We start from the raw sequence: 72,089 nt of genomic DNA on the forward strand, positions 1-72,089 counted from the left end.
ACACAGATGTGTTCAAGATGTTTTTTGCTAAGGACATATTGGATGGGGACAATTACCCTATGTGGTCTTACATGATGCAACATGTTCTTGTGTCAAAGGGTGTTTGGACTATTGTGTAGGGCATTGATGTACGTTGGTTTTGAGGATGTAGGCAATGTTGAGGATGTTGCAGTTCTTGCTGCAAGGATTGCTGTTGTTAGAGTTGTTTGCCTACAACAGAACAATCTCATTGGGATGTAAAGAATGCGCAAGCTCATGCTTTGATTGAGTTGTGTGTGAAGCGCACAATTACTCCTCACATTCGTTCAACAAAACAAGCTTGGGATATTCTGGCTAGTCTTTATGCAAGCCGCAATGAGGCTAAAATTGCATTGTTGTGTAAAGAGATGGAAACAAAGATTTTGCATGAGGAAGATCATATGGACACTTTCCTTGCTGGTGTCAAGGATATCAATGAGCAACTTATTTTTGCAGGTGAAGTCATTTTAAACAGTTTCCTTGTGTAGATTGTTCTTGATACCTTGCCAGATTCTTACCAGACATTTACTAGTACTTGGAGACTTATGACCCAAGGAAATCTTGAAGTTGTCAAGCTTGATGCATTATGCACATCCTGTTGCAAGAGTCGCTTTCCACCAAAAAAAAAATAGGACTAGACTATGTGCAGTTGACCAAGCTTTTATTGCTTCTCAAAGAAAAGGTGGTAACAGCAATGCACCCACTTCTTATGGTTCTTCTGCAAGTGGAAAATCACATGTTCCCAATGTGTCTGCTTGCAGCAATTCATCTGGAAATTTTGGATAAGGGAAAAAATAAGATACTTTGCCATTATTGTAAAGCTAATGATCACTTGATCAAGCAATGTTCTAAGTTGAAGGCCAAAGAGGCAAAGAAGAAAGAGGGTGGTTCCACTGCAAATGCTGGTTCCACTACAAATGCAACCATTGTTGAGTCTTCTGTGAAAGAAGACTATGATGTTGATGTTGATGCAGAATGGGCTTTTAGTGAAGAGTGCACTTACAATCCTGTTGTCCATGATGCATGCATGTTAGTTGCTGTAGATTTACATGTGTGGTATTTTGACAGTGGTGCTAGAAAGCACATTACCTCACTTCGTGAGTTCACCTCTCTCGAGTTTGTACCTCATGGGAATCAGTCACTTGTGCCAACAATGCCTCTTATTCTATTCAAGGAATTGGAAAGATTGTCACTACAAGAGGTTATGTGCACTTGTGACACTGTTAGCGATGAAAATACATTGGGTTTTTATACTCCCCGGTGTCGCTAAGACCGTCGCTAAAAGCATGGATACGGGAACGTCGCTATGAGTGTCGATACTTGAACGTCGCTATGAGCCTCACTATGAACGTCGCTATACGCGTCACTACAGACGTCGCTATGAGCCTCACTATGAACGTCGCTATACGCGTCACTACAGACGTCGCTATGAGCCTCACTATGAACGTTGCTATACGCGTCACTACAGACGTCGCTATACGCATTGTTACAGACGTCGCTATATAGCGACGCCTATAGCGATGATCATAGCGACGTTTATAGGCCACTTATAGCGACGTTCATAGTGACGCTCAAGAGAAAAAAAAATGGTGACGGGGCATTGAATGCCCTGCCACCCATCAACCATATTGAATGTTTCAATAATAGAGTAAACCTAAATGAATCCAAGATAAGACTAGATTCACCTTTGAAAGAAAGTGAAAGCTTAGATATAGACCCAAAGTAGTCACCCACAAGACAATATAACCATTAACTCCATCATCCATAGTATTGTTTGTAGAATAAAGATACACAACTGACAAAAGTAAATTGATGAAAGTAAATCAATGACAATTGTACACATCATAGGCAAAATCACTTGATTGTTAAACTTTGCAAATGTGATAGTTATAACACCATTGTCATTATTGAAAAAATATACATGGTTTTCCAATATTTACAAAAAGACATATAAACGTCATCTCATGCTACATATGCTATGAGAAAAGGAAACTAATGATATCTAGCTACGGCTAGACTGATGTCGTTTAATCAGACGCCTCATCGCATCCAAGCGGCGTATCTGTCGAATTCTACAAAAAACAACAATAAGATAGCTTTTTGTAAGTATAAACATATAATTTATAAAACAATACAACAAATAGAAAAGAGTAAACCCTAGTACTAACCATGTCACCCGCGAGAACTTAGAATGTCCATCAGGGTGTTTAAGCCCTTCTTGCCTGCGTATTCGTGCTTGTACGGTGTGGGATCACGTCCTGTCATCGACCACTGTCAAAACATACAAAGAATCCATTATGTTAGAATTTAAAAACGCCTAAACCCTAAACTATCAAACCTAAAGAGCAATGCAAAAACACTTACAAAATTGGCCTCAAATGATTCCCACCCGCCGCTCCCCAAGTGGTGCGAGCTCCCTCCCTCTACTCGCGCTTTGGCTGCCTCCTTTTATTGCTTCCACTTGTCGGGATTCTCGCGCGCTACTTTCTTCACATTCTTCCAGTCTTCTTTGTCCAGGTAATCTGGTCTGTTCCACCCATGCTTAATTGCTTTTTTCACTTTGGAACACTTGCACTTGCAGTATTCGCACATTCGAACCTTTATCGGGTCTTCATTGAGGTGGTCATCATGTGCTCAAACGGGAAACTCGTCATGCAGCATGCTGATGACTCTGTCTTTTAAATCACTTGGTACTTCACTCCAGGTGTTTAGTATGTAGTGTCTAAACACCTGAGAGGAAAGACCGCGCATGTGCGAGATCACCTTCTTGCCTTCATCATCCAAGATGATGCCTCCGCTGAAGTCGATGGAGTAAGGCAAGCCGTCTCGCCGATGACGCGTGAACCTAAGTGTCCCGACAGTGGTCTCTAGCGGCATGTCAATGGGGATACGGACGTAGGTGTCTCCACTCAAGTATGGGCCCCGAAGCAAGGACTGTCGGCTGGAGTGACTCCTGGAGGAGTAGGTAGTGGTGTGTAGCTGCTAGGAACGATCGTCAGCCACGCAAAACCTGGTGTAGATGGTGATGTCGTGGCTGGTGTGGGGGTGGGCAAAGAAGGGGAGGGTAAAGAGCCTCGTCAAACATGAGGCGGTGTCGAGGCATTGGTGGAGGCATCCCCACAATAACCGCCGCTCCCCACTAATAGAGCGTCGATGCCTAGACGAGTGTGAAGATCGTCTCTCTAGACATCGAAGCTTCGGAGCGTGCTTAATGCTCCGAAACAGAGGGAGACGTTAAAGGAGTAGGAATGCGTGATGGTGCTTCAGAGCGATGACGCTCCACGTACCACTACCTCTGCTGGTGTGACAAGGAAGAAAGAAACTCATCATCATCCATACCTACATTAAACACACAAACATTTAATCTTAATATTGAATGAATGGAGAAGAAAACATGGACAAGTATAGAGAGAGAGAGAGAGAGAGAGAGAGAGAGAGAGAGAGAGAGAGAGAGAGAGAGAGAGAGAGAGAGAGAGAGAGGACTCATAAAGGGGGAGGGATTCCTGTGTAGAGAGATTTCGTTGAAGTTCTGTGAATTTGTAAAAGCATTGTGCTCCGGATGCGATGGAGATTGAAACTGCAATCACGAAGGCGATCCATCTCTGCTCATAGATGTTGCTTGCCCCACCACTAAATCTAGTTGATCGAGTGAAAGAGACGCTAAGAAGCAGTAGTAGTGCTTCTTAGTGTCTCTTTCACCCGATCAACTAGATCTAGCGGCGGTGGGATGAGCAGCATCTATGAGCAGAGACAGATCACTTCCTTCGCGAGGATTGCAGCTTCAATCTCCATCACAGCCGGATTGCAGTGCTCGTTGTCCCTGCTTGTGGGAACATACCTAGAGCATACGTACCTAGAGTGGACACAAAGAGCATTAAATACAATGACGCATATAGACAGGAATGAAAAAAACCACATGAATACAATATATATTATAAAACGGAGAAAAATTATTCAAATACAATATTTATGGATTTAAGAGGTCTCTCTCTCATCCTCGCAAAGCTCAGCATAACTTCCTATATCTATATAGAGCTCTCCGTTTAAACAGATGTCCTCCGTTTCATTTTGTAGATCCTCTACATGCACCCCATAGAGAGTAGTAGCTTGATGCTCGTCTGGCACCACCTCAGCGGCTTCTAGCTGAGCATCTTCTTTGATCTCCTCCATTGATGCCGCTGTGATTGGCACATGGTAGCCTTCATATGTCCATGCACTACGAGGGGCTACCTCTATGACATACCACTAGTTTGATGCAGACTTTGTAGGATGAAATATCACCTGCCAAAGCCACATAACTTACATGAGAGCTTCCAAGCGCATAACTTCTAAAATTGGATGTTAACTATTTACATACTTACTTGTTCACAATGCTCGGGTAGTACGAAAGTGTCTCTTAGGTCAGTCCATTTCTTAGTTGAATCCACCTCAAGAAAACCAGACTCTCCTCTACGCAGAGTAGTGTTGCGACCCTCCATGATTATCTTGAACCATTGCACGTCAAACAAGTCGACAAAAAATCCTCTATAATGGATCCTCAAAATCTCTTGTAGCGTGCCAAAGTAAGTGAGTTCCGCCACCACAGGATCTGCATCAGAGGACCCTCGTTGACTAGACTATTCAAATTTTGCCATGATTCCACAATCTTGAGTAAAACGCTTTTTGTCGATCCGTTCCACCCTAAAATGTTGACCTTTACACCATGCTGCTATGTATGACTTATACTACAACCAACAAAGATTATGACTGGCCGTTCAAACATCTAGAAAGTCACTAGTCGTACATTGCAAACTTACCTTGGTTGCGTAACCCCGAGAGTACTCCCACTCCTCCTCAGCCACTTCTTCGCCGCACTGTTGTGCGCTTTTCAATTGGTTGTGAAACCATGAATATTGGTATGCTCTCCAGACCTGCCGGATAGTGCATCGGTGGTCATCTTCCCCGTCTCCACTCGATTCGTACCCTTTGTCGCTCTTGCTTTTCATCCTCATATTGTGAAATCCACTTTTGTATCAGTGGATTGTGAAGCATACAAAATCGGTTGATTTTAGCCTCTAGATCTTCCATCATCTTCTTCTCAACACCGAGATTGCACATGACAATCCCAGATATGCGCTTATCATCTATGGTTTTCCATAGCGTGTCCCGACCTTTATCAAATCCGTCTAGCCACTCTCCAATGTACACATGGGACTCTGATACCAACCAACCTTCTGCCATGCTACCCTCCGGACGTGCCTTCTGACGCACATATCCCTTGAACGTTTTCATGAAACGTTCTAAAAAGAACATCCATTTGGAATGTACCGTGCTAGCTATTTCCACCTCATCAACTATGTGAACAAGAAGATGCACCTGAATGGTTAGTATGGTAGTAGTAAAGTGTTTCTCAAACATGCACACAACCTCTATAGCGTTTAGTTTGGCAAATGGTATGGAGTCTACGTTGATCTCCTTTTGTGGGATCCATTGCACCAACTTCGCAAGTTTGTAGATTGTGTTACGGACGTCAAGAGACAAACATGCCTCAATGGCCACCGGTAAAATAAACTGCAAAACACGTGAAGCAATGATATTAAATTCCACACACGAATTTGTTTCACAATTCCCACTATGATATATTCCACTATGAACATACCTGACACATTTTATGCCAGTCGTGTAACTTCAAACCGGTAAGCTTTCCTTCTTTAGTAAAACACGTTCGGAGCAAGTGCATTACGCCAGTGTGGGTCCGCACAGATCGAATGGTCTCTTTTACTTTGCGTTCTTGGGCTCCTGTGAAAATCCATGGCGCTTTAGGGAGTTTTATTGATCCATCAGATGTTGTCTACGGCCAATATTGCTCGAGACGATCCACATTTCTAAGGTCAACCCTGGCTTCCAAAGTATCTTTCTTGCCGGTTAGATGGTCCCATAACAGATTACCCACATTCTTGAATATGTGCATTGGATCAAGCAAGTGATTGATCATGAGTCGGGGCCAATATGGTAACTCATACCCGGTAGAGAGAGTCTCTTCATCCCCGGGGGCAAACCGTCATCACACATCTCCTTCTGCTCTAACCATGCTTGGGCAGACATCCTTAGTGGCTCTCTTCCCAAAAAGCCTGCGTAACACATGATTCTTTGGAAGATACGCTCGATGACCTTCGTAGATTTGCTTCTTCAATGAGGGCGCCCAATGTGCATTTAGTCTAGGTCCACATGGGACACATGCTCTGTATCCACTTGTTTGAAGCCCTGCATGTATACACATGATAATAGATAAGCTTGAGAAAAACCAAGATATACAGTGTTTGAGTTTAAGTGTAAATCACTCGAGCATTCTGTTAGTCCGAGATAGTCATGCATGGTCCACATTAGAATGCCTCTGATCAAAGCATTCCGTCAACCTGTGTGTTGGCTCATATCCACCACTTCTATGCCAATCCACAATTGTTGTAGCTCTTCCAATAGTGGACGAAGATACACATCCATATTCTTCACTTTATACCGCCTCGGCACAATCAAGCTTAGCCATAGGTGCCCCTTCTTCATAGTCAACCACGGGGGAATGTTGTAGTTGTTGACGATGACAACGGGACATACAATGTAAGATGTTGATCTTTGACCAAATGGATTTACGCCATCCATAGCCAGGCCTAGGTGAAAATTTTGAGCTTCCCTAGCAAAATCTGACCATGTTTCATCTATATGTTTCTAGGCTGCTCAATCTGCAGGAATCTGTATCACACCATCTGAAGATTTTATTCTCCTCATACCATGATGCTGGGGTGGCTATGGACTTACATTCAAAGAAATGCTTGATGCGAGGAAGCAGAGGAAAATGTCGCAAAACCTTTTGTGGAATTTTTGTTCCATGGAGATCTACTCAATATCTCTCGAAATCACATTTCGGACACTTCTCCATGTCTATATATTCCCCTCTGAAAAGAATGCAGTCGTTAGGAGAAGCGTGGATCGAATTTTAATCCATCCCCAAGTTTCGCAAGATCTTTCTTGCTTCCTCTCTGGAATCTGGCATCACATTATCAGCTGGCAGTATGTGCTCTTTGAGTAATCTACACAGTGAAAAAAATGCGGTACAATTGTGTAAAAATCTATCAGATCATTATACATCTAGAGTTTTTTATTAAAGTAAACAAATTGTAATAGATCACCTCAAAAGCGTTGTGACGCTAGTGTCACTCCATCCAAACTTTGTCCGCATGTTGAGAAGAACCAGAAGCACCTTCAATCTAAACACACTTGCTCCATCATACAATGGCGTATCTGCTTCACTTTCCATATCATCATAAATAAGCCTTTCTAAATCCATGATCGTCTCGATCATTTCATCGATCTCGGGCTCAACATTGCCTTGTTGGGAATGTGGTCTACATGATTATCCCCCGAGCTGTCAGAGGCTACATCTTGTGGCCTCACATATGCTCCTTGACCAAAGCGCCTGCGAACATGTCTATTGGGTTGCAAGATTGCTGTCTATTGGCCAACGTCAGAGTCCGACGAGTTATAATTGGCAACACCTCGATCTATAATAGATGGATCGAACTCGCCAAATTTGCGAACTACTGCAAAGAAACGCGTCTTGTCCATCGCACAACATGCTTGCATTGATTACAAGGACATAAGATCCTTGTTGAGAGATAGGTGTTTCAGTTGGACGGCCCCACATCCTCGTCACTACTCATAATGAGGGTAAAAGATTTATAACCTTGACATAAATTTAATCTTCTATTGGCATCCTCTCTCTCTCTCTCTCTCTCTCTCTCTCTCTCTCTCTCTCTCTCTCTTTGTTCACACTGTAAACTACCTCACATTCTCTAGTCATGTCCAATCCCTGCACACCTTGGTCTAGAGACTCACGGAGATTAGAACCACCGGGGTATAATCTCATCTTTATTGGTCAATGCCTATATTTGTGGGTACAAGAAATCTACACACCCACGTCTACATGATAGTGCATGTAGTGGACAAAACCCCTTTGCCTCTTCTCTAGATATAGCATTTCACAACATCTTAACATCTTTTCACAGTAGATCTTTGTTCAAGGGATTACTTAGCACATTACATGTTGGCCTCCAATCTGAGTATCATGCCGTTGAAAGCTTTCCAGCTTAAGGTCGCATCCGTAGAGAGGAAGAGAGGGATCACCGTTCGTCTAACTCTAATTTTTTTACCGTAATCTCGAAGGTAGACTCTAATATAAAAACTCAATCAAAAATCTAATCTTAAATCTAACCTAATATTTGAACATGTGGTGATTTGTGACTCATTGAATATGGTTTGTGTAATTTTTTTACCGTAATCTCGAAGGTAGACTCTAATATCGTAATTTTTTTACCGTAATCTCGAAGGTAGACTCTAATATAAAAACTCAATCAAAAATCTAATCTTAAATCTAACCTAATATTTGAACATGTGGTGATTTGTGACTCATTGAATATGGTTTGTGTGTGAGTTAATAAGTGTCAGATTCTTATGGGAATATACTTATTGTTGTGTAACTAGTGTTTGCTCTTTGGGAAAAGCGCACCTTCATTGATATGCACTAAAATCTAACTTAAATCTAAAAAAAGCTAGTCCATTGAACATAAATCTAGATCTAATTTAATCTTAAAGTCAAAATAAACATAAATCTAATCTAATCTAATGTAAATCTAAATCTAACATAAATAAACGTAAATCTAACTCAAAATAAACTTAAATCTAATCTAATCTAACCTAAATAAACCTAAATCTAATCTAACGTAAATCTCAATCTAACCTAATCTTAAACTCAACATAAACATAAACCTAAACGTAATCTAACCTAATCTAATTTAAATTTTAACTTAATCTCTTTCTCTCTTCGTTTTCTCCCCCTTACCTCTCTCTTTCGTCTTCTACCCCTCTCTCTCTCTTTGGTTTTTTATTCTCTCTCTCTTTCTCTTTGTTTTCTCCTCTCTCTCTCTCAATGTGTGTATGCATTCTTTGTTTATGCATGTGTGTGTGTGTGTGTGTGTTTTGTTTATGCATGTGCTCTCTCTCTCTCTCTCTCTCTCTCTCTCTCTCAAAAACACAATGTGTGTGTGTGAGAGAGAGAGAGAGAGGGAGAGAGAGAAAGAGGGGAAGGGAATATGAGAGAGAGGAGAGGGAAGGAGAATAATTGGCTCTCCTTCCTCTCCTCGTGTGTGTATGTGTGTGTGTGTGTGTGGAGAAGAACGAGAGAGAGAGAGGAGAGCGCAGGTTACCTCTTTGCTTGAGCGCCGAAAACTCAGATCTAGGATCTGAGTTTCTGGGCGCTCTCGGTTTATTTTTTACCCCTATTGGCATCACTATGGGTATTGCTATGTTACAAATAAACTAGCGACGTTGATAGAGATGCCGTGAATTTTCACTTTTGAGCGTCGCACTGCGAGCGTCGCTAATGTGAAGTACCTCTTGTAGTGTGTGCTTACTGCTCCAAATGGCATTTCTTTCACACTTGTTGATGCACTTTATGTACCTAGGATCAAGAAGAATCTTTTGTCTATATCTACACTTGCTAGACTTGGACTTGTAGTCAAGTTTGTGGATGACAGATGTAAAGTACATGATCTCAGTTTTGGTGATGAGATTGTTGCAACTGGCATATTGTCGTGGGTTGTATAAGCAACTTATGTACTAAACATGTGTCCTATGAAAGCTTTGCAGTCTATTACTCCATATGAAGCATGGCATGATAGCAAGCCTTCTATTGAGCATATGCATGTTTTTGGTTGTTTGGCATATGCTTTGGTGCCACAAACACAACGCAAAAAATTGGATGATAAGGCTGTCAAATGTATTTTTTTGTTGGTTATAGTGCTGGAAACAAAGGTTACAGGTTGTATCATCCACAAACAAAGCGTATTCTTGTTTCACGAGATGTTGTGTTTGTGGAAGATTCTGTTCAGCCTTTGCTGTTGAGGTGTCCGGGGCGGGCAACAAGAGAGGCGACCTCTAAACACCCCTCAAGGCTCCCGTGCTACTCAATTGGGGCTGGGCAACCACAAGCACAACACAACAACAAACCCACAGCCAAACCCAAACAAGATAGGGGCACCACCTAGTTATGGTATGCGAACTAGGACGCAAGAGAGATTTTGGCACAACCAAGAAGATGCACCACACAACACACACAAGCAACCTCACACCAAGACACACATGCAATGGACCAGAGAGAGCTAGAGCAAAGGGAAGAGAGAGAGGGAAGGATCTTGCGTAATACCTTATTTGTGACTTGCAAATGGAGATGGTTCGTTATGATGCTATCGTAGAACTTGTACAAAACTCACTCAATGCTTAGTGATTGCTAATCATTGCCAAAACACACACACACTGTCTTAGGGTGTGGGAGACCTCTCACCACAATACCCTCTTACAATGGACACAAAACTGGCAATGAAAAACACACTAAAACACTTTCTAAAATCAAGATCAACCGATAAAACTCAAAATACACAAGTCACCTTGAATTCACCAAACCGTATTGCACAAATGGAGGGATGAAGATTTAAACGTCGAATCATGCCTTTGATGCACCAAACCTCAATTTATTGATGATGAAGGAGCATGTATAATAGTGGTTTTGAGATTTGTGAAACTCACGCTCTCTCACTTGCAATGTGTAGCTTGAAAGCTTCTCTCACACCAAGAGTGAAGCTCACAAGTGGTTGCTACACCTAAGTCTCTCCTCATGCATAGAGTGTTGGGGTGCTATGTGAGATGTTGGAGGTTGTTTTACAAGAAGGAGAGGGGCCTATTTATAGGTTGGAGACCCCTCATTAAGATTATTGAAAATCCTAATTTACAAGCTAACAAATCAGGATTATGATTTTTTTGAATATCAAAACATTGCGGGCCTTCTTTGTCTGCTTGAGTCATGGGTGTGGGCTCAAAAGAGAGCATTATTGATGGTAGATAAGGTGAAAGTAAGTTTTAAGGAAGGGAGAGAGAGAGAGAGAGAGAGAGAGAGAGAGAGAGAGTTACTATACATGTCTTGAGGTGAGGTGTCTTTTATGGTTAGGTCAATGCTATTTTGTGTTAGTATGTTAGTCGTTAGTAATCACTAGAAAGTTAATGTTACATTTACAATGGGTAGAGTGAGTTGAGTTGATGAAGGAAGAGGGGTGAATTAAAAGAGAATCATTGAGATGGTGAAGCTTTGAAGAAGCTTGAACTCACCCTTGTGTAGATTGTGGAAAAAATGACCGCTGGTCTTCTTCTTCTTCTTCGCTTCTTTACGCCGCCGCCACGGTTGACCACCACGATGAAAAGAGGATTTGTTGATGAAAAATCCTCAATTTGCAGAAGTTATCATGGTTAAGATGCTGAATTTTAGATATTTTAGGAGAGGTAAATGAAATTGTAACATAGAAGCAATAGAGAGAGACATGGAGAGGGTGTATGTATGTAGAGGTTCATAAAAGAACTATAGGGATGAGAGAGAAGGGTAATGGTGAAGAGGGTGGGAGAAGCCATGGAAATTGCAGGTTTGAGTGAGGGAAGGAGAGGGAGGGATGTGTAAGAGTGAGTAGGTGTGTGGAAGGGTGAGAGAAGACTAAGGGCTACTTGTGGGTCCACTCAAAAAATCATAGCTCACCGCTGGTAGCTCCAAAAATCATGAAAAAATTTGAGGTGATTATTCAGAGCGTGGGCTACATTTTCTCTTTTGACCACCGCTCCAAATTCGGAGTGGAGATAGGTGCCAAAATTCTCACCAAAAAGCCTATTTTTTATGCCTGCAAAAGTCTTTTAGTGGCCCCCTCCTTTGTTGAATTTGTACAATGCATCCAAGAGTGAGCCCCTCCTTTGTCATATTATAATACAAAGCATTCAAGTTGCCCTTGACCCATGCATGGAGGAGGATTATCGGTGAAATAAGAAATATATACATGGTGGGACTTGTGTATGGACTATTCATGGACTTTAGCTCAATGAGCACATGGTGTTAGAATAATGAGTAAAAATAATAATAACAATATGGAGGAGTTATAGATATGGAAAGATATTGGAATCATATGATATGGTCCCTCCTTGAATTATTTTGGGTGAAAGAGGAAAAGGTATGCAAGTAAATAATATAATAAAAGTAACCAATGAGTAGAAATCAATTTTTTGTTTTCACGAGGGTGAGGGTGAAAATGTGGGAGTGATTTGTATAAAGGAAAAATATGAGGTTAGAGTATGTACATATTGGCAAAAAATATAATTATGGTGTAAGAGGATGAAAGAAGGTGTGCATAGGTTTAATAAAACACACACCTAAGTAGAAATATTTAAATAAAATACCAAAATAATTATAAAAAATCCCTATATTTAGGCCATATATACAATGAAATATTTACACACAAAGAGGCCATAATATACTTTTATTTTTTTATTTTTTTAATTTTTTTTTGGCTCACCTAGCCCAATGACTAGCTAGCTGAGGGTTTTTAAGAAGATATGGGAAAAGCCCCCTAACTCACACACGCCTATGTACAGTGAAATGTTAGGGATAGCCATAGCGTTTGGGTGAATTTGGTAGGGTGAGGTAACTCACTGTGGCAATTACAAAGAGCCGAAAAACGGCTATCATTAGCCCTCCCCCTAGATGATGGTATATTCATGTACCATCATAGAGCATCTTTTCCAAAGAGAGTGCTTCAGAGTCCTTGACAAGATCTTCATTGTTTGGCCCCTCAGAATTTTGGCTGGAGTTACACTCATGCTTCATGTAACAATACTTACATGAGACAGCGGCCTTTGGACAGATCTTTGGTAGATCCTTTGGTAGAAGGCGACTCAAATAGGGCTTCAAGCGATACCCGTTTACCTTCTTGGAGTGCTCTTTACTATTCAAGTCCATAAGCTGATAGTAACTAGAATTGAAAGCCTTCTTGACTATGTATGGCCCTTGCCATCTAGTTTCAAACTTGGCATCAAAACGATTGTCAAGTCGATTGTCATACCTTAGCACAAGCTCTCCTTCCTTGATGCCTTTGTCCTTCAGTTTCTTGTCGTGCGTTTCTTTCGCTTGTGTGGCTTTCCTCTTGTAGCACTCATATGCTGCTTCTCTTTTCCACTCAAGCTCAGCTAAGGTTCAGCTAAGGTAAGAAGTCGATCCATCCATGCTTCTTGATCATCTTGTGCTGATTTGCCATGAAGTCGCATTGTTGGAATGTTTAGTTCAATTGGCTGTAAAGCCTCTTGACCATAGACCAAGTGAAATGGTGTGAACTCCGTGGCTTCCCTATATGTGGTTCGATACGCCCACAAGGCACCATCCAAGAAGTCATCCCACAACTTTGTCTTGTTTGTCACCATCTTTCTAATGATGCATGCAATGACACCATTAGCTTTTTCTACCAAACCATTTGATTGGGGATAGTAGGGTGTACTGTGACGATGTAGAATGTGAAGTTCTTCACAGACTTCTGTGAGCAAGCCCTTCCTAAACCCTGGACCATTATCAGAAACAATCTCCAAAGGTGTGCCAAATCTGCAACAAATGTGATTGTACACAAACTTGCTAACTGTCCTCTCATTCACTCTTGCCACACTTTGAGCTTCCACCCACCTAGTCATATAGTCTACAGTCACTAGGATGTAGAGTTTACCATTTTTTGTCCTAGGCAGAGGACCCATGGCATCAATGCCCCACTTTTCAAAGGGTCCATTTGCAATCACTATTTGCCTCGGGCCATGCACCAACCTTCTATTTCCATTTATCTGACAATTGTGACAGCTTTTACACCAATGTTGAACATCCACATGCAAGCTTGGCCAAACATACCCCGCAAGCAAAATCTTCTTCACAGTTAATTCTTGGGCAAAATGACCACCACATGCTTCTTCGTGCAAACCTTTTAGAATGGCTGGAATTTCCTCAATAGTTGGTACTCTTCTGCACACTTGATCCTTCCCTCTTTGATAGAGGGAGCCTTCTAGGAAGAGATACATGCTTGCCTTCTTCATGAGTCTCCTCTTTTGAGCTTTTGTGAAGTCTGGTGGAAACTCACCCTCCAAAATGTAGCCAATGATGGGAGCCAATGACTCCAATCCCTGGTACCTCGGTTGCTTCACAGCAGCCGCCACCATGATGACCTGCACTTCTTTATTTACACATGCAACGGCTTATTGTGCAAGTAAATCAGCATCCTCATTTTGTTTCCTAGGAATATGATATAATTGCACCTCCTCAAATTGATTAAATAGCCTACGAATGGCATGAACTTTTGTCCTTAAGCTTCATTCTTGCATGCCCAAATGCCTAAAATCTGTTTAACAATGAGAAGTGCATCTCCTTTTACCATGAGACGTTGTATCCCTTGGCCAATGCACATCTTCAAACCATGAAGTAGAGTGTCATATTCTGCTTCATTGTTGCTAGCTGAACTTGGTAGATTGAACTTCTCTTTCATGACCACCTCTCCACTTGGGTTGAGCAACACTAGCCCTCCCCCTGCTTTTCCTGTGGCTCGACGAAAAGCTCCATCAAAGAACAAGGTAAAAGCATTAGGAATACTTTTTGGTGGTGGCAATGGTAGGGTCTTTACTTCAGGCACCTTAATCTCCTTTTCGTGCACCCTATAAGTGAGAATCCCTGCCAATTGTGCACGCACACTATCTTCTACCTTGAAAGAGTATTGAAACTCTTGCAACTCCATAATCCACTTTGAGATCCTAGTACTAAGATTCATTTGAGATGACACCCAAGGGAACAAATTTTCTGCAGTGAGAATTACAAAAGGTTTTGGTAGCAGGTAGGATCTAAACTTTCTTACCGCAAACATGAGAGAAAGCATCACGAGTTCTGCTTCTGTGTAGTCTCTCTCCAAAGCATTCATGACCCTACTAGCAAAGTAGATGGGTCGCATCCTTGTACTGTGGGGATCTTGTTGTAGCAACACAGCACCAATTGTTTCTTTCCCAGCACTAGAGCTAACAAAGAATGTGTACTCCCAACAAGGAGGCATGAGTGTTGGTAGCTCTGACAAAATGACTTTAATGTTACAAAAGTACTCTTCAAGCTCATCAGACCATGCAAATTCTACTTGTTGTGTCAACTTTTGCAAAGGATGAAGCAACTCCGAGGCTAAGTGAATGAAGCGTGACATATACTTCACCTTTTGAATGAATGAGATGACCTCCTTAATACTCTTGGGTGATGGTAGCTCAACAAGAGCCTTTGCCTTTGAAGGATCCACTTCAATGCCTTTGTAAGAAACTTTATGACCAAGCAAGATTACTTCATCCTCACCTATATGGCACTTATCGGGGTTGAGTTGACCTCCCATGTCGTAGAGCTTCTTTAAACCTTCTTCTACCCTTTGTAGATGCAATGTTTTTGAGCTATAAATACAGAAATCATCAATGAACACCCTAATTGACTTTCCAAAGAATGCTTGAAACACCATATTCATGAAGCGTTGGAAAGTTGCAGGAGCATTTGTCAGGCCAAATGGCATGACTCTAAAAGCATAACAACCCCAAGGAGTGATAAAGGTTGTTTTCAATTGATCCTCCAATACGATACCTATTTGAAAGTAACCCGAGTAGCCATCACACACAGTGTACTTCTCATGACCAGCTACTTCATTTAGTATCTCATCCTGAAATGGGAGGGGAAAGTGATCTCTTTTTGTTGCCTCATTGAGTGGACGGTAATCCACACACACCCTCCACTTTTCGTTTTTCTTAGGAGTGACAACAACGGGAGAGACCCACTCTGAATTCTCCACTGGATAAATAAAACCTGCTGCTAGAAGCTTTCTTACCTCCTTGAGTAAAGCCTGCTCCTTAATGACTCCTAGTCTTCGTAGCTTTTGAGCCTTAGGTGTGGCCTCTGGCTTCAACTCAATCTTGTGTTGAACAACATCTACTCCACGCACATCGGTGTAGTCTTTAGCAAAAAGCCTCGGAAATTTCCTTAGCACACATTTGAACTCCTCTCTTTCATCCTTTGTAAGTGTTGTAGACAACATACCTTCTAACATTCCTTCATCTTCCACCTTTTGGTTCTCTTGAGGACCTACCTCCTCCAAGCCTTGACAAGAGGTCTCTTGGTTGCTTGGCTTAAACCTTACCCCCATGACTTCGATGGAAGACTCCTCTTCAGTAACGCTGCCGCTACTTTCTTCTTCTGAAGTGCTATCGGTCCAACCTTCTTCCGTCTCACTTTGAGATGATTCTTCATGGAGCTCCTCTTGGCGTTGCTCCTTCATGTCAAATACAACCTTCTTATGATTGTCATTCCTGCAAATTAATTTCCCACTCTCCCAGTCCTGCAAAGCTCGCATTTTCATTAGCCATAGTCTTCCTAGGATAAATGGATAACCACTTCCCTTGGTCGACATAACATAAAAATCCACCGCTTTCTTAATGCCAAAGGCCTCTACAAAGACATTTTTACAAATGCCTACACACCTAGCCTTGCTATTGTTTGCCATCTTGACTTTGATTTCAGGTGTCTCATGGATGTGCATGCCTAGTCTTTGCATGAGTCCCTCTGTCATGATGCAAATTTGTGCACCCCCATCCACTAGACCTTTCCTAACCAATCTTCCTTTTATGTAACAATCTAGCACAGGTGTAATATCCTCGTTCATTTCAGCATGTGCAATTTTTACAACAGGAAAACTCTCTTTTACCTTTCTCCTAGTGCTAACTGCCTTTGTTAAATCCCTCCTAACTTGTGGGCATAATGCAAGAAACTGAGGCCATGAGATATCAGGACCCTTACCTCGCATGTCTTCCAACAGGTTGTATGGAGCCATACCATGTCCAAGAGGGAAGTCTTGGAGATTGATACGACGTCGAGTCCTCTTAGCTTCCTTGGTCTCCTTTGCCTTCTTGCCTTGTCCATGGTCACTTTGTGATGGGACACCCTCTTTCTCTTTACCTTTTCCTCAGCCGCGCTTAATGCCATTTGCTTCCATGTCAACCTCATTTGAGTTTTTCACCTCTACCACATGCACATTTGGATGTGGCAAAGGTGGAACTCCTTCTATCCCTTGTGGAGGTGGTCTTGGTCCATTTGGTCTTTGTAGAAGCCTTTGTTGTTGACCAGTTCCTTCACCTGCATTCATCACTGGGTAATTCAAGTTAGGTCTCCCTGGCTCCCCACGGGGCCAAGGACAATTATACATCCCATGTCGAGACTCTCCACAATTCCAACATTGCAAGACTCTCCTAGGTCGTGGATCTTGCTCTTCAGACTTCTTTGCTTGTCCCTTTGGACCTACAGCTTGTGCAAGGTGAATTGACAGGCTGCTTAAAGATTCATTTAACTTCTCAATCACTTCAGTCGTTACCCCAGGAAGCTCCCTAGATGTTGATGCTTGTGACTTACCTTTGGGTCTAAGACCTTCTATTGGAACCTCTCCCCTTAAGCACTTGAGTTTCCTATACTTCTCAGCAGCCCTAGTTTCAGCTGCATCAAAAGTAGCAGGTGCACCCGCCTCAACTTTTACCTTAAGGTCAGAAAAGAGTCCGGCTATGAACCTCTCCTTCTTTAAAAATTCTGCACCATCACCAGGGTTAGCAACATTTCGTATCCATAGAGCCCAAAGACGTAGAAACTCTTGCTTGTACAAGTAGTAGTCATCTAAGTCTTTTTGCTTATGAGAAACAATGTCTTGCCATAGCTTTTGAGTGTTTTGGGGATCAAAGAAGTATCTCTTGAAATGATTGACAACTTCCATGTAATTTTCTTTAACTTCCTCAGGCAAAGAGTCAAACCAAGTGCTAGCATCTTTCCTAAGGACTACCTCAAACATTTCTACACGTTCTTGATCAGTTATTATCCTCTTGATACGACAAGACATCTTGAAATTTGCCAAAAATAATTCTGCATCCTCTCCAGGCTCTCCAAAGAAAAGAGGATATCCAGACATTTGGCGTTGGTTCTCCATTGAATTGATTTCAAAGTGACGCATTTTGTTTTTTCTTTCTTTAAAAGATCTACACAATAATATTCTCTAAATTGCAATCTATTCTACAACAAAATAAAAATATTCACATCAAATGACCTATGATAATCAATGAGAGGTAGGATGACAGGATTTGGTGACGCGAGAATTTCTCCTACTCTTTGGGCACCAAACATGAACACCATACGTTGTTGAAAATGGATTTTTCTACTAATTGCAATGTTTATTCTAATGTGTGGAGTGAAATGAAAAGGGAAAACCTCTATTCTTGGGCCATTATCCATTGTCTATGCATGACCTTATGCTTAAAACAAAACAAAAATATAGACGTCCAAACTAAGGTCGTACCTAATGAGAGGCAAAATAAAAGGATTTACTGATGCGTTTATCTCTGCCAACCTAAGAGGACCTAAAATTCTACGAATTACACGTTGAAATTGCAAATTAGTACTAACAATTATGTGCACCTTTTGCCTTGCAATGGGAATGAAGGGATCATACAAATTCTCGTGATTCATGCAAGCTACTTGATTATGCTAAAGGTTGAGCCTACACAAAACATACACAAGCCTTTCCTCCGTGGGGGCACCAAAATTGAGGCGGTCCGGGGCGGGCAACAAGAGAGGCGACCTCTAAACACCCCTCAAGGCTCCCGTGCTACTCAATTGGGGCTGGGCAACAATAAGCACAACACAACAACAAACCCACAGCCAACAAACCCAAACAAGATAGGGGCACCACCTAGTTATGGTATGCGAACTAGGACGCAAGAGAGATTTTGGCACAACCAAGAAGATGCACCACACAACACACACAAGCAACCTCACACCAAGACACACATGCAATGGACCAGAGAGAGCTAGAGCAAAGGGAAGAGAGAGAGGGAAGGATCTTGCGTAATACCTTATTTGTGACTTGCAAATGGAGATGGTTCGTTATGATGCTATCGTAGAACTTGTACAAAACTCACTCAATGCTTAGTGATTGCTAATCATTGCCAAAACACACACACACTGTCTTAGGGTGTGGGAGACCTCTCACCACAATACCCTCTTACAATGGACACAAAACTGGCAATGAAAAACACACTAAAACACTTTCTAAAATCAAGATCAACCGATAAAACTCAAAATACACAAGTCACCTTGAATTCACCAAACCGTATTGCACAAATGGAGGGATGAAGATTTAAACGTCGAATCACGCCTTTGATGCACCAAACCTCAATTTATTGATGATGAAGGAGCATGTACAATAGTGGTTTTGAGATTTGTGAAACTCACGCTCTCTCACTTGCAATGTGTAGCTTGAAAGCTTCTCTCACACCAAGAGTGAAGCTCACAAGTGGTTGCTACACCTAAGTCTCTCCTCACGCATAGAGTGTTGGGGTGCTATGTGAGATGTTGGAGGTTGTTTTACAAGAAGGAGAGGAGCCTATTTATAGGTTGGAGACCCCTCATTAAGATTATTGAAAATCCTAATTTACAAGCTAACAAATCAGGATTATGATTTTTTTGAATATCAAAACATTGCGGGCCTTCTTTGTCTGCTTGAGTCATGGGTGTGGGCTCAAAAGAGAGCATTATTGATGGTAGATAAGGTGAAAGTAAGTTTTAAGGAAGGGGAGAGAGAGAGAGAGAGAGAGAGAGAGAGAGAGAGAGAGAGTTACTATACATGTCTTGAGGTGAGGTGTCTTTTATGGTTAGGTCAATGCTATTTTGTGTTAGTATGTTAGTCGTTAGTAATCACTAGAAAGTTAATGTTACATTTACAATGGGTAGAGTGAGTTGATTTGATGAAGGAAGAGGGGTGAATTAAAAGAGAATCATTGAGATGGTGAAGCTTTGAAGAAGCTTGAACTCACCCTTGTGTAGATTGTGGAAAAAATGACCGCTGGTCTTCTTCTTCTTCTTCGCTTCTTTACGCCGCCGCCACGGTTGACCACCACGATGAAAAGAGGATTTGTTGATGAAAAATCCTCAATTTGCAGAAGTTATCATGGTTAAGATGCTGAATTTTAGATATTTTAGGAGAGGTAAATGAAATTGTAACATAGAAGCAATAGAGAGAGACATGGAGAGGGTGTATGTATGTAGAGGTTCATAAAAGAACTATAGGGATGAGAGAGAAGGGTAATGGTGAAAAGGGTGGGAGAAGCCATGGAAATTGCAGGTTTGAGTGAGGGAAGGAGAGGGAGGGATGTGTAAGAGTGAGTAGGTGTGTGGAAGGGTGAGAGAAGACTAAGGGCTACTTGTGAGAAAAGTGGGCAAACTGGGGTCCACTCAAAAAATCATAGCTCACCGCTGGTAGCTCCAAAAATCATGAAAAAATTTGAGGTGATTATTCAGAGTGTGGGCTACATTTTCTCTTTTGACCACCGCTCCAAATTCGGAGTGGAGATAGGTGCCAAAATTCTCACCAAAAAGCCTATTTTTTATGCCTGCAAAAGTCTTTTAGTGGCCCCCTCCTTTGTTGAATTTGTACAATGCATCCAAGAGTGAGCCCCTCCTTTGTCATATTATAATACAAAGCATTCAAGTTGCCCTTGACCCATGCATGGAGGAGGATTATTGGTGAAATAAGAAATATATACATGGTGGGACTAGTGTATGGACTATTCATGGACTTTAGCTCAATGAGCACATGGTGTTAGAATAATGAGTAAAAATAATAATAAAAATATGGAGGAGTTATAGATATGGAAAGATATTGGAATCATATGATATGGTCCCTCCTTGAATTATTTTGGGTGAAAGAGGAAAAGGTATGCAAGTAAATAATATAATAAAAGTAACCAATGAGTAGAAATCAATTTTTTGTTTTCACGAGGGTGAGGGTGAAAATGTGGGAGTGATTTGTATAAAGGAAAAATATGAGGTTAGAGTATGTACATATTGGCAAAAAATATAATTATGGTGTAAGAGGATGAAAGAAGGTGTGCATAGGTTTAATAAAACACACACCTAAGTAGAAATATTTAAATAAAATACCAAAATAATTATAAAAAATCCCTATATTTAGGTCATATATACAATGAAATATTTACACATAAAGAGGCCATAATATACTTTTATTTTTTTATTTTTTTCATTTTTTTTTGGCTCACCTAGCCCAATGACTAGCTAGCTGAGGGTTTTTAAGAAGATATGGGAAAAGCCCCCTAACTCACACACGCCTATGTACAGTGAAATGTTATGGATAGCCATAGCGTTTGGGTGAATTTGGTAGGGTGAGGTAACTCACTGTGGCAATTACAAAGAGCCGAAAAACGGCTATCACTGTCATGTACTAGAGACAGTAATACAAGCTCACAAGACATTTATGACACTTTGTTGCCTCTTTTCATTGGTAGAAGTACGAATGTAAATTCCAATGAGGAAAATTTATAGCCTACACGGGTTTTTGAACATGCTATGGATCAGCCTATTAGTGATGCAGATGTACATGATGTACTTGATGAGGAAAGGGCAAAAAATGAGCAGGCTAGAGGTATGCCAAAATGGCTAGTGCATACTCTGCGTGACAGTAAATTGGATGCACCTTTGTCTAGTCGTACTCATTCAGATTCTTGCCATGCCTTTATTAGATTGTTATGCTTTGGTTGTGTTTCGCTTACATGATGTTGAGGAACCTATGTCTTTTGATGAAGCACAAAATTCAAAACGTTGAATGGCTGCCATGCAATCAGAATATGATGCACTTGTAGAAAATGATACATGGGCTTTATGTGATTTGCCTCCTGGAAAAAGGCCATTGGTACAAAGTACTTAGTGGGGTTACAAGTTGAAATGCAAGCCGGATGGTGAGGTTGATCGCCATAAGGCTCGACTTGTTGCAAAAGGCTATACATAGCAAAAAGCCATAGATTATGAAGAAATTTTTTCTCCCACTTGTCGTATGACTATTGTTCATTTTCTATGTGCATTGGTAGCTCACTTTGGTTGGGATGTACATCAATCATACATTGTTACCGCTTTCTTGAATGGTGACATCTTTGAGGAAGCTTATATAACATAGCCTCGCGGTTTTGTTAAGAAAGGACAAGAGAACAAGGTGTGCAAATGTACCAAATCTTTGTATGGGTTAAGCAATCTCCTCGTGCTAGGTATGAGAAATCTAACACTCATTTGGTCAAATGAGGCTTTAACAGTCCAACAAAAAGCACATTGTATGTCAAACATGAGGGCGGTGTAATTCTCATTTTTGTTCTTTATTTAGATGATTTGCTGATCACACTGGACCAAATGAGAGACATATTGTTGAATTTAAGGCTGATTTGAATGATAATTTCAAGATGACAGATTTGGGGTTGTTGTATCATTACTTGGGAATATAGTTTAAGCAGTGTGATGGTGGTATTGCCTTGTGAAATAAAAGTTAAATAGAAACATGCTATGTAAGTTTGGACTTGAGGATTTCAAACATATTGCCACTCCCATGGAAATAGGTTTGAAATTGAGTCTACATAACGTTGGTGATCTTGCTCATGTCACTCTTTACCAAACTGCTATTGGTTGCCTCATTTATGTATGCAACACAAGGCCGGATATTGTATTTTCAATCTCACATGCTAGCGGATTTATGCATAGCCCAAGGTCTAAACATTGGCAGGCTGTCAAGAGGATTTTTTCCTTCTTGAGTGACACTTTACATATTGGCTTATTTTATCCCAAGGGGGGGATCATTGCCGCGAGACTTGCATGCTTTTTTGGACTCGGATTGGGCTGGTTGTTTTGACACACGAGTGTCCACAAGTGGTTTTTGTTTCATGCTTGGCAGGTCATGTATATCATGGTTTAGCAAGAAGCAACCTACTGTGGCCACTTCGAGTTGTGAGCTAAGTACAGGGCAGCCTTCATAGCAGCTACGGTTGAGTGTGTATGGCTCAGACACCTTATGGATGATTTAGGTGTTGGACCGGACACTGCCAACACTATGTACACTGAAAGTCATAGCACATTGGCAGGTTTGAGGAACCCAATTATTCATGCTTGCACAAAGCACATTGAGTTGAATTACCACTATGTTAGGGAGAGGCTCTCAACAGGAGAGATCAGTTTGGCTTATGTGCCAACACAGGACAACGTTGCAGATCTTTTCACAAAGGCATTGTCTTGTGAGAAGTTCGAAGCTTTCCGCAAAGCTTTGGGCTTACTCCCCTTTGTGAACTAATCATGTCCTCAGGCCATGGCACTTCCCTTTACTCATGCACCAACTCTCGTTCACTGCATCACTCCAGGGGGGATTTGTTACCATATGCATGTGCTAGTGATGTGTGTGAACACACTTAGGACAGTCGGGGCATTTTTTCCCTCTTTAGGAGGTTTTTTCCCCCGTGCATTGTATATACACCAATTCATTCTAGGGCTACTATCTTTCCATTGGACACTAAGTAATATACTCTCTGTTGTGTGCCTTGAGCTTCCTTCATCTTCTCCAAGTTGTGTGTGTTTTCCTGCGACCCTAATGCAAAAATTACCTTTCTAATATGAGCGGAAAGAAGGATGATGCAGACTTCTATATACAAGCATTTAAGAAGTATGCAAAATTGGAGGGACTGATTAGGACAAATGGGTAGAACACTTTCCACAAACATTGAAAGATGCATCAAGAAAGTGATACTACCACTATGCATTGTGCAAACTAAGGAAATACAACATATTGATAAAGTCATCATGTCCAAAATACACTAATAACAAGGGAGACAAAGATATACTCTAAGAATTGAAGAAGACCAAACAACATATTGATAAAGTCATCATGTCCAAAATACACTAATAACTAAGGAAATACAACATATTGATAAAGTCATCATGTCCAAAATACACTAATAACAAGGGAGACAAAGATATACTCTAAGAATTGAAGAAGACCAAACAAGGTAAGTTGTTAGTCAAGAGTTATGTGAAAAAGAATAGTAAATTTAGCTTATATTTATAGAGGATTTCAAACTTACTTATCTAGACTCTATGTCAAGGTGAGGACACCTCAAATTTTAAAAGTGTGGGAGGATGTAAAAGCCCCAATTTTTGGGTCTCTTCAAAAAATAAGAAAAGTTGGCTCCAATATCCGCTTTGCAAAATCTTAGTTCAAAATGCTTGTTTGGTAGTGTTGTAAGGTTTCAAAATGATATTTATAAAACCCCCTATTCTACATTTTTGGAGGTATATAGAAACCCCTTATGTACCCACGATAGTCATTCAGATGGGAGATCCTCTAGCTCAGAAAGAAACTCTCAAATGAGAAAAATAAAATCTTTGTTGAGGTTTCAGACCAGCTTTCTAGTAGTAGGGATGTTCATGGAGCTTATAGTATGTTATTGTGTTGTCCTTCGTGTTGGATTGCAAGAGCCATCCATGGAGCTTATAGTATGTTATTGTGTTGTCCTTCGTGTTGGATTGCAAGAGCCATCCATGGAGCTTATAGTATGTTTTTTGGTCACCTCTGGCTTAGGATTGTAGGAGGCATCTATGATTATGTAGGCCATACATTAACAATTTAGAAATCCAATAGGAAAATTTAGGTAAAAACAAACAACACCAGAAGTTGGAAGAAGGCTATGCAACCAAAGGATTTTTGTAGGAAGTATAATACAAAAAAGATCGAGCAAATGCTAACATCGATGAATATATTTTTTGTTGCAAAAGTCAATATAAATACGATGTTGCTAGATTAAGAGAGAGCACAATGACTATAGATTTAGCCAACAGTGAATACAAAGGACTCATGGGTGAGGAAATGAAAGAAAAATGGAAACTAGGACATCCCATTTACCACCCAACCTTGCCCCTTTTATAAATCCTATCCTATCTTTAGGAGTCCCTTGAACTTTGCATGTCTAGCCTAGAATTGTGCCCCCATGGTGCTATCGTTGCACCTTCAGTATAAAAGCCACCACCACTGAACTTTTTTTTTTTTGGGGGGGGGGGGGGGGGGGGGGGGGGAGAGAGAGAGAGAGAGAGAGAGAGAGAGAGAGAGAGAGAGAGAGATTAAGGGATTATCATTCCATAGACTATTAGTGAATCTTTGTAATCATTGTGCTATAGCTCCTATTTTCATTTAGCTTTGTTGCATCAAGACCTGATGCCAATTGTACTTTTCTTTAGTATCTTAGTGTACCAACTCCAGTTCTTGTGTCCATTTTAAGACTTGTACTTTCATTTCAGTCTATTTGTGGTTCCCATTTTTGTTTGAAGAGACAGGAATAGCTGTCAACATTGATGAACTCATTCCATTTTGGCAATCATGATGATGAGCTCAAGCACTTGACAATAAACTATCTTCTAGTTGGAATTTAAAGTTATCTAAACATTGGCAATGCCACCTAGATGATCAAGATGAGGGAGAATACCTACCACAATATCCAGGGAGGAACATGACCACATCTGCATGGTGGTTGAAGAATCACATCAATGCTCTTATGGTGGACCTAATTTTGAGAAGAAGGAGACTGATGCCAACCTTGACGGGAGGGATATTGATGGGCTTGGGGGATCTGAGCACTCTAAGAAATGAAGGAGAAGGCATTCAAAAAGAGATAAAAGATTCTATTGTTCATACTAGTCTCATAAGGTAGCTAGGAAGGGCAAAGAGAAGGTTTAGACTGATGGTAGAAAACATATGATCAATACAAGATAGATGGGATGCTGACACAGTTCACTACCACATGCATAGATAGAAAAAGTTTGACCATAAAGAAAAATCCACACATATAGAGCGGGAATCGAATCAATACATGTTAAGACTTGGGGAGCACTCTAATAATTAAAAAAGTTCCTTTTCAATATGTCAAAGTAGAAAGAAGAATGAACCAGATGTCCATACACAAGAATTTTAAAAGTATGCAGAATTGAAGGAAATTGAACGGGATGAATGGGTAGAATACTTTCCATAAACATTAAAGGATACAGCAAGGAAGTGGTATTATCACTATGTACCGTGCAAACTGAGGACATACAACATATAAATAAAGATATTTTGTCTGGAATACACTGATAACGGGGGAGACAAAGATAAACTATAAGAATTGAAGAAGATCAAACAAGGTAAGTTGTCAGTCAAGAGTTATGTTGTAAAAAAGATTAAAGAACTTATCAGAAAACCGAATGAACTGCCATCAGAAAAGAAAATGAGGGCTTGATGTTTAAGGATTTTAGAATTAAGAAGGCTCAAGAAACACGAGGTAGCAACACCAACAAAGAAATTAAATGGCCACCTTTGAAGTTGGAGAAACATGACAAGAAGGAGAAAACCATTTAGGAAGAAGGGACTCGGCTGACAGTGAGTCATCAACGTAGGAGTCGATTTGCAGCTCTAGTTCATCAGCTCACTTGAGAGTCAATCAGATGATCATGTCAAGAGCAAAATGAAAGGCTCCTAGATAAGGAAAAATCAAAGCATGTCAAAACAGATCTCTAAAATGTCAAAAATCAGACCGGCCATAGGAAAAGTAGAGACTAGGTGCATAAAATGCAAGTGGAAGGAACACACGTCCGACAAGTCGTGCGAGTGCACATATTGGAAATCATTCAACCATTTATGGAACAATTGCAAGATTCAAATGCATCATTTTAAGAAAGGAAAGGATGTCTTGATGCTAGCAATAACAAACCCGGAAGTACCAAATCGGAATGGAATGTAAGCTGCTAGAGACAATGATGCCAGTACTATCAATGAATCGAGGAGAGGCAGGCATCACAGTACTGCCGGTAGTGGGGAAGGTAAGAGCTAATTTTGAAAGGAAAAATCCTAGATACTACACTTGCAAAAAATATGGACACTCTATAGCCCAATGTTCTAAAAATTTGAAGGTTGAAGCATCTGAAGGAAGAGCAATCGATCTTGTTCTGGTGCATGTGATCATCAAGAGAGCTAAAGTTGTGATTGAATATTTACTAGATGAGCTAGTTAAGGGAACAAAAAAATGGAAGACGTTCAGAGATGGGAGAAGCAGAGGGACACTTGGAAGATGTTCAGAGATGGGAGAAGCAGAGGGCCACTTGGAAGGCCAAGGGAAAGGCGAACGAGGTGAACATGTGGAAGGAGATAAGAAAATGGATCCATAGGCTACCTAGAAGAGGTACAATAAGCTCTACTTTTGAGAGTGAATCAAATGATCATGTGAATAAAAAAATGAAAGGTTCCTAGTTAAATAAAGATCAAAACAAGGTGTAGAGACTTGGTGCACAAAATGCAAGCTGAAGGAACACATGTCTGACGAGTGTTGCTAGTGCACATACTGCAAATCATTCAGCCATTTCTGGAAAAATTGCAAGATTCAAATGCATCATTTTAAGAAAGGAAAGGATATCTTGGTGATAGCAATCAAAAACCCCAAAGTACCAAATTGAAATAGAATGTAAGCTACTAGAGACAATGATGTTAGTACTAGCAATGGGCCGAGGAGAGTCGAGCATCAAAGTACTGTCGGTAGGGGGCAAGGTAGATCTAATTTTGGAAGGAGAAATCTCAGCTACTACACTTGCAAAAAGAACGAACACTTTGTAGCCCAATGTTCTAAAAATATGAAGGTTGAATCATGTAGAGGAAGAGCGACTGATCCTATTTTTGTGCGTGTGATCATCAAGAGTACTAAAGTCGTGATTGAAGATTTACTAGATGAGCAAGTTAAAGGGGGGGGGGGGGGGGGGGGAAGATATTTAGAGATGGAAAAAGCAGAGGGTGACTTGGAAGGCCAAGGGAAAGGCGAAGGAGGTGAACATGTGGAAGGAGCGGAGGGCTCTGGCAGTGATCATGGAGGAGCTTGCTAAGAAGATTTCAAAGCATCTTGAGTGCTCAAAATCCAAGACCATCCAAATGATTTTGACAAAGCTTTGAAAGGTTCTAGAGAGGAAGAGAAAAGTGAATTTGGTAAGAATGAAGCCAAAAAGAAATCCAAATTAGAATCAGTGAAGGCCTCAAAGGACTACCTAGAAGAAGAGGTACAACAAGTCAGGGTAGACTTGGCTGAGGCTAAGAAAATGGATCTGAAGATGGAAAATATTGAGCAACAGCATTCCAATCCGTAACACCAAGGGATTAATCAGTTAGGAGATGTAAAAGGCCAATAGAGGCATGTCACTATGAAGATAGTCATTCAGACTTGAGAACCTCTAGCTTAGAAAAAAACTCTCAAATGAGAAAAATGAAATCTATGTTGAAGTTTTAGACCAACTTTCTGGTACTAGATGTTCATGAAGGCTATAGTATGTTATTGTGTCACCTTATAAGGAAAAGACCTCTTCTTAAGGAGGACATGGTGAAGAAGAAACACATGGAAGCTCTTTACATAGACAAATTTGTCTAGCTATTGTTTTTTTATGGCTCTTACAGGAAATCGCATGGTGAAGCTTCAGGACGTGTTGTAGTTTATGATTCTCAAGGCTCTTTGGTAACTTAAAGAAGTTTGAAGGCACGGCACAAAGCAACAATGAAGTTGAGTTTGTTATTTTGGAGAAAGGACTCAACCTTTGCCTCGAGCTTGGTATCCATTGTGTGAGGGTAAGAGGTGATGCTCTTTTGGTGGTGAAGCAAGTACTTGAGGTGTGGCAAAGTAACAACCCAAGGCTAAAAAATATGTGTTTTCAAGTAAATAATCTGCTTAATCATTTTGAAGCTTGGAGTTTAAGGCATGTGGACAGGTCTCAAAATGAAGAAGCACATGGTGCAGCACAAGCTTCAATTGGACAATTGTATGTGATAATGAATGATTCTCCTCTTTGTTTGGGAAGGGAAGCTTTGGAGAGGGAAGAAGAGTTTCTACAAGCATGTATGATTCCATAAGAGTTGGAGAAGTCAGAAAAGTATGCCTTTCTATGTCGTTGCAAAAGGTATGTTCTGCTTGATGATACGTTGTATATGAAAGGGGCTAATATTGTAATGAGAAAAGTGCCTTGGAAAGAGTAAATTTAGAATTTTAGAGGAGAATCATGAGTTTTCTTGAGGTGGTCACTTTGCATAAAGGCTTGCAGGAGGGGTATGTGTAGCCAGGCATTCAACGTGATGTTCATCATTGGTGCAATTCTTGTAAAGAGTGCCAAAGCATGGAGAATAGGGTTCTCCAATTAGAAATTAGAGGCACCATTGTGGCTTATGATGTGTTTGAGAAGTGGGGTATTGATGCAATAGGCCCTCTACCTATGACAACTAGAGGCAAATGTTACATACTTACTGTTGTTGACTATCTATCCAGGTGAGCCAAAGCCAAAGTTGTTAAGAAAATCACAAGTAAAGATGTTTCCCAATTTATATATGAAGATATTTGCTGCAAATTTTGCATGCCATTGGAGTTTCTTTCTGACAAGGGTCTAGGTTTCAAGGGAGAGCTAGTGGATTACCCATGTGAGAAGCTTCATGTGCATCGCAAGTTTACTACTCCATATCATCCCCAATGCAATGGAATGAATGAGAGATTTAATGGATAACTCATAAGGATGCTTACAAAAATGTCAATAAATAATGTGAAGACTTGGGATTTAGAGCTACCTTGTGCTCTATGGGGTTACAAGACTGCCATCAAATCAGGTACTAGTTTCTCTCCCTTCCATCAGCAAAGAGGCTTTACTTCATGTTAAGGTGGAGATACCAGCTTTGAAGGTGATGCTAAATCTTGAAGAAGAGACTAATGATGCACTCAAGGAGAGGATTTCACATTTGCAATGTGTACGATTGGATAGATTGCTAACTTTTGAGCATTATCAGCAGGCCTTGAAGAACAATCAAGCAAAGGGAAATGAGAAGGTGAAGGACAAAGACATCAAGAAGGGTGACATGGTGCGTTGTTACAATAGAAAGTTTGATATCACTTTTTAAAATTAGTTTCAAATCAAGTGGCAAGGTCCCTTCTTGGTCTTAAACATGTTTCCAAATGGCACATATCAACTTTTTGACTTGGACGGTATCCCACATAAAGCACGTGTGAATGGCTACAGGTTGAAGAAGTATGTCGCAAGGTTGATGACTGTAATTGAGGATGAGCCTTCTTTTGAAGAATTTTTTGATCATGTGACTAATGATGAAAATGAAATGAAGATTCCCTCATGTGGTTTATAGGATCTCTTTTGTAATGTTGATCATGAGTGATCTAGTAGGCTGGGGTGTGGCAAACTATGTTGGACGCATTTTTGACAACTCATTTTTATAAATTTGTACATGTGGACATGACACACAATTTCAAAAGGGTGTGTGGACTCCTTTTTGTGGGATTTTTATCTTGCTTTAGCAAGCACATGTACATGCAAGGCAAGTAGCTAGTGCAACACTAGTTGTCGGGTTACTGTAAGTGCCCATTAGTGAGTTTTTTAAAGCATGACTTATATATAGCTAAAACTTATGTAGAAACTAAAAACATTTTAGCAAAAATTTAGAAATCTGTAGGTCCTAGCTCGTTATTCCTTCTTGATGATTTTGGATACAGTTTTTTGCACTCGCCTTGCCTTATCTACCAAGAACTTCATTCACGTGATCACAAATACGTGAACAAGTTAAGGTTGAGTGATCCCGTTTCAAAATACATGATCATTTTGTTAAATATTCATGTGACTTCCCCTGAATCTATAAAAATCATCCAATTTGGTAAGCCTGTGGGTATTTTTTTCATTTCTTAATGGACTCGATTTAGGGTTCACATAGTTTCTTAGGAAGCTCATTAGAAAAAAACACATACCTTGGTGGGGTTTTAGTGGGTTTCCACATCACCACTTATCAGCTTTTGTGTGATCACATTAATTGTGATTATGTGAATGTGATTATAAACATTGTGATCACAAGAAATTTCATGTGATCACATGAATTTAAAATCCCTGTTCAGAATCTCTACGTGTAGTCGTACCAGGACAACTCTCTGTTCGCATCAATTTTTCACATAGCAACATGTAAAATAAACTTTTATTATCTTTATCTTTCTTGCCATTCATTTTTCAAAATATCTTCCAAGCTTTAAAGTGCCCTATTGGAGTTGTGCTCTTCAAGTTACGACTAGTATTGTGCAGGGTTATGGCTATGGTAGCCTAATGGCAAATTATGTGTAGGCAGATTGGGAGGGCATGTATCTATGAATTATAGATTAAATATTGAATTTGAGGGTTTGTGATGTTAAATTGTGAAAGGGGAGACCCTTGTCTTCATATGCATTGGTTTGCATGTGCTACAAATCCGTGCTTTGATAGGGTTTTGCTATGGTCCTTTGGGTGGGCGCGTGCTTGTAAATTCCCAAGGGGGCATAGGCCTTTTGATTGGGGTTCATTAACACTAGTATGCTAACCTAACAAGACATAAAACTGTCCTTTCAAGGTTTTGGAAAAAGAAATTCAAAACCACAGATCCACTCATTTTGAAAAATTTCTCATCTTTTGGTCACAACAAGCCTCCAAAGTTGATGGACAAGTGCATTTTTCCCAAGACAACCATTCCTTACAATTGATTGCATATAAATTAAGAGTGGGGATTTTTGTAGCACATGAGATAAAATGCCCCATTAACTTGGTGATCAAAACATATGCTTTCTTTTGCCTCACTATTTTTTTTTGGGGCAAAAAAATGGTACAAAAAAGTTCATTTTTTCCATTGTGTGGACCTATCATCAAAGTTTCTCTAGTCACTCTCAATACAAATACTATATACATGTTTTCTTTGCTGCTTTTGGGCCTTTGGATTCAAAAGGAGCCATGGAGAATGTTAAAAGAATAATGGATCTCTCACTAAGTGGAACCTTGGGGATAATGATGAAGTGCTAAATATAGCAAACATGACAAAACTGGGTTTAGCGTTATGACCTCTAGAATCCCATAGAAATTACTCAATATCTAGCCGAATTTGTAGTTTATGATTAGATATGGTTACTACCTACAAAATACACACAATTGGCCTAAGAAACTAGCAATTTTGAGAAAGCTATACTTGCTACACTAAAATGTCTCGTATTCTTCAGTAATAGAGAAACTCAACCATCATCATATACTATGATATATAGCGTATTAGGTCCCCCAAAACTCAAGGAAGATTAGCTTTATGTTATACAAGCCACTTACATAATCAAAATTGCATTTGGATATCAAGAAAGACACCAAAAAGTTCATAAAAGTGCTAATCTTGGCCAAAAACAGGATTATGCACTTCTTGTAAGTTGGTCATAACTTTCAATTTTAACACTTAGTTCTCCCTAGAAGAATCAAAATATGTTGAGAACTATAAAGGCTTATCCTCTAGCAATCTAAACCTCACAAAAATGAAGTTTAGAGTGGTATAGTTGCAAAACTTTGAAAAAAAAAGGCAAAAACAGGACCCGTTTTTTCACACAGTTTAGGTTCACAAATGTTGTGCTCGAGTAAGGTCAATGTTGAGATCGATATTCCAAAATAATGTCAAGTTTTTTCAGCTCCTAAGGCAACTTTGTGGATATATAGCACCTAGAAATTCATTTTCATTACTCTTCAAATAATTCAAGCAAAATGGTCACTTAACAAAACACAAAAGTGTCCAAGGACATAAAAGTCTCTTGTTATCATTCTAGTGTTAAGAGTGGTTTTGGTATACATTTTGGTGCTTAGGTTGAGGTTTGAACACTCTTGACTTATAAAGTTATAGAGGTGTCCCACTTTTCTTTTGCCCAACAACGTCTTAGAACGAGTGGTGAGAAAGAGCACCTATAACGTTTTGGATGGAAATTTAGGTTATAATCAATTGGCAATTAAACCAGAAGATCGGCACAAAACAACCTTTTTGATTGAATGGAGCATTTTTTCTTATTGGGTTATGCCTTTTGGGTTGACAAATGCACCGACCACCTTCCAAAGACTCATGTCTCATGCTTTCAGAGAGTACCTGTGTATATTTTTAGAGATCTATATGGATGACTTATGTGTACATTCTATGTTACATGAAGACCATATAGAGTATCTAAAAAAAGAGTTTGGAAAATGCCACACCTATCGAACAGGAAAAATGTGTTCTTATGATTAGAAAACAGGACAAGTTGCAGCAAATGCAGACTCATCAATTGAAAGGGCATCTTCTGCTACGCAAAGCTGATTATGCAACTTCACCCTACATGGCTCCAGTGACAATATTATAATAACGCTCACCCTCATAAATGATATCACATAGAAGCACTCCCCCCGAATATTTGTAGTAAATGTATCTCTCAAATAGAAAGGCTTATTATTGATTAAAATGAAAATAAAACAAAAAAAACTTGGTAAATCGACAACCATAGTAGAGGTATGGTGGCATATATCTCCATCATAATTTCAATAAACATATATACACATCCCTTTGACAGTTTGTCAAAACGAGCGAGTTAAACTATAATGGTTACTACATGGTAATTGCATATTGAGAACCACACAGGTTATACCATTATGGGTGGTATTTCATTTGGTTCTTCCATCTCAAGCTCTTACTGAAAAGCTTCTACATCGGTGTTGGATAAGTTGTCAACATATCCTTTTAGAACACTTAGCATTAAGTTGTAGACTGCTTCGTCTTGACCTTTGTATTGTCTTTGACCTGGTTCTCCAATAAGACTAGCTTGGTTGATCTTTTGGATCTTTGAATTGTGGAGCTTGATTGTAGATCCAACCATTATAATCCATGGACAACGATCATGATTGTATATGCACCAAATGGATGGTTAACTGACTTGTGCAGATGTCTGGATAAACACTTGGGTCAATTTTTTGCACTTCATCTTTGAGCTTGCAATACCTGTCTCAACTGACATCTGTAAGCATCTAGGAGTTGTATGGATATGTCTTTACTGTGATCAATAAGATCATGGCTCCTGGGTTTCTTTTATTGCTCATAAGATACCCATGGCCTTCTTGATCTGCATATAAAACTTTATCTCCACTGTAGCCATAGAGCTATAAAATTTTCTCTCTTGCAATTGTGCTTGTGTTGCCTTTGCTATTGGCTAGCTCTGCTGTACTTGAACTCTCGACTTGACTTGTGTCCATGCTGGCTCGGTCTATAAAAACTGTCTCTTAGCAGATTCTGATGTTGCACCGACAAATTTCTCTTGCTCGAGTTTGACAAGACTGCTTTTGTCAAAGTAATCTTGGTCGTTGACTGCTCTTCAATCTCATAAGAGTTAATTAACTCTATTTCAACAATGTCAAAATCGATTACAGTCTTTGAAACAATGAAAGTCTGGGCTCTAAATGCTTTAATCTGCAATCCAATGTGAGTTGTGTCCCTATTCGTCCAATTCTAGATTCAACTTGCAATGCAATTTCTTGCACTTGCCCATTTCTAGTCAGCACAATCACTTCTAGCTCCTTGACTAAATCGCAACAACACTTTCAAAGATTGGCTAGAACAATGATATTCTTGGCCGAAACAATTCAGTCCTAGTTTCCAAGGGTTTTTCTGATTCTAGGAAAAATTCTAGACTTTAGCGAGACTTACAACTCAAATCTCTACCAAATTTTACCAAAGTTTACTAATCTCATTCCCAATTCACAATTTTGGCGTGTGAACAATGTCTTAACAACTGAATTTTACTCAAAGTTCAATTACAAACTGAGCTTCCTATGAACATTTCCTAATCGGCTGACTCTCGACGTAAATCCAATTTCTTGATTTTTTGCGGTTCATTTTTACTTGTTTTAGACAAATTTTGAATTTTTTTGTCTATCTCAGGTCGACTCGACTGTTTTCGCACTTCTCGGCTTTACTTCGTTTCATTTCTATATTTTTGTTAAAAAAATTCAGAACTGTTTGAAGCTCACGGCTCTCTTCGGTCTTTTTTTTATTTTGCAACTTTTTTTGCTCGACACCTCTTTGCTTTTTTGCCATTTTTGACTCCCCTCTTATTTTTATTACTTTTTTGTGAAATTTTTTATTGTTTGAATTTTTTGGTTATTTTGTGATTTTTACTAAATTTTTTTTGGAAAACTTCTTTATTTTTAAGTTTAATGAAGTTTTTGATATATTTTTGAATTTTTAAGTTTAATGACTTTTTTTTATTGTTTTTCCTATTTTTATGATTTGATTTTTTTCCTTTTTTAAAATTTTTCTATGATTTTTTTCTTATTTTTAAGGTTCTTTTTAAATCTTGTTTTTAGTATATTCTTTAATAATTTTATTAGGGTTTTATTTAATGAAAATTTTAAAAAAAATTATCTATACTAACCAAATTAAACTAACTATATAACCTCATTCGAGACTGATGGCGCGCAGTGCAAGCAGTGGTCAGCGTTATTCACGAGCGTGCACGGCTCCTGCACTGTGCAAAGGAGGAGAGAGAAAAAGTAAGAGAGAGTGCTTGCATGGTGGCATGTGGCGCACATGAACTGAGGGGACAGAGATGATTTTGTGGCCTGTCCACGCTTGCGCGCGCGCGCGCACACACACACACACACACACACACACACACACACACACACACACACACACACAGAGCGTGCCCACATGGCGGCGACCTTGGGTCCAACAGGCCGAACAGAGAGAGAGAGAGAGAGAGAGAGAGAGAGAGAGAGAGAGAGAGAGAGAGAGAGAGAGAGAGAGAGAGAGAGAGAGAGAGAGAGAGGTCACATGGCGAGCCATGGGAGGCTGCAGAGCAGCATGCACGGATAGGAAAGAAAGTGTGATCTCAGATGTCGTGTATTCTTTGAATGAGACAGAGAATGTGGGGAGAGAGGGAGAAAATGTGGGTGGTGTGTGTGTATTGGTGGCAGGTGTGGGGTCAACTCCACTAGGAGGGACAGAGAAAGAGAGAGAGATTTGACTCCTTTCAAGCTTATAGCACCAAAAAGGTAGAGTAAAAGAGACAGAGTGAGAGTGAGTGTGTGTGAGTAGGTCTTGTTATTAAACAAGAGAGAGAGTATCTTACGTGTTAGTCAATCTGGACAAGCTGGGGGAAGAGAGAGAATTAGAAGACTATCTTAAGCACTTGCAAACCAAGCGAGGAGAGAGAGAGAGAGTGGGGTGGGATGAGAGAGGGTATCTTGTGCATGTTGAAGATGGAGTGGGAGGGGGATTTTTTTTTTGCATTATTTCAAACCTTAATAGACGAAAGAGTGAGTTCTCATCGAACCAATCCGTCGAAGTCGATTTCCCCTCCGAAGCACAGAATTTGACCATCGAGTCCACATGACCGTCAAAATCTGCCGAAGCATACGCAATCAAACGTCGGTGCTCGTCAAAACCAAATTCTTTTCTAAATTATTTTTTTAAGCTAAAAAATGCCAAAAATTAGTCAAGAACGCTAAAAATCACTCAAAAATCCTCAAAAATCCGTAAACCTCAAAAAACCCCCGGCAATCACAATCAAACACTTTATACATGCATAACCACATCAAAAATAGTGATTTTTGTCAAAAACTCAAATTATGACAAAATCAACAACCCAGCCCTTGAAAATAGAGAAACGCTCAAAACTCAACCATTGAAGGCACAAAATGATGTTGTAAATACGCACACAAAACAACTCATCAAAATTGCAAGATATCAAATCTGTACAAAATCATTTGGGATATCCAAAAAATACTCAAAAATTTTCTAAAAAGCCTCCACACAAAACTCAATATTCACATGAATTCAATTGCCAATTAATTTCACCAATGAAATTCAAAACTAGGCATTTAAATCGAGACCTTTATGTCAAAATTTGACACAAACCGAGTGTGTAAATCCCTATTTTGAGCTAAAAAATGCAGCAATCAACCATTACATACATCAATTTTGCAATCAAACATCAAATAAATCATGCACATTAAGCACTTTTTAGGCGCACAAACACACACACACATAATTGGTAATTTTCACCAATTTTTAGGTGCATACAAACAATGTTTAATCATGTCAAATTTGCAAATTTTGAACACACAAATGTCTAATTGGGCATGATTACAACACAAATCAAACATCAAACTAGTAAACCTTTATGCACACATCGATTTTTTGGTGCACACACAAGGGCAAAATAGTGCACACACACTTAAAATTAGGCATACAGACACTCAATTAGAATGCATACACACTTGGTTTTGATGCACAAACTTGCAATTGACCATCCAAGCATGGAATTAAGCAAATTAACATAATTTTCACATTAGCCATGAGACCATTAATTTTGCACATTCGATTCTAGGAAAAATTGGGCATTACGACGGAATGCAAACCCACAAAATCAAAAGTTTCAAAGCATCAAAATGACAATGGCAAAGCATACCACACAAATTTTGAATCCAATAGCACCATCCAACCCCACCGATTACACAATGTGTTTGTTGCTTCCGTCAATGCTCCAAAGCCCTAATCCTGCATTCCAAAGTCAACAAATCATTAAGCAATTAGTACAAACAAGCATAGTTAGAATGAAATTTAAGCCTCTAATTAGGCAAATCAAATCATAAGCACAAAATGTAGTGCAATAATAGTAGAAAATTAGTGTGTAAGTTAGCAAAAATTAGTGAAATTAGCAAGGAGTTAGTGTGGAATTAGAGTGTGTAGGCACACAATTACCAAGATTTGGTAACAAATTAGGAAAAATTGAACACATTGCGTCATGCATACACATCCAAAATCCACAAAACCATAAACACACATGGAAAATTAGTGAGAAAACCATTCAATTATGCCAAAATAACACTAGCATAGGCCGTCGCTCCCTGACAACGGCACCAAACATTGGGGGTACCATCGTAGCATAGCTTCAATGACCAACAATAATTGTCAATCGAAAGGGATGAGCTACTCGGGTAGGGTATGGAAACACTCATTGATTAGTGAGTGAGCTAATCATGGCAACACAAATGGTAACTCTATGAGGTGGGCTTCTCAGCCTATGGAGGATCTAAGCCACAATTTTTGGCAATCTCCATGTCCACTTTTCTTCACCTCAAATCAACCAAATCACACACAGTAACAATTGCAGCACACAACACTAATCCCATAAAGCAACACGCTAACCACCACAAGCGCACACATAGATCCATTGAGCATACACACTCCAATCAATCCTACATGCACACACAAGGAATAGAGGGAAATCACACAAGATTAGAGTGGGAGCAACCACTAATTAGTTATGATCTAGCTAATCAAAGTATCATTAGCAATCATAAAAAGTATGAGAGAGGCATAGTGAAAGAGAATTAAGCCTTGATTAGTGTTAATCAAGTCACATGAGCAAGGGCAAGCTCAAGGACATAATAGCCACACACCTCTCATGAGCTCTCACCAAAGAGTGGCCTCAACAAATGAGGGTGAGAAACCTGATTTCATTTACACACTACCTTATATACCTAGGGTTAAAATATGCGATGTCCGGATGCCCAAGGCCTTTAGGGCTCCACATCTTCTTGGATCTACAACCTAGGCACACAAACTGGCCTATTCTTTATAGCTTGGAGCTCCCATTGTGCATGTAAAAGGATTAGGACTTTAGTAGCTTCTATTAACTAATGCCGGCTCAGTTAGCATCAAGTAAAATAAATGCAGGATACATAAATATAGCTCTCCACTTGCTCTATTTTAAAGAATCCCTTTCATGTATTGGAAAAAGTTTTGGAAGGATTCAATGTCCCACTCCACACATGACCGCAACATAGACTTATCCACGATAGCCTAGATTCAACTTATGATACTTGGGTGTCGGTCCCATTATGTATAGTAATAATTAGATACCATGAATTTCCCACTAATGTCATCATTTCCTAGTAGAAATAAGGATGATACATGCACCCACACACAATCCATGCACCCACACACAATCCATGCACATGCACTTATATTGAGCATACACTTGCAGAAAGCTCTGCATAATTATTTTTGTGATTTTTTTGGAGATATAGCAGACTTAGACAAAATGAATCCTAGAACAAAATAAATCAATACATTGAGTAGATTAATAGCACTAAATATTTTGAAGGTCATTGGTAGACAAAATTAATATGAACTTAGAGAGACACTTTATGTGAACGAAAATATGAGCACGTAGAGGACCACTCTAGAGACAAGGTGTGTATTTTTTCCATAGCATCACTCAAGAAACTTTTATGCAACACCACATGATTTTTCTTAATAAGGGGTATCACTTCATCAAGCTATTGGGCTTGCCATTCTACATATCCAAGGTCTCAAAGATTTGTGCATAGGTCAGGTATACTTAAGTGGATACAGGTTATGATTACCTTCATATCATGGGAGACCTTCAAGTTATTCATCATAAAGAATATTGATATGCTAGGCAATGGTGGTTTAGCCTACAAACGGTGAAGCTCCACAAACATGGAAAGATTTAAGAGCTTCCATCATGAAGCAGTTTTTGACTACCAATGCCAAAGACAAAGTACTCACCGGATGGCAAAGCTTGAAGCTCTCTTCCCTATGAATCTATTCACAAATATGTAGATTTTTGTGCGGGTTTAATTGAGGATATGGTGGAGTATGTTAACTCCCAAAGGCCACGCACCATATCTGCGGTCATACAGCTTACCATGGTGGCTTCATGAATCAATTTCTAACAAGGGGCTAAGATAAATCTTAAGCCCACGAAAAACAAGGACCATAACAAGCCTAAGGGGAAGGACAATGTCCAAAAGTCTCCCAAAGGGAACACCAACAATAACAAAGCTAAGGAGAAGGGAGTTTCTAAAGGCAAAAATAAACTCTCTCCTGAAGAACTAGAGCGTTATCGAAAAGATAACCATTGTTTCAAGTGCGAGGAGTAAGGGCATGCCTATCGTGCTTGTCCCCACAAGAATACACGTAATGAGCCTCCTAAAGCTACCTTGGTCGAAATTCAAGAAGAGGGTGCTCATCACAAAGGATCTCCTCTATGCCATGCTTGGGGAAAGGTAAGATAACATGATGCTTTTATTCTCTTTGACCCTGGTTCTACTCACAATTGCATATCCACAGAGGTTGGCCACCAAGCTAGGCATCCAAGGCTATGAGATGGGAGATGTCCTACCTGTCGATGGTGCTTTCAAGGGGCAAGAAGCCTCAGCCACTCCCTGGATCAAGAAATTGAGGCTCCATATCCAAAGCTACGTGGACAAGGAGGATTTCTTTATCTCTCCTCTCAATCACGAGGATGTAATCCTAGGGGCACCATTGGTTTGATTGCATGGCTACCAATGTTAAATTCCCTGAAAGGAAAATCTACTTTAGGTTCAGGGAAAAAGATATGTACATAGATGTTAAGGAGTTGGGTAGTACCATACCCCTTGTACATAAGCAAGCTTTCAATAATTCAATAACGAGCTCTATTTCCGTGTGCATGATTTTTGTTAAAGATTCTCAAAATGAACCTAATGCTTTAGCAAAAGAAAATATAAATAATCAAAAGGAATTAGAGGTATCCAATTTCCTCAAGGGGTTCCAAGGTGTTTTTATTGACGATATCCCTTTGGATCTACCTCCCAAACGAGGCAATGACGACCATGCAATTGAACTTCTTCAAAGAAGTTCACCGCCTAATAAACCTCCTTATACAGTTTCCCAAGCTCAACAAAGGAGATTATGCGACGAGTGCATGAGTTAGTTGAGAAAGGCATGGTTAGGCCTAGCTCATCTCCATTTTGTTCACCACCACTGTTACTATTGCAAAAGAAAGATGGCACATATCGTATGTGTGTCGCCTATAGAGCACTAAATAGGATCACTATCAAGAATAGGTTTCTCGTTCCACGGGTAGAAGACCTATTTGATAAGCTACAACTCTTTGCATACTATAGACGCTTCATAGAAAAGTTCTCACAAATTGTGGGATCATTACATGACCTAACAAAGAAAAACGTTAGGTACATATGGTCCACCAAGGAGAACAATGCTTTCGAAAAGCTTAAATAAAATCTTATCTCTCAACCTGTGCCTTGGAGTTGTTTTGCTCCAAGAAGGGCACGCCATAACCTATGAAAGTTGAATGCTCGACCCTATTGAGAAAGCTCTAGGCATATATGAAAAGGATCTCTTAGTAGTACTGCATGTTCTAGACTCGTGGAAGCACTATTTATTGGGGACTCCTTTCATTGTGCGAACGGATCACCAAAGCCTTAAGTAATTCATGACGCAGACCAAGCTCTCCGACAAACAAATGAGGTCGGAAAATTTCCTTTTGCAATTTCATTTTCATATTGCTTACATTGCTGGCAAGCATACTCAAGTAGGCGATGCACTCTCAAGACAACAGAGAGTGAATGCAGTATCCATAGCAACTCACAATGATCTATCTTCTATGATAGATAAGTACGTTATCGATTCCAATTTTAAAGATGTGATTTCATCCCTTGCACTAGGGAAGAAATAAGAACCATTTACCCTACAAGATGGTTATCTTCTCTATGGCAATAGACTATGCGTTACTAACTCACTATGTGAGAAATTAATGTATGAATCTCATGCTCCTCCTTATGTGGGGCATAGAGGGATTCAATCTACCCTAAAAGGGATAGAAACATATTTCTATTGGCCTGCCATGAAAGCAAAATTCAAAATGTGTGGTATGCCAAAAGACAAAGTTTGATAGAGGGAAGCAGCCTGAATTGCTTCAACATTTTCCAATCCCTAATTCACCGTGGGAGAGCATATCCATGGATTTTATCTTTGGATTGCCCAGGTCTATCCATGGGAATATAGGAATATGGACGATAGTAGACAGGTTTAGCAAGCAAGCACATTTCATACCTGTCAAAAAGACTATTAAAGCCCATCAAATGGCAACCCTCTTTATATCACAAATCTTCAAGTATCACGGCTTGCCAATGTCCATAGTGTCGGATAGAGATCCTAGAATGACCACTAATTTCTGGAAGGGTCTCTTTGAGAATTTAGGTACAAGGCTAAACTTCTCTTCGGACTATCATCCCCAAACGGATGGCCAAAGTGAAATAGCTAACCTTACAATTCTTGATCTACTAAAAGCTTATGTCACAGAAGTAGATCAAAAGTCCCAATGGGAGAAGTACTTACCCTTAGTGGAGTATGCTTACAATAACACTGTACATACTTCCATGGAAAAACCACCTTTTGAGGTGATAGAGGGAAGATCAAAAAGTCCCCTGCTACTCAAGTACATAGAAAGATCTTCGTTGCAAATGAATATAGCCAAGATCTGCAAGAATCTTTCCAAAAGATTAAGGATGCTATATCCATCTCTCAGGAAAGGCAAAACGTTGCTGCTAATAATCACAGAAGAGCCCTAGCCTTTAAACAAAATGATTGGGTCTTGCTTAAGTTTCCCAAGGCTCGATTAAGGCACACAACGGGCAAAAATCCTACGGGACACCAAAATTAATATGCTAAGATAGCAAAAAGGTACTATGGTCCCTTCCAAATTCTTAGGCCAATCAATGAGATGGCCTATCAACTCAAGTTACCCAGCCATTGGCTCATATATACACAAATTATGCTTTCCATGTGAGCCTACTAAAGCCTTACAAAGGAGAGCCACCTCAAGAAGCAATTATTGAAGACCCACCAGAGATCGAGGACCAAGAAGAGGTGTTGTAGCCTGAGTCCATTCTCCGACACAAAAACAAGGTATTACGAGGCAGTAAGACTATCCGACGATATCTTATCATGTTTACAAATTATCCTCTTGAAGATGCTAGATGGATGCAAGGCATACAATTAAAGGATAACCTAAACCTTGTCAATGCTTACAATGATTCCCTAGAGTAAGCAAAAGTAAATATGTTTAATTGAACAAATGTAAATATGTTTAATTGAACAAATTGTTTGTCTTATAAGACTCTCTTTTTCTTTATAGTGTGCACATGTTAATAAGTATGCATGCTTAGGATCGTGTTTGTGGGGACGACGTCTCCTGAACAACAAGTAGAGTTTATCACTCTACTATGGAAGATTGAGACGGACTAAAGTGCAGGCATGCTTGCGGCAGCTAAGGCTCTCAAGCAACAATTGGACTACTCATCCATTCTGGAATGATATTGTAGGGTAAAATAGGGATCCTCTACCCGCTAGCAAATGGACTAATGACTAGGCTTTATCTTCTCTACCTCATAGTCGACGACGACTATGATTTCAAGAGAGAGGTAATGTCATAAAAATTAATATCTACTCCCAAATTATTTTCTCGTGTTAAACTAATCATTTAATATGGGAAAGTACCAGGGGAGTAAAAGCTAGAATATTGGTAAGGCTGCCAGACCGGTCTCTGATAGGGATCCAAAGGAGGGAAAATAGGGATCCAAAGGGGGACAGTCTACAAAAGAGCAGTGTGGTTCAATGGAGCTTAAAAGACCTAAGGTTCAACCCCATTAAAACTTCCATAGGCTAAGGTTCCAAATATTGACTCTTTTATCCAATGGCCAAAGCAAGGGAAAATTGGATGGTCATGGAAAGACTAAAAAGTCTTTCCACATCCCTAGGAAGGAGGGGGTGAGCCCTTATTGTAGGGGATGAGAGAGAAACACACACACACACACACTCCAAGGCTTCCCCTTTACACAAAGGTAATACTGGACACATGTCACGCTCCTAGGCGAGTTGCCCCCAACCTCCCCTCAAATCCTATTGGATGGACATAGAGGTGGACCAATGAGAATTAGGCTAGAGTAAAATTAGTCTAATCAATTTAAAAATGCTTGATAAAAGAACCAATAGAAATTAAACTCCCTAGACTGTCTACCAAGGGGTCCAATGAGCATTTAGTAGCCCAATGGCTTGCATTATTCCTATTGGCCAGAAGACTAAGAGGTCCAATGAGAGTTTAATTGAATTGTTTAATTACCTAAAGCTCTCACAAAAGGGGAAAGGGGGATACCTGTCACAAGGCTAGCAATTATGCTTCTAAACTGTCATTGGCTAAGCTTTGCAAGATCCAATAGGATGCCAACATGAGCAAATAGCAAGAGGGCTCGACCAAGATGAGGAAAAAGGCTGCATTTTATTCCAACTCATGGCCACACACACACACACACACACACAACTCATGTGTGCAAGAAGAACTCCATCTCCTTCTCCAAGCATTGAGAAATAGAGGCCTACACCAACAACTCTTGGCTATGGAATGCAAATCCAACCAAGAGCCAAGCTTCAATGACATCCTCATCTCCTCTACCATGCTAATTACTAAGCTAAGCTATGCGATAAGAGTGATTATGTGAGGGGAATACTTCTTACTCGTAAGATACATCTTCTTCCTCTCAGTCTATCCTCATTCCCTTCTAGCTCTCACCATTTTTGACGATGTGTGAGGTCTTGGGACTAAGGCTAGGGACACTAGGTGTGGTTTTCAAGCATAATTTGGTGCATGAAGCTTCCATCTTTATTGCACCAACGAGGTTTATTAAGGAACACAAGAATTGTATTGTAAAAAAGTCTCGTTTGATGGGAGAAGCTGTAATACAAAGCCTTTATGGAGGAGGGACCGGCTCCTTGTAAATCCAGTCCTCAACTGTTGTCAATTGTTCTATTTCTCTCTCCTTTCAAGTATTGTCAATGTCAAATTAGCTATGTGTAAATTGCTATGGTGCTTTATCAAATTAAGTACTCTCTCTATGCTCATTAGAAACTTGTTCTTAATGAAATGCTCACTATATTATCAATTTCCGCTACACACAAGCTACTAGTGCATTAACTGTTACACATAGTACGATAGATCTTGCAATCCAAATAAAGATAATTAAATATCAATCTATTTAGACATGATATTCCTAAATTTTAATTCCAGTAAGAGCATAGTGTGATGGCTCTTCATAGGACAGAAAATTGTCTACCTATGTTCACTTTGAAGTGAGAAAATCTTTGCACATTAAAATCAAACAAGCCTAAATGAAACTAACCTCTAATATGTTAGATTTCTCAAACTGATTACCTCATGTGAGAGTTACACTTTGCACACAACGACAATATCCTAAATTATATCTCTAACTCCTTCCAAGTGTTAATTAACTCAGTACATAGCAAGTTACTTCTATAAAATAGACACCTTGCAACGAGTGAGAGACCGAGATCTACGCAACAGACAAGGATTATACTATTTGACTCTGAAAATGGCATTATCTATCAAATTTTGGTCATCAACAATCTGAATTATCTTTTATCAAATTTATTTTAAATCTATTTTATCAACTTTCAACTATTTATAAAATCAAGGATTGAATTTTTTTGTATAATTTGTTTTGCACACTGATTACCTTTTGAAGTGTCAAATTTGCCTAAGAGGCAGCGCTATCTTCTTATATACAAATTTTTTCGATCAAAAAACTAAGAAGTTATACGGGACCCCATTTTTGCTGATGTGGCATCAAATAAGATGGACGTATAATATGGGTAAACAAATAATACGCCTATTATCTGCGTAATATTTATCTCTCAAATAACGAATAATGCTACTTAAATCTATGGCATCTACTCTCAGTCATTACCTCCACAATTTGCCACCTTGGCTTTTCATTAGGAAGAGAATGGGGTCTAGGAGTACCTCTTTATTTGGCAGTTTAAGGGAGTCAAACCTTTAGTATTAAGAAAGCAATTGAAGGACAACTTTTGAATTCAAACAAGCAAAACGACTAGTTTATTTGAATTCAAATTTTCCCCCCAAAATCAAATTTAAAATCTAGCAGACAAAACCATATCGTGTAACATATATACGGAAAGAGCTTGGCGTGTAGATTTCAAATCTATAATCTCCACTCAAATCAAAGATCATATATAGGAGTTATGGAAGGCCAAAAATCATAAAGTTGACCACCCCCTTTTTTGGGGGAAAAGTACATCCTTTGACCACTCTAGCTTACACCTCTCTTACACACCCATTCTTGCACACATGGCATGCATCTATTTGTCAAAATGTTAATCACCTCTAATCTCATGGCAAATAAAGAGGGCCTCCTAGACCCCATCCTCTTGCTAATGATGCACAAGGCCACCCAAGAGTAGGAACAAGGGGCATAACCCTAGGCTAGACATGGAAGGTTCAGGGGACTCCTAAAGATAGGCAATGTGCATCCTAGTTTCCATTTTTCTTTCATTTTCTCACCCATAAATCCTCTGTCTTAATGTCTTCTTGGCCAAATCTATAGTATAGGTGACCCCTTTTTCCCTTCTCCTCCACTACTACGGTTTTAACACATGCACAAAGTAAAGCATTCCTAGCTCCAGATGCAGTCACCCCTATGCTTGCCTTTTAAACGAATGTGGCCTTGTGCGAGAGGTTGACACGAGAAAAATAATTCCTTACGAGATTGTTCATCAAGCTTCGTGTATACGGGCAACATATATTGCAACTATGGTCTACCCTTGAAAGCACATAACAAATGAGATAACAATTATATGGCGAGTTTTGTCTACTTTGGTGACATGCAAATGTTGCAAGTCTGGTGTACTCTAGTAGCTTCTCAAGATTAAAGGCATCCAGAGTGAGTATGTTGTGCGATGAGGTATGATATGGCTAGTGTCTACCCAAAGCTTCCAGTCATAATGACCAAGAAAAGCCTTCACTTATGACTTAATCTAGGGTAAAGGTACCAGTTTAACAACCTTTATGCAGATCAAGGAGGGCGTTTTTTTTTTGTTTCCACACGAATTTGAAGCCTCTATAACGTAGAAGACATGTTAGGCAAAGGTCATGTTGCAACAAAGCTTAGACTGTGATGGCGCTTTTGGTAGCCTATCCGATAGCATGCAAAAAAGGTGAGGCCGATTCGCAAGCCAAGCATGGGCTAATTCATGGAGGACAGTTCCTCGTTGTGTCGAACCCTCGCTCAGCCAATAGGGCCTCGTGATTTTTCTTGTAAACCATCCCACCAAAGGACACTTCATGTTCCATATCTCGTGCCTTGATGTACTATGATTCAACCCTCATTCGTTTTTCTATAGAGGGTCGTCCCATTATTGGCCCCCATACCCTAGAAGGCTCGCATGTGAAATGGTGGCATGTCCAAACAAATACATGATGAGAATTTTGGTGAGGATTGATGGTAAAAGACTTTGGGATTAGCAATGCATTGGTGGACCTCTATTCCAAGTACTTGCGTACTTGCAAGAGTTGTTAAAGGATGTTGAAATGCTCAATTACATGATAGATGCCATCTAGATATATTTTTTCAATGTAATGCTTGACATTGCTTTTGTCGACATATATGCTAGGAAGCAATCTGTTAATATGCATGATGCATACCATCTAGATTTTTTCAATGGATGCATCTTTTTCCAATGCATCTCAAAGGATTAATGTTCCATTATGTACGACATTTAGATCATGACTGGGAATAGTTTGGTGAACGTGTAGGCCAAATGTGATGAAGCATTATTTTCAAGAGCAATGAAATGCACAATTGCAAGAGGAGGTCATCTTTCCACATGGGATCACTTTTTTCAATGCATCTCAAAGGATTAATGTGCTATTAACTAAGAAATTTACATCTTGATTGGGAATGGGTTGGTGAACATGTAGGCCAAGTGTGATAAAGTATTTCTTTCAAGAGCAATGATAATCTTATGTAATGCCACATGCCTTCAAGGTGCAAGTGTATGCTCCTACCCCCCGCCCCCCCCTCCGCCAAATCCCTACACCCCTTGTGTCCATCGCTCCCAACCCTTCCCTATTGTTATCATTGTGACAAGAAGAGAGAGAGAGAGAGAGAGAGAGAGAGAGAGAGAGAGAGAGAGAGAGAGAGAGAGAGAGAGAGAACAGGGCTCCTTACGTCTTGCACACACGCTCCACCTCCTGCCCTTCTTGTGCAGCCCTCCGTGCTTTTTTCTCCAGCGATGCAAGTCGAGGGACATCGTGATCGTAGTTGGGAATAGAGCAGCGCACAAACGTCAACCACAACATTAAAAAAATTGCTTCTTCTCATGCATTGTTGCACAAAAAATCTATGCCCCACTTTCAACTCCTGCTGACGCCAGTCCACCCTCTCGACACAGAGATGTATCGACACAGAGAGAGAGAGAGAGAGAGAGAGAGAGAGAGAGAGAGAGAGAGAGAGAGAGAGAGAGAGAGAGAGAGAGAGAGAGATCATTGCTTCCTGCAGTAGCCCACATACAACAAAAAAATTCCAATCCTCACATATAATCGCCTGTAGCTATCATGTTCCGTGCACTGGCATGTTTGTCTTGCTCAACATGAATCCCCTCAACTTGGATGCCTCCTCAAGATCCCGCCCAGGCCCCGCCTCTCATTTTCTCCTGCCTAGGGCCAGAAGGCACGCACCCCTTGCCTCCCCATTTCCTTGGATTTTCTCTCACTCCCCTCATGGGATCTCTCATGATTGGCATCCTGTCCCTGTGCGTCGACCCCGTCTAGTTGGCTTTCTCTGTGCTTGTCGCCATCTCTCCACCACACATTTCATAACCCACCCCCCCCACGCCCCGAAAAAAAAAACACAAAAACCTCCAACACGCACCTTTTTCTCTCTCTCATCACACACACATACACACATCAATTCTGCTTGTGCACCTTTGTTGCAAGCCAACCGAGCTCTAAGTGCCGTGTGTGTGTGTGTGTGTGTGTGTGTGTGTGTGTGTGTGTATATATGTCGTTAGAAGAGTGAGAGGAGATGAGTGATAGTTGCGACCACTTGCAGATCTATTTTAGTTCAAAATTCAGACTCTCTCCCTCTATTGACCGTTGGGGATGGCACACCTTCTGCAACTTGGCAATCCGCACAGTTACCGTTGCGTGCAACTCTCTCACCTCTCCCAAGCACATGCAAGGAAACCTACACATGTGGCCATTGAGCATCTCTCTCTCTCTCTCTCTCTCTCTCTCTCTCTCTCTCTCTCTCTCCACAGAGCACTTCCCTGAAGGTACCGGACTCACTGTCTCGTCGTGTTCAATGCACACCCCTAAAGGCGCGAGATGCATCACAGATTGCCAACACTATCTACATAAACCCTCAATTAAAGTTGGATCTTGCTTTTGCACCCCAAAAAAAACAAGGGGATGAGTCTAAGTGTAAATTGATGCCTTAAGAGAAATATTTGTACTTAATGAAATACAAAATGACAATCAAAGATAAACACCCATCAAGTTGAATGAAACAAACTGCTATAATCGACCCAAAAGCTCCTGGAAATTTTGAGAATTTTAAGCATAGAATTGTTTTGGCTACGACCCTCACATAACCTGTTACCTGCTCACTATAGCTGGATAATCTCTCTCTCTCTCTCTCTCTCTCTCTCTCTCTCTCACACACACACACACACACACACACACACACACACACTCTCTCTCTCTCTCTCTCTCTCTCTCTCACACACACACACACACACACACAACCCAAACAAAAACTCCAAAATGTTCAAGCACTTTCTTAATTGCTTGTAGAAGCATCGATGACATTCCAATACAATAATCAAGGCACTCTTTGGGGGGGGGGGGGGGGGGGGGGGGCGGGGCGGCGGCAGCGCGCGCTAAAACATAATGGGGAACATAGAACCCCAACCATGTTTGTAGATCTAGCTATGTCTGTAGCTCTAGTTGTGTTGTATCATATAATACAAAGTATAATAATGGTACTATTTTATGGTGGCTATTTTGGGGAATGACTCCGAGTGGCTACATCGGACTAATACACCATAGCCGCCTTCTCATCGTGCTGTGACTTTGCGACAAAAAACCATCGTCGTTTTTGCTCTAAATGAGAGCTCTGATGGTAAGAACTACAAAAGAATTAATGAACGTCAATTGTGTAACTATCCAACTACTATACCTCACTACCTCGCTTGTTGGGGATGCCAGAAAAGCCAAGTGTTGATAGCCAGCGGCAAGAAACTGGCACCCATGTGGGCTGTGAGAAGGGGATGCGACAGAGCTAGTCGTGTGTGTGGGAGTCGACTGCGAGATTGAACAACTTTCCAGAATTGTTTCCATATAGAGCTGCATCACCTCGGAATGACAGCACTGTTGGCACATCCTTCCTAGTCCGAGTGAAGTCTTTCTCAAACCCAAGCCCTTTGACGCATCCAAAACGGAATCCCAATCCATGTATGGTGGGCTTCGTACTACGTGCCCTCAACAACAATAACATTTGCTGCCTCTCAACCTCCATCAAAGCGGCCGAAACTGCAAATTTTTTGCCTTCTAAGGCAGTCCACCTGCGAGCAAGCAGGGGAAGGTGCTCCATAGGAAGAAGGAGGTGCGGAGGAGCTAGTTGTGTGTGTGTGTGTGTGTGTGTGTGAGAGAGAGAGAGAGAGAGAGAGAGTGAGAGAGAGAGAGAGAGAGCAACCTGCAAATTTGCATCTTCTATGGCAATCCACATGCGAGCAAGCAAGGGAAGGTATGAAGGCTTTCTTTCTACCCTTTCATGGGAGCGCAAGCACGTGCATCTCGAGGAGGCAAGGCTACTTCGCCCGCTGACAAATCTTTAAAGGAAAAAAGTTCAAAATCTCTCTCTCTCTCTCTCTCTCTCTCTCTCTCTCTCTCTCTCTCTCTCTCTCTCTACCTCTGCTTGCACGACTTGGCTCCACAGCAATTTGGAAAGCTGAAAACAATATAGAGCTTCATCTCAGAAACTTAATTATGCTCAAAACGAAGGCAAACTAAAACCTTAATTAGGCTTATCAAATGTAGCAGCGCTATCGAAACAAAGGTGTTGCTGGAAGCTCTGCAGGTTTAGAGAGAGAGAGAGAGAGAGAGGAAGAAGAAGAGACTTTTAAACTATCCCAACAAGAGAGAGAGCCATCGCACAAGTCGACGGGAGAAGGGTTGCTAGCTAGCCACCGCACAGGTCGGAGAGAGAGAGAGAGAGAGAGAGAGAGAGAGAGAGAGAGAGAGAGAGAGAGAAGAAGAAGAAGAAGAAGAAGAAGAAGAAGAGAGTTTTAACCTCGTAGGAAACTATCCCAAGAGAAAAAGCCATCGCACAGGTCGAAGGGCAGAGACGGGTTGGCAGCTAGCCACCGCACAGGTTGAAGGGCGGAGACGTAGAGAGAGAGAGAGAGAGAGAGAGAGAGAGAGAGAGAGAGAGAGAGAGAGAGAGAGAGAGAGAGAGAGAGAGAGAGAGAGAGAGAGAGAGAGAGATGCGACAAAATGTGGGGGGCCGGTTTGCTGGCTCAATTTTCATCAGAAGTCCGCGTTGGGCACTTGTAGAGAGAGGCTCGAATCATTCTCACACACGAGGAGAGGAAGGAGAGCCAGACAGCAGTCCACTCTTTTGATCATAACTTCTTCATCCGAACTCCGATTTCGGTGATCTATAGCCTCAATCGAAGAGCACGAAGTCCTCTACACATTGATGTAAAGACAGAAATTTTCAGAGTTATGGAAGGCATTTTTGTAGCATCATTTTCGAAGTGAACAGGTTCAACAAAATTGATTCTCATCTCCTATTTTACATACAATGTCTTCCGGCACTCGCAAGGGTTCTTCTTCTTCAACAAGGTCCACAACCATTGTGGAAAATGATCCAAAATCTCCTAAGTGTGGAGATAGCAACACAACCACCCAACCAACGACATCGAAAACCATGATCATGGCGTACTTGGTATCATCGCAAGAGACCGTAAACAAACAAGGCGAAGACTTACGAGCACTTGCAATGGAGAATGGCACACTAAGGGTACTTGTGGTTGAGAATGAGAATCTCAAGAGGACACTTGAGATGCAAACAACACGTTTGATGCAACTTGAAGAGGAAGTCAAGGAATGTAAACGCTCTCTTGTGGGCTTGAATGCTTTGAAGGAGCGGATGAGCAAAGTAGAGCATGACCATGTATTGAAAGAGGAGAAATTTGACACTATGAGCCGGGATGTATGCGACATGAAAAATGTATGCACAAACAAGTCTTGGGCTGATGTATGTGGTAGCAATGTGGTTTCAAATTCCTCACTCATGCAAGCTATGGTTCAAACAAAGAATGTTGAGAATGTGGATGTGGAGGAGTTGAAGGAACGGGAGCGACGTTCCAAGAACATTGTTATTCGTGGAATTCCCGAAGAGAAGTTAGAGACACCTCCTTCTCTTGCCATTGTTATTGAAGATTTCTTCAAAACCCACTTTGGCATGTCCGGAGTTATGGTCTATGGAGCACATAGAGTGGGGAAGCAAGGAGCTCCTCGCTCGGGAGAACGGCCAATTGTATGCACCATGCCGGATGAGACCAAGCGAAAGATTATCCTTGATAATAGTTGGATATATTTGAGGGATACAAAATGTTTTGTATGTGAAGATCGCACTATTAAGCAACAAAATATGCGTCGCAAGGCATATGAGGAAAATAATAATAAACACAAGAAGATCTCTCATGAAGAAAATGTGCCCAAGGAGGAGGCAAGTCTCTCAAGCAAATAGGGATGCGTGACCTATGAGACCGAGTTACAATTGAAAATATGCTTTTGGAATTGTAATGGATACCCATGGAATGCGGGGGTTGGCATTGATGAACTAACAAGCAAAGCCGATGTTGTACTTCTTGTTGAAACTTGGGAGCATGATACACAAAGGATTAACGGCTTGGAGGATTACAATGTGCATTCATTGATGTGGTCAAAGAATCTCAAGCAACGAAGAGGACAAGGAGGGTTAGCATGTATGGTTAAGAAAGGATTGGAAGATTTTGTATCAATTGTGAAAGATGACAAGTACAAACGTTATGTATGGCTGAAAATTATGACACCAAAAAGAGCACCCATTTTTGTAGCCGGTTGCTACATTCCTCATCATGATTCTCCCTTTTATGCTTGCATGGATAGAGATCAACCATTTTCTGATTTGGAAGAGGACATTGCTTATTTCAAAGGTGAAGGTGATCTTATTGTATTTGGGGATATGAATGCTCACACAAAAACATTGCAACATGATACTCAACAATTTGATATGCCATACATTTCAAAGGAGTTGGAGGAAGTTCACTTGTATGATCGTACTTCAATGGATGAGAAAGAGCCGGATCACTATGGAAAGTTACTTTTACACATGTGTAATAGCACGGGTATGCTCATTGCCAATGGTGTATCTTTGTGGAGTGGAACCAATGGATTTACATGTAGAAGACATAATGGGGATAGTGTGATTGACTATATACTACTCTCTGAAGCCATCATGTATCGCATAAAGAGTTTTATGTTTGGTCAATGGACCCCGGAATCCGACCATCGCACCTTATGTATTGACCTTTCATGTGGAGAAGCAACTAAGCATGATAATCTCAGCCAAAGGAAAGAGAAGTTATCACTATGTATGGATTTCAAACGGGCACCAATGTACATTGAAATGGTTAAGCAAAAATTATGGATGACAAAGCTTCAATGTGATGTACCATTGGAAACTAAATGGGAAGCTTTCAAGAAAGCTATTTGTTCTTGTGCGGAAGAATGCTTTGGCATAAAGCATCTCCATGGTATCAACAAAGATAGATCACGCAAAAGGTGGTTTGATAAAGAATGTCAAGATGCTCGAAAGTCCTTGATAAAGCTTGATGCAACTATGGACAAAGACAACTATCAAAGTCATTTGCATACATACAAGGCATTGATTCAAAAGAAGAGAAGAAGATGCGAAGTAAAGCAACAAGAATTTCAAGTTCAAGAAAAGGCACATGCATGTGGACGATTTTGGAGAAACTTGAGAGGCAAGCGGGTTGAGAATTTTGGTAACTTGAGTCTAGTGGATATGTACACACATTGTAGGCAATTATATGAGCAAGAAAATACTGAAAAAATGCCATTTTATGGTTCACTCCCATGTATGCCGTCTTTTTTTACTATTGAGGATGTATGCGGTGGGCTTGAAAAGTTGGCCACTCGCAAAGCGGGAGATCTTCAAGGTATCAAACCGGAGATGATCAAATGGACGGGAGATTTTACCCATCAGTGGATGTGTGATATGTTCAACCTTGCACTTCAACATGGTATGCCTTATGATTGGAGTACTAATTGGGTTAAGGCTTTGCATAAAGGAGGGGATGTAAAGAATGTAAGCAACTACCGGACTATAATGATTGGGTCTCTTATGGCAAAGTTGTTTGGGTGCATAATGGAGATGAAATTGAGTGATTGGGCTGAAGAGAATGACAAGCGTGCAAAGGGACAAGCGGGTTTTCGTCGATGCCATAGCACCATTGATCATCTTGTCACTCTTCGTGTTCTCATGGAGGAAAGTCGGTTGAAAGGCAAGCGATTGTATTGTTGTTTTGTGGACTTTAAGAAAGCCTTTGATATGATTCCACGTAACAATTTGTGGAGAAGGATGGAAGAACTCCAAGTGCCAAGTGAGTTTATGCTTGCGGTTTCTCGAATCTATGAGAAGGTGATTTGTCAATTGCGCATGGGAAGAGAAATTTCAGAAATTTTTGTAAGCACTATTGGGGTTAAACAAGGATGTCCATTGTCACCAACTCTCTTTGGTCTATGCATTGATCAATTGGAACAAATGGTACTTGACTTTATGCAAGAAGAAGGCATTGAAGAGGTCACTATTTGCAATGCGGTAATCATGCTTTTGTTGTATGCGGATGATGTAGTGCTTCTAGCACACACTTTAGAAGATGCACAAAAGCTTATGGTTGTCCTTGAGAACTTTTGCTTGCATAGTGGGCTGATTGTAAATGAATCCAAAACAAAGGTTATGCTTGTGAAAACCAACCATAAGGAGAAGCTATGCATTGTGTACAACAACGAGACACTTGAAGTTGTTGAGAGCTTTAAGTACCTTGGCCTTGAGGTTCCATCCAATCACAAGTGGCATGAATGTGCTATGCGTCGTTTGGAAGCGGGAAAGAGAGCATATTATGCATTTGAGAACATGTGTAATGAGGGAAACATCAAGTGTTGGGTTCTCAAGAAGTATCTTTTTGATGCATTGGTGACACCGGTTCTTCTTTATGGAGTTGAAGTGTGGGGCGGGAGCATCTCAAAGTCTACTTGGAAAGAGTTTGAGAATGTTCAAAAGCGTTTTCTTACAAACTTTCTCCAAGTTAAGACACAAACACCATATATGCTCCTACTTCTTGAGTCGGGATCTCTTCCAATTGAGGTTATGGGCATGGAAAGGGTTGTGGAGTACATGATAAAGATGCGTCAAAACCCCTCACATCGACTTCCTACAATTGCATGGGAAGCAAGCAAAAAAGTTCAAAAGACGCATAAAAGCAAGATCTTGAGCACGGGATTTGTATATGTACAAAGCAATAAGGTGGTCAATGGGCGGGCACCCATAGCTTGGGTGGGCGAGCAAGGCACAAAGGCCTTTACCCCAACAATCTCCAACTTAAAGACAAATGTATCGATAAGTAGGTCCTACTAGCTAAACTATTAGTATGTACAAGAAAACAGGTGAGAGACTCTCTTAACCTACGTCCATTGGCTCACTCAATCGATCTAAATGCAGCCATATCGGCTCTAGGGATAGGCAAGCGTGCATACCCACGCTAGAGCCTGTATGTAAATCCTGCAAACTACTCTGTATGGTCTACAAAACTCCACTATGCATCATGCTAGTGTCAGTCATCGTATGACTGACAATTGTTGTAAATGCTCCCACTATGGTTGCTAGGTCGGGCCTTGACACTAGTACGTTGTACATGAGATGCCCAAATGCTAACCAAATCTGCACAAAACTAGTTGCCGTAGCCTCCCTGTGCTATCTGCATGTACTGTATCATAAAGACTATCCATCACGTATGGATGTGTCATCGTCGACACTAGGATGTCTATGTCCCTCTCACCCATAGGCAGAACCATGTCATCAGCCTCTAGCATAAGCAATCAAAGAGCTCCATGTCCGTCATCTCTGCCTCTGTCTCTAGGGAGCAGACTCACTATACCTTTGCCTGCACAAACTCTGACAAAATTTCTTGTGTCTCAGTAGAGCAGTGTCGCTCTACATCTATCTCTATAGAGTCTACTAGCATGTCCTGTATAGCTAAATGCTTTGTCTCATGAGCATGGTAGACCTCACCTACAAAGGACACATCTTGTCTCTTTCTCAAAGCATGCTAGGAACAAAACAGAAACCATGCCGTCCCAAACCTCAAATACATGCATAGGATATACCAAGCCATTCTGGGCTCCCCTGAAAAATCATTAAGGATCCACAATCTATCTGGAAAGACTGCTCTCTAAGCAGTGTCTGACACCCAAAATTGGCTCGCCGTCTCACTGAAATCAAGATTTTTCTAAGCTTAAGAACATAACGTACATATCATAGCGTATATGATGCACCACTAGGCAATGACAAGCAAACATCTCCTCCATCTGCAATGCCAAACGCCGAACCATCGGCCAAGTGTAGATAATCAAAGCTCCCACTAGAGAAGGTGCTAAACCACTCACGATGTGGTGAGACGTGGAAAATGGCATCCTCATCTAGCAACCAACGAGGAGAAGTGTCACCTCTCAAAGACATGTAAGCACGAGGAACGCTAAAGGCAAATTTCACATCACTGTGACTGGCATATGAAGCCATCACACTAGCATTTGTCAAAACCGCATCTCCATATCGTATACATCTCCGATGATGTCTCATATGTCTAAAATAACGGTGCCTGTTGAGCCAGCAGAGGATCACACCCACATTTTTGCTCACACTCATCATTTTGTAACCATTGATTGTAATAAATGTCTTTCCGACATTAATTTTGATTTGAGCCATTCATTAAGTAACGGGACTCAATTGAGTTTCCAGCTTGTAATCCCGAAGTAATTTCACTTGCTGATGTAATTAGTTAGAGATGTTCTCACCTCCAAGGCTGAGGTATATACGCCAAAGTTTTTGTAACCTAAGGAGATTCAGATTTATTAATCAAAGTGAGTTTTTGGAGCGCCGTGACTGTGTCTGAGAGAGAGAGAGAGAGAGAGAGAGAGAGAGAGAGAGAGAGAGAGAGAGAGAGAGAGAGAGAGAGAGAGTCTTATCTACTTGCTACGCGAGCTACGGAGCCGCCATTGGAGAAGTGACACCGCCATTGTGTTAGCAACGGCGAGAGCTACGCACAGATACCAAGAGTGCGCGCTATCGGCTTCTATGTGTGGTAAGTTCCTACGAGCTTCGGTGTGAGTTTTCTTCCAACTCGTGTGTCGGAATAGAGCATGCAGCATATCTATAGAACCACAACGAGTAGAGCTACGCATTAGTACCATCGGGGTCAAGTTTCGGTCACCTATATTTTTCGGCCTGTCTTCATACGCGTTTACCGCACGGAGTGATTATAGGTTGATTTTGCAGTTCAAGTCTTTAGGGTGTTGTTCTTACCTAGTGTATAGACTTCCCCTTGAGTTTGAGATCTATTCAATGATTCTAGATCCTGTTTCGTATAGCATTCGTTAGTAGTACGGATTTCAGTCAATTGCGTATTTTAGAACTTAGATTTGATTTCCTTAGTAGTGATTGTCATTAGAAGGTCGAGTAGGTGATTTGACACCCACCTAGTTGTTTCCATGCGCCTGCGGGTCAAGCTCCGTCCTCGTCTGACAAATTCTGTTGTTGGTTGAGTTCTCGCTATTTAGCTTCCGCTAGCGGCGTAACCGCCTTAACATTTGGCGCCGCTGCCGGGGACGAGAGCCCTAAGTAGGTGACCTTAGACTAATCCTACGAGGTGAGTCGTATAAACTACTTTGTATACTTTAGTTAGAAAAGATCTAGGAGTGGTGGACTCCAAAGATCTCGAGAGACTAGGAAGTGGGGTATTCCTGGGTCTTCCGTGTTGACAGTATTTTTAGTTTAGCTTAGATTTGTTTGTTGTTTTGTTGGTGTTGAGTAGTTGTTGATAGAAGAAGAATTTGCTAGTCCGTGAGTGACAGTGGATCTCTTTAAAATCACAATTACCAAACCCATTTTATGATTAGGAATAGCTTAGGTAGGACTTCATTTGATCCTGATCTGGAGCTAGTAATCATTGGAGTATTTGCTTGATATGGTTGATTGCATGTTAGATCACTAAACCGTCGAGTTAGTAGTGAAACTTGCAATAAACAAAAGTCAGAGAAATTTTCTGTGTATCTGGGAGTTGCTGAGCACTTGAGAAAGCTTTAGGAAGGATTCTGTGCCAAAAAACTGGAAATTTGCAACTTTAGACATCATACGCGTATGATGTCTAAATGACCAAACAGAGACCAAAACAGAAATTTTGACTTTACCAGAGTGTTCAAAAGGGGAGTTATACCCTACTTTCAACTTAAAACAAGAGCATTAACACTCAAAGAAACCCAAAAAGACAAGTCGGAGTCCAAGAAACACAAGGAAGAGGAAATTTTGGATACAGATCTTGTTTTTACATTCAAACCTGACAAAAACACTTGAAACTCAATTATAAACATTGGAGAAGGCTTAAAACCAAGAATAGTCAAGATCTAGGACAAAAGACATCATACGCGTATAATGTCTTTTGGCACATCCACTGCTTATTTTTGATATCTAACCTGACAAGATTGTTACAAGCACTATAGGAAGCATAAATATCAAGTTTTGACCCAAATTGATGAAAAAGACATCATACGTGTATGATGTCTTTGACCTAATTTTGGACATATTTTGATACTTTGCCAACACAGATCCATTGTAATAGCTGTCTAGAGGTTATATTTCAAGTTTCATCCCATTTGGATCACAATTGACCCAAAAAACAAGTCAAAAGCGGAAAATTGTCAAGAAAAGCCTAAATTAGCCATAACTTGCTCAAACAGAGTTCAAACTGAATTTTGTGAGTGGAAAGAGCATAAGGGGGCTACTGAGAGTGAGCATAACCAAAATAGTCCAAATCTGTGAAAAAAGACATCATACGCGTATAATGTCTTTTTCAGCATAACTGCAACAAAATTCTCACTTGATGAAACAGAAGTTGTCCAACTGACAAGATTAAACAATTGACCAAGTATCAATCAGTTTGGATCAATTCTGACCATAAAAACTTGAGGGAAACAAATTGCCGAGACGGAAAAGTTAAAGTCCTTTAGGGGAATTGATGAATTTGAGATCGGGCAGAAACCTCCAGAATAACCAACCAAAACAAGGGGAACAAGCAAGTGTCATATCAACCGAGGGAAGTGTAAACCAAAGTTGGGTGCAACCATTAGAGCCAATCTTTGAAAGAAGTGTTTCTGATACTTCTTCGGAGAGATCTTACGAGATTTTCACCGAACACTTGGAACACTTGAACCTGAACAACAGAGAAAATATGGCAGCAGGATCATCAAACCCTTCCGCCACAATGAAGCTATTGTTCATAAAATACCAGTACGACCATGAGCAAGGTGCCAGGATCTACAAAGATGGAATGGACCGCTATTGTGTAAAGATAGAGGAGAGACCTAGTGAGTTCAAGGACTTAGTGCCTGTGAGCTATAGCGGAGATAGATATCTAGATGACGAGGGTACCATGTACTTGGTAGTCCTAAACCCTAATATTGTGGACAAGTGGGGATTGATGGGCACCAAAGCCAAAGTAGATGAAGAACTCGAGGAGAAAGCACCAATAATGAACTTCCTTGATGCGAGGTTAAGAAGAGAGAATGAAACTACAAGGATCAACACTGATAACATCTATGTGGGGCTATACAAATACAATAATGGGGAGCAAGATCTCTATTATAGATGTGAAGAACCCTACACTGGAGAGTTGACAGACCGAAAAAGACTTTATGTCTTTACCTACACAAAGGGATCGGAAGTGAAAATTGTCGCTTACGACAAGTATGGGAGACAATACTCAACAATGGGCAAGAAAGAATTAGAAGGATATACATACTTTGGGGGACCACTACATCAGTATTATGTTACTTCTAGCTCACAAAGACCAACACCAACAAATGGAGTGCAAAACCCAATGACAACAAGAGGACAAAGAACTCAGGCTGCTGACTCTTTCAGTCAACCTCAGTACTCGAAGCCCGGACCAATGGGATCAGTACATTCCAGAGAGTCAATGGATACGAATCGAGGTAGTGCAGTTCCAATCTCCACATATACCACTCCAGGTCCAAGGTTCGAAGCGGAACCATCACATTTACCTCCTAGTACTAGATTCAGGGCAGGGGAACGACAAGGGTAACCATGAAGTCCATGATGCTAGAGAAAGCTTTAGCCGGGACACAGGAGCATGAGATTGGTAGCAGACCATAGACGTATGAGACCATCTCAAGTAGCCAAGTGTATGCCAAGAAGTATGGTGGTTTTGGAGATCCGTATGCCCATGTGTCACTCTTTAAGCAAGTCTTAAGAGCTGAGCAGATACCGATTTCCATACACAATACGAGGGATTTGGTCTTACTCTAGAAGGTACGGCATTGACATGGTTTCAACCACTGAACATAGGGGGATTCCATGACATTGACCATTTGCTAAGAGAGTTTGCTGAGGAATTCTCAAAACGAGGGATTAAGCACAATACGGTCTCACAAATTATGCTTTTAAACAGAGAGAACACGAAAAAGTGAAGGAAGCTTCACTTCGCTTCAAACAATACATTGAGAGATGTCCAGTACGTGAACGACCACAAGATGACAGACTATCTGTTCTCTTTATTGAGGGACTGAGAAGCGACACTCTCAAGAAGGACTTGCACTTGAAAGCTTGTACAAGTTTCGAGCAAGTAACGAGAGAGGCATTGTACTTAGTGAATAACTGTACGGTTTATGGAGAGGTGTCAGCGGATACAGATTTTGCATCCAGTAGCTCCTCCTCCGTAGCGAGCAAGACTACCACTAAAAAGAATGTTCAAACAACAACCATGCCAAATGTAGAGCAAATGATAGAAGATGCTCTAAAAAGGATGGCACCACTCCAAAAACCATTGCCAAAACCGCTGAAATGGTGTGCTATTGAGCAAAAATGGACAAATCACCCAACAGAGGAGTGCTATTACAACAAAGGGTATGTAAGGGAGCGTCAGTATGCACCTCCTGCTCAATTAGCACCACCTCAGGTACATCCAGTACCTTGATACTCAACGGGAAATGTACCAGGACCTATGGGGATAGAAAGGCCACAACCGGTATTGGGACAACAACCACCTTTACCAGGAGCAAGACCAGTGGGCATTAGATATGCACCAACCTTAGAGAATCAGGAAGAACAAGCCTTAGTGCCTGTTCAAGCCTATTATGAAGAATCTGGTGCACACATGTCTCCAACTGTGTATTACCCACCAGAAGAACCCAAACAACCAGACCCATGGGGCATGATTGTGAATGTTGGAACACCAACAGTTATAAGTGCTTCTGATGAAGAGAGATACAATTTGGACGCAAGAACATTGATGTTCATAGCTCATGGAGGGTTAACAGGACAAAGACCATCCTATCCACAAAGGACGAATCAAATGGGACCACGACCAGCACTAGGACCCTGTTACAAGTGTGGAGGTGACCATCTGATGAATGTTTGTCCACATACGGAAATCATTAGAATTAACGCTTATTGCACTGAGTGTGGGGTTACTCACTTCATTGAGGATTGTTCAAAGAATCCAAACAAAGTGCAAAAGACGACATTGAATATGCTAGAAACTATTCCTACAGCATGTGGTCTGAAAATGAAACTCTGATAAGTTGAGGAACAAAAGCAAACTAAAGATAGATTAGAAAAACTTGAGAGTCAAAACGGGAAACGAGAGATGAGCCTGGAAAGAACGAAACAAAAGAGTATCAAAGAAACAACGAGCTTAAGCTCAGGGGGATCAGTGCTAGTCGACAAAGTACATGAACCATTGGACGCACTGATGAGAGCTTACGAAGCTAGGTTAAAGAACAACCAAACACAAGAACAGAGGTGGATGACATACCCAAACGCGGAATTGGAAAAGCAGAGACTTGAAATGTGCCAGAGAATGATCGAGACTGCACTAGCCTTTTTAGAACCACCAAAAGAAACAATGAATTGTGGAACGGAAAACCCAATTCAGCAGGAGACTATCATTTCACGGGTAACTGAAAAGACTTCCAGTGCACAAAAGTTTGAAAATACACACAAGGATGACCGCACAGTGTTGAACACAACCGATCAGGAGATAGAGAGTTTTCATCCAGTCATACAGAGGTCTTACGGAAGAGATGAGGATTACAATGAATTTTGGAAACAAGTGAGAGAGGCAAACTTTGCAAACCAGCTAAGTTGCCAAGCTAATCAGACAAATTGGGAAAAGGACATCAGGAATCCTCCCATAGTGGAATTTGAGGCAGGATCTCAAGTGGACTTGGATCTGCAATCTTACTGGGGAGATGGGGGCTCTGTTAGAACAATGGAGAGCAAACCTCACTCACTGAAAACCTTACCTTCATACTTAGGAGAGTATGAAGCAAAATCCGAGATTAGAGCACTTCCCTCACGAAGAATCTCATCAGAAAAAGTCATGGACTCGCAAGGATTGATAGAGATCCTGTCAACACCAGTGACATGCACTATCACTCTAGCTGAGCTTTTGAGGCTAAGACCACATATGTGGACCACTGTAGGAAATTGCTTGGAGAAATTCGGGATAAAAGACCCAACATCGAGGCTGAAAGAGGGTATACAAGAGCTGAGCAAACCACAAAAGGATGCTAAGCCTGTACCCTTAAACAAGGTCGGAGAGTAGTAAATGCGAAGGGTGAAGAGGGGAATACAACTTACCAGTTGAAGGATTCCAAGGTGTGAACACGATGGCAATAACTAGACAGCGAGCTGGGGTAGCCATTGCTACAAAAGAAATCTAGAAAAAATGGGGGAAACCAGCAATAAGGAAGACTAGGTTGAAACTCCAATTAGCAGATGGACACATGGAGAAACCTATGGGGTTATTAGAGAAAGTTGTAGTGACTTCTTGCGGCATTGAATACGAACATACTTTCACTATTGTCGATTTTGGCAAGGAAATAACTATGATATCATATTGGGAAGACCATTCATGAGACAGTTGAAAATGGTCCAAGATTGGGGCTACGATCACATATACCTGAGAAATATAGAAACCACTACACGTGTGAACCTGAAAGACCATAGCTACAAAGATGTGAACCGAACATCGGTGGAGGAGTTTGATTCAGCTACTTTGGCGGGATCCGAATTTCCAGCTTGGTTAGGTAAACCCAAGGAGTTATGGATGTGTGGAGCTTCGAAATGTAGAAGTCTGAAACGAGAAGAATGTGTTTTAGAAAGGGCTATCGAAGACGAAACTTATATAGGAGAACCCTTTCCAGAGGACACGCTTGAACCATTAGAATGGACACACATTCTAGCAACCCTAGATGTTTGTGCAATTCCGGATGGTCCCACAACGAAATTTTGCGACAAGGACGGGTACGACGTGGTTCCGTACTTCATGCTGAGAACTATACTCGAAAAAGAAACTGATAGAATAAATGACCTGGAAAAGCTAGACGAGCTTTGCCTAAAAGCAGTAGCTTCTATGTACGCTCAAAAAAGGCGACAAAAGGAATTTTTTGATAAGCATGTGCGGACTAAAGAGTTTAAGGTTGGGGACTATGTCCTAGTTTACACTCTGAAACAGCATGCTAAGAAGCTTAAAAAGCGAGGGATGGGACCTCTGGTGATTAAAGATCTATCACCAAGTGGAGCCGTCAAGCTTGCTACATTAGACGGAGAAGAAATGCCCAATTGGATTAGTGGATGCAGAGTGAAAAAGTATCTTTTGCCGCTAATCCAAGACATGCTTCTCAAAATACATCAAGAAAAGCTGCGTGTCCAGAAAAAGAAAAAGATTGTGGAGGAAGTGCAAGCCGAGGCGAAGGAAAGAATGGAGAAAAGAAGACTACTGCGTCAGAAACAGCGCAATGAAGGAGCAATACGAATAAACGCAGTCAGTATAACAGAATGGATAATGACAAAGAAGAACCCATCATTGAATGCAAAGTAGGAACCAACCAAATCAAAGCCAGAGCACTATTGGATTCAGGAGCTCAAGCTAACCTACTTTCACTCAGTTTGTATAGACAATTGACAAATGACACTAAACTACAAACTACCAAGCAAGAGTTAAAGAGTTACTCTGAGAATTCAATCAAAACTGTCGGATGCACAGTTTTACATATACAGATTAACCATTATGTGTATCCTCATATGTTTTACGTGGTTGAAGACCAAGCTACACAACATCCATTATTGCTAGGACAACCATGGCAGAAGCAATACAATGCAATGATTGACTGGAGTTCTGAATCAGTGCTTATCAAATACGAAGGTGAAAGTCAATCAGTTAAGTTCACCAAAGGAGCAGAGCCAACTCCAAAGGAAGAATCCACGAACAAGGGCAAACAACAACCAGAGAAAAAGAAGAAGCAATGGCACCCAAAATTTTCTATACAACCGGATTACTCTTCGACGAGGAATTCTCAACAGTGGATAAGGAAGACAAGCAATAATATAACAGCTCAACCTTGGGAAAAAACGGAGTCAAAGTTGGTATGGAGACCAAAAAAGGTTGTGCCAGAGAACACAAAGGTGGAAAACAGAGTCTTCAATACCAGACAATAGAGTGATTCCAGACAAGCAAGGACAGTGAAACAGATCTGGATTCCAAAGAAGTTCATGACGGCACAAAGCTATAGCAAGCAAATTTGGATCCCAAAGATTTGTAAACAGGAACTCCCTTCAGTACAATCAACGGAAACTCCTAGGTATTTCAAGGCGAGGAAATCAACACAAAAAACAAAGCAGGTTTGGGTCGCAAAGAGTTTGTGGCAAGCACAAGCAAAGTGGAAGCAGATTTGGATTGTGAAAAAGAACAACAAAGTAAAGAAGAATCCATCTACTGATTCTACTACCGAAGTGCCAAAACAAACCCAAAACCCGACCACCAATCCTTCAATCAAACAAAGAGCAGCTTTATTGGAAAAACTGTTGTATCATCGCTCTACAATTGCATTTGGAACTTATGACCAAAACAACTACAATGCTTCGCCCACAGACACTTCATAGTCGTCCGGGAGAACTCAGACTAGGAGGGGGGGAGGTATACAGGTATACAGGAGTTACAAAGCAGCTACAAGCGCCAAAAACAAAGAAAAACAAAAATTATATTACAAGGGCAGTGTCTTACATGATTTTGCAATTTTTATGTTTGATTGCGGATATTGATAATATTTATGCCCTTATATACCTTGTTTTGCAACAAGAAGAGATCAAATGATGAATTTGGGTCTCTAGACGTGTAAATATCACTAAATAAGAGTGCTTTTGGAGCTAAAAAGTGAAAAAAAGTGGTAATCCAAATCCAGAAATCACAAATAAGTGTATATTCATATACACAGGGTTACCAGCTATTTATAGTGTATGGTTGGAATTTTTTGGCTTCAATTTGCTATTTTCTTTTATTTTTTATGATTTTCTTAATAAAAGTAAAAGAAAAATAAAAAAGCAGGTGAAATGAGATCGGAAAAAAGAAAAGAATAGACGGTGATGGTCCTAATGACAAGGGCAACCCATGGTAAAAATTGGGTACAATTTTGAAAAAGGTGCGGAAAGCCCGAAATGACAGAATTTTGGCAAAGTGGACAGATTTCTCAGAAACAGGTCAAACGGAGTCCAAATTGAGAAACTTCAAATCCTAAAGTGCATTTCATGACGAGATAGGAGCACATGTCAAATTTAGTAACAAGTGATCCGGGAAGCCCGAAGTTAAGTATTTTTCACATCACTTTCAAGCTCATTTCCACTATTACCTTCTTGGAGAGAGCAAAGAGCACACAAGAGCATCCAACCTTCTACGGTCTTCTACGACTGCTACGAGAGCTCAGAGGACACCAGACATGAGAGGTAGACTCGTTGCCATAAGCTTTCGATGCTTATCGTTAACTTTTGTCGCGAAAACTGACCAAAACCAAGAAACAAGAGCAGACGGGGAATGGGGAAGAACGCTAGGTAGGGGCACAACCGCCTAACCAAACCTTGCAAGAACTTAGAGGTGGGTTACCCTAGCATAGAAGATGGGTTTCTAACACTCAAAGCTCGAGAAAGAACGACTTGAAAAACCCTAGGTCAACAGAGCCTGCAAGAGGCAAACAGGAAAAAGTTGTCGAAACGACACAAAACTTCTCAGGAAGCTTAACAACATCGAGGGCAATGCAACCATGGAGTATCTCCAGGTTTGGACCACCAAAAGAAGGTCGGAACAACCGATTCGGCTCAGGACACACAAAGCGTCATTTTGGCATAACGGCTAAAATTGACGACCAAATGACATGAAACTTCACAAGCAGCTTTAAATATACATGGATGACTTATGTTTGCAAGCAAAACCCAAAAGAAAGCTGATTCACTTACCGATGGTGAAAAAGACGCTTTCGGGCAACCAAAAGGAGAAAGATGGAGAACGGGGAGCCAAAGTCAAGTTCAACCAAATAGGTGGCTTCACAACATATCCAATGAGCTGGAAATGCAACTCTCGAGAAGAAAAGTTGAAGAAATTCAACTCCAAGGCAAAAAAACGACTTCGGAGACTGAAATGCCTATAAGGGGCCTTTTTAGCTAAACTGATGACTTTTTAAGTTGAAAACTAGTTAGCAGGGTGTTAAGGCGGTTACGCCGCTAGCGGAAGCTAAATAGCGAGAACTCAACCAACAACAGAATTTGTCAGACGAGGGCGGAGCTTGACCCGCAGGCGCATGGAAACAACTAGGTGGGTGTCAAATCACCTACTCGACCTTCTAATGACAATCACTACTAAGGAAATCAAATCTAAGTTCTAAAATACGCAAATGACTGAAATCTTTACTACGAACGAATGCTATATGAAACAGGATCTAGAATCATTGAATCGATCTCAAACTCAAGGGGAAGTCTATACACTAGGTAAGAACAACACCCTAAAGACTTGAACTGCAAAATCAACCTATAACCACTCCGTGCGGTAAACGCGTATGAAGACAGGCCGAAAAATACAGGTGACCGAAACTTGACCCCGATGGTACTAATGTGTAGCTCTACTCGTTGTGGTTCTATAGATATGCTACATGCTCCATTCCGACACACGAGTTGGAAGAAAACTCACACCGAAGCTCGTAGGAACTTACCACACATAGAAGCCGATAGCGCGCACTCTTGGTATCTGTGCGTAGCTCTCGCCGTTGCTAACACAATGGCGGTGTCGCTTCTCCAATGGCGGCTCCGTAGCTCGCGTAGCAAGTAGATAAGACTCTCTCTCACTCTCACTCTCTCTCAGACACAGTCACGGCGCTTAAAAACTCACTTTGATTAATAAGCTGAATCTCTTTAGGTTACAAAAACTTTGGCTTATATACCTCAGCCTTGGAGGTGAGAGCATCTCTAACTAATTACATCAGCAAGTGAAATTACTTCGGGATTACAAGCTGGAAACTCAATTGAGTCCCGTTACTTAATGAATGGCTCAAATCAAAATTAATGTCGGAAAGACATTTATTACAATCAATGGTTACAAAATGATGAGTGTGAGCAAAAATGTGGGTGTGATCCTCTGCTGGCTCAACACTCCCCCCTTCCGCATTCATGTCGTCCCTGACATGACTTTTATGCTTGGTCAATAAAGTCCTGTTGTCTTGAGCATCTGCAAATGTGATTCGTATCGTAGGTTGCCGATGGTCAAGGTTGGGCCGAATATTTTACTTTCATGGGTGAAAAAGCCGGTGTAGAAAGCTTCTTCGAATGTTTGCATGTGGAAGCTAGGCAAAAACATAATCGTCTGGTATAGGAGGTGCAACACTTTTGGAGAAGGCTGCAATGAAAGATCATACATCATATCAGTCACTGTGTCGGCCGTCGATAGTAGACTCGAGGTCGTGGCTTTATCTGGCGCGAACACTTCAATGCAAGCTAAGAGAGTCCTCCAAATTTTCTTGAGCATCTGACACAAAAGGTAAGGAGAGCCAGTAAAGAGCTTGATGGTGCCCGTTAGGGTTTTCACCATGTAGGCTTTACCTATTCTCTCTCATGCCTTTGGTCCTGGCATCCTTGGGTAATTAAGCCAATTTGGCTTCTTTTCTGCAATCCTGCCATGCTCTTTCCAGCTTCTGACTCTTGGCACCGGGCAGAAGGTTGCATCCTCTCGAATCTCCTTTGGTGCCTCTACCAAGTAGATGAGGTAGGCTGGGTATTTGTTCAGCCAACCTTTCCTCCATCTAGGTTGCGAATCTTCAATCTTCTTTGATTGTTCCTCTTTTGTGATGTCGCCTTCGTAAAGAGCGACATACTGCTCCTCCTCTATTCTCTTTTTCGTTTTTATCACTTCAAACTTCATCAAGGGGAAAGGCAGGCTGGGTTGCATCCACTCTTCATGGAGCACTTTTGTGTCTAATCCCTGAAGTCTAATGGAGATTAGGAGTCTCCTCTCCCATTCCATTTCCGCCTTGGCACTCTCCTCTGTTGACTTTGCTATTTGGTCATGGAGCCTTTGTTCTTCTTCTTCAGAGATTCCTGAAGTCGAGGCCACCTCGTGAACTGGGGCTGGATCTTCAATTGTGGTTGCCTCTCCAGTTTCTGGTAGCTCTATGGCTGCTCCACCTGATTCTTCTTGTGGTGTCTCTGTCTCTCTTCTTTGTTGCTCTTGTAGATCTTGGAGCTGTTTGCGGAGGGTCTCATTCTCCGTTCTTAGTGTTTGATTTTCTAAAGTGAGCCTCTCCTCTGCTGCCAAAGATCCCTCCACAATGTGCAACCTTTGCGCTTGCTCTAATCTTAGCTCTCTTTGTAAGCTTCGGACCTGGTCTTCCAGAGCTGGTACGAGAGTTCCTTCTTGTTCGGTTCCTGCTCTGCTAGCTCTAGGGGTAGTCCTGAGTCTAGTGATTGTTCTTTCTTGGAGCTCTCGACTCTTTCTCTTAGCTCAATGAGCTCATCTTTAGCCGCCTCCAAGTAGTCTTCCATCCGCTCCCTTGCTTCCTGTGCACTTGTTACTTCTCTTGAAGCCTCGGCTAGCTGGAGTATCAAGCCATCGCTCTCGTTTTCCGCATCATAGAGTGATGCTTTATGACTTTCAGATTCAGTCATAGCATCTTCTAATTTCCTCTGCAACTCGGCTTCCCTTTTTTTTGGCTGTCTCAATCTCCACTTCCTTTGCCTTGGATCTTTCTTTGATCTTGTTGAGCAGTTCATGCACCATGTGCATGTCTTTTTCATCTTCATCTGTCAACTCTAAAGCTTTTTCGGCCACCACCTCCACTGGCTTCGGCTCTTCTAGTACGTTCTGCTCATCACTTTCTTTTGTACTCTTTGTATTTTCCTCTGTCTCTCTCCGATCATCTCGTTTTTGTAGGGTGATCCCATAAACCGCCTCAAGGGACTCTTCTTCAGTGTACCCTATCGCTACCAGATCCTCATAATCGTTTTTCTTTTGCTGAATTGGATCTATCTCCTTTTCCTTGGTCCCGGCCTCCGGCTTTTCCATACCAGCCGTGTTTATCTCTACTGTGGTCTCTTCCACAATGATTTCCGTCTTCTTCGGGCTTGGTACATCAGTAAATGAGGGCTGATTGTCCTCAGTCTTCTTGGCTTTCCCTTTGTTTGCTTGCCCGTCTTTCTCTTGAGGTTCAGTAGACTCATCTACTTTCTTCTTCCCCTTGTCGTCCTTTTTCAGCTCAGCTTTTAAAAGCTGTACCTCCTCTTCAGTGTATGGCTCGACAGGTTGCTGCTCCAGTATAGCCTCTGACTCATCATAAGCTCTAATATATTGATCATATCGATCAACATGTGGCCTGGCTGAGCTAGTTCCGACTTTAGTGGGGTCTGGCACCCACTTTTCTTCAAAGTCCCCCTTTAGAGCTCTTTCCGCTCTAAACTGCTCCACCAGTCTTTCCATTCTTGCCGCTTTCTGACTTTTGGTTTGCTTAGGAGCAACCTTCTTCTTTGCTTTCTTCATAAGCGGCTCATCTACACTCTTTTCAGGTTCTGAAACTATTTCTAGTTTCCTGCGTGCTCTTGTGGACGCCCTCTTGGATACTTCAGGCTGTTCTTCCTCCTCATCGGCTTCTCTAAGCCACTCATTCTAGGAGGGAACCTTTGGCCATTGATCTCTGGCTCCAATAGCTTCATAAGCTATTCTTGTCAGAACTTCAGCTCCTCCTATATACTTTGGCTTCTCGTTGTGCATGGCAATTACTTGCTCGTGGATGTGTTGAGTGTAATTCACCTCTTTTGGCATATTGCTCTTCAATGCCCATGTGATGGTAGTTGCAATGGCATGGGGTGGTGTCGTATACTTTTGCGGTCTTTTACTGCAAATATGGAGAAACTGGTTGTACAGTCGGCAAAGGGTTGCCGCTCTTTGGTCTACCATATCTCCATAGGTTGCATTCTGTTTCTTGGACCCATAAACCTATATAGCCTCCCTTCTTTCCCTGACAGAGCCCCCTTTGTAATTCACCTCTTTTGGCATATTGCTCTTCAATGCCCATGTGATGGTAGTTGCAATGGCATGGGGTGGTGTCGTATACTTTTGCGGTCTTTTACTGCAAATATGGAGAAACTGGTTGTACAATCGGCAAAGGTTGCCGCTCTTTGGTCTGCCATATCTCCATAGGTTGCATTCTGTTTCTTGGACCCATAAACCTATATAGCCTCCCTTCTTTCCCTGACAGAGCCCCCTTTGTTGTGCAGCTTCAATGCATCTGCAATGAGCTGTGGAGTGATCTGTACCTCTACTTTCTCTCCATCTACTGCTGTCAATGTGGCTTTCCCATCCTTCTGAATGGAGGTTGCCAACTCATACACTCTTCTTGTATCTACACCTGATGGTCTCGAGGTGAAGAATCTGTGCAAGTCTGCCCTTTCCAGGTACCTGCTGATGTTCTCTGACCTGCTATAATCCACCAATTCTTGTGGGATCATCGGTATATCCACCGCTTGTCCTTGAGGATCTCTGAAAGTCCCCTGGTAGATCTTTATTCCCTCTTGTTCCAGTACTGCTTCCTCCACCCAAGTTTTGGTTGGCTTGAGGGTTTCTGCTGGAATGTCAAAGGGTTCTGCTTCTGCAAGAGCATCCTTGATTGTCGGTCTTTTTCTCTTCGTTGCCGATAACTTGGCGGAATCCATGGATCCTGTAACTCCAATTTCAGAAGTTAGCGTCTTTTTAGTACTGAAAGCCGAAATGAAGCTTTTAACTATTCAAATGACTTGAAAATTGAAACATGAGCTATTCAGGGCCTAAGGATGCAAGGTAGGTGAAAAAATATGCAAACTGGGCTCAAAATCATGCTGGAGACATCATACGCGTATGATGTCTTTTGTGTCAAAATGACTTCATATTGGTTGTGCTTGTAGCTCATAGTGTATACATGAGTATCATATGCTTGGATTTGAGTTTGGATACCATTTGATCAAGTTTTGGCCAGTTTAGTCCAGATCAGGCTCTTGGCAAAATTTTGAAAGGGAATTGGATTTTATGATCCAAATTGGATAAAACTTGGTGGTTCACCTTCAAATGGCATGTAGATCACTTCTGTTTGGTGGTTGAAGCCCTGAGGTGCCAAAATCACATAGTGAGACATCATACGCGTATGATGTCTTTTAGTGTATTTTTGGACAAAATTTCTCTATAAGCTTGGATTTGGCTTTAGATAGGCTTATTCAGTAGATTTATGAAGTTTGGATAGATTTTGGGCTAAAAATGGCTTTGGAGACATCATACGCGTATGATGTCTTTTTCATCAATTTGTCATGGGATTGATTCTGTGGACTCCCCATGTACTAGTGAAGGACTATATCTACTCAAATCTTGGTTTGGACTTGAGTATGTTGGATTTGGGCTAAAATAGGCTTTGGATGAAGGATTTTCCCTCAATTGGGCTAATGGGGTGATCCACTTGACCAAATGGTTCCAAACTTCATATGTAGCATGTATTAGATATATATAATGGATGTATGATGTCAAATGAGCAGTTTTGGCTCTGTAAGTGCAAATAGACATCATACGCGTATGATGTCTTTTGTGTCAAAATCGTGCTTTTTGGTTCCAGATAGCTTGTAGATGTGTTAATCAACAATCCTACAAAGTTTCAATGAGTTTGGAGTTATTTTGACAAAATTAGGATCAAGAAAAAATCATTTTTTTAAAATTTTTCCAAGAGGTTGTTCTCACTCTTTCTTTTATTGTAAACCTCTAGAAGCAAGGAAAACCAACAAAATATGATAAACAAAAATTTGTGATAGGCTCGGATCATAGCCCCCCCAAACCTGGCTAGGGGTATTTATGCCTCTAGCCTACTTTCTTTGATCTTGAGTTGACCTTATCCTGATGTGATAAGGCTTTAGACGCCATCCATTTGTCCTGGTCTTGTGCACTTTACCATCAATGTCTTGAAGTCTGTAAGAGCCATTTTTGAACTTTTTGGTGACCAAGAACGGGCCT

Source organism: Adiantum capillus-veneris, chromosome 10 (genome assembly GCF_014529385.1).
Source record: "Adiantum capillus-veneris isolate H3 chromosome 10, ASM1452938v2, whole genome shotgun sequence".
Classification (NCBI taxonomy): domain Eukaryota; kingdom Viridiplantae; phylum Streptophyta; class Polypodiopsida; order Polypodiales; family Pteridaceae; genus Adiantum; species Adiantum capillus-veneris.